This window comes from Lissotriton helveticus, chromosome 1_1 (assembly GCF_964261635.1).
Source record: "Lissotriton helveticus chromosome 1_1, aLisHel1.1, whole genome shotgun sequence".
NCBI classification, from domain to species: Eukaryota; Metazoa; Chordata; class Amphibia; order Caudata; family Salamandridae; genus Lissotriton; species Lissotriton helveticus.
In genome coordinates this window covers 1,931,916,021-1,931,988,109 of record NC_136057.1, presented here as the reverse complement: position 1 = coordinate 1,931,988,109, position 72,089 = coordinate 1,931,916,021, and positions in this window count along the sequence as shown.

The following is a 72,089-nucleotide window of genomic DNA, read 5'->3' as shown; positions in this document are numbered from 1 at the left end:
ACTATCCAGTTAGGATAACGACTAGTGGCATGCACCCGCCCTCACGCGTGTTTCCCATCCTTTCCACATCTCTTGTGTTCCCCTCCCTGTCTGTTTGTTGTAGTGTACCAAGCATTCGCTCCCAATGTGCCGCTATGGGTTCCTTCCTGAGCCCTATCGTTTGTTCTCTGCGTATGGCGGTCCACTCTGCCCTGGCCCACGCCTGGAATGAGGAGGTCTATGCCCGCGCGCATGGCGGGTCATGCGCCTTCCACCTCCATGTGAGGAGGCGCTTTGCCATCACCAGCCCCAGGTCTAGAATGTGGTTTGTCACCTTATCTTTGGGGGATCTATTGAAGTGATGTAGGATGTACTCGGGCCATTCAAAGGGTATGGTTCGACCCGTGCAGCTCCGCAACATCTCACTGACTGTTCGCCAATAGGTACCCAGCCCCGGGCAGCTCTAGACCATGTGTAGGAATCCCGCCCCCTGCTCACTACACCTGGGGCAAAGTGCGTCTGCACAACGGAAGTACTTGTTGATCAACCCAGGCGTGAGGTAGGCCCTATGGACAATGAAGAGCTGAATCTGGCAGAATCGCATGTTTCTGGGGATTCGGACCAGTCTTTTAAGCACCCTTTCCCGTTCCTTATCTGTTAGTGACTGCCCCAGGTCTAGCTCCCACTTCCCTCTAAGCGGGTCCAAACTGATTGCCACGTGCTCCCGTAGTGACGCCGCAAACCAGTGGACCAGATGTCTGCCCCTCCCCATGACGTGGAGGTACTGCATTGTTAAATGCTGCCTGGGCTCCGTAACTACATCACCCCATCTGGTCGTTTGTAAATTAAGGATGGCATCCAACTGCCCACAATCACCGCCCCAGTCACCCCATTGGTTTTTCCAACTTCTTCATTACCGCTGTGTGTTTTTTAACAGATGTCAATCCTCCACCCACCTTCCCACTCTCATACCCTTGTATGGGATCCTTAAACCCATCACACAACAGTGCCAAGAAGCTTTGCCTCTCTTGTCAGTGTAATGAGTCAATGCTCCCAACATCCTTTTCCAGTCTGTCTCAAATAGTAGACCTTTTAGAGCTCCCTCTGTTTTTGCCTTTGCGTGCACAGCGTCCTCTGACTAGTGTATAAAACTTCAACATTGTGTGGCTTCCATCAGTACTCCATTGCCCATTCTATGTGCCACACTTCTCCCCTGCCCTTATTTCTTTCTGGTATCCCTGTAAGTGCAACCAACCATTCCCAAGCTGTAGGGGCAGAGAATGGTATATCTTCATTTGTCAAAAGAGAGGTGTTCGTAGGAGATAGTTGCTCCTATGAACACGAATGTGGCCGCCCTAGCCTGCTCCTTTCATCATAATTTTTAAGAGAGCATTTTTGAGAGAGCACATGCAAGGCACTCACCGAACCCAGCCATGGGCCAGGGGTAGGACCAGTGCTTGTCCTATGTGTGTCTCCCAAGTCACTGAAAACGACCAGCAGAGGTCAGTAAAATACTAGACTTGCTTTCTGCTGAGGGACTTTCTTGTTTCTATTTTTCTGGTAACTGCCTCTATTTAACTTTCTTGATAGAAAACGACCAGCAGAGGTCAGTGAAATACCAGGATCACTTTAGCATTCTCTAGATTCCTGTCCATAGAAATTGTCTTCCATGAGCACCCATAGAAAATAATTTTTTTTTTAAATCTTGTATTTTCAGTGATATGACCAACCAAGGCCCTAATTTCATATTAAAAACAGAGCTTTGGACTATACCATTTCCCGCTGAAAGGCAATATTTCTCTCCATGTGTTCCCATACCTGGTGTGTCACGTAGTTTGGTGCTTAATTTCTCTCCATGTTAAAGAACAGTAGATGTTTCAGCACCCAGGCTAATGTGCTGCATAGCTAAATACATATAAGGTACCAAAGGCGAGACCGATTGCATTGCAAATGCTTGTTCTCTTTGATTTTCATCTCTCTACTGACAGTTATATACTCTGAGTAGTTTCCTGTACACTGCACTCTATTCCGTAATCACCCATCTCTATAACTTGATTAGGATTTGTTGTGCTACACCCCACATAATCTCTGTATTCAATCCAGTGTAAAGAGCAGAAGAGACCCTCATCCATTTGACAGGTTCCAATTGTGCTAGCAGTTGCAACTGTATAAATACTGCAGCTTTCCAAGCCTGAGAAGTATGTTAAGTGTGTGGTTAGATTTGGGGAAGATCTCCAACTACTAGAAAATGAAGAGGCGCTAACCTGTTGGGTAGGCATTGAATAAGGGGTTCACACTGGCACTAGTGAGGATTTGCATACGGATAAGGCAACAAAGAGTCATTTTCACCATCTAGAAGAATGGTGTCCATATTAGGTCCAGGAGGGCCAGATCCAAGTCGAATTTTTAGGTCAATCACTAAATTAGTAATTTAGTTCCATTTTGATTCTGGTGAAGTCCGTTAGATTCCTCTGATCTGTCAGAGGCAGGGAGTTCAAGTAACCCTTTAATGAGTTTGAAAGCCGACGAATATATTGAATGTCAAATGCTCGTTTTACTGCCCCCTACTCATTTAGACACACGCAGCCAGGACTCTGAAGCCCCCTTTTTGAGAGCTTAATTAATTGTAAATCATTAAATTATTTGTTCGATCATTCAGGCCCTAGTTGGCGCTCCAAGTTCCCTGTTGGATTGGTGAAGACCTTCACTTCTGCCCTTCCAGGTAGACTTTGCTCCCAATACCTTCCCTGAGTTTTGAAATGTTTAGCTCTAGCTCTCCCTGAAAAAGAGGCTTCTTCGGGGCTTTATGAAATTGTACCAGATTATATTCTCCTCAGAGATCCCCCAAAGGAGGTCCCATATCTTGCTATCCAAAGCGAGCCGGAAATGACCCACAATGAGGCATGTGAACCACTGCAAATTGATTATGTGGGCAGTTGTTGATCCAAGTCCACAGCAAGTTTTCTTTCTAGAGGATATAGGGGAGTGTCCCTTGGATACTGAGGTAATTTGGAAAATAATTTTCACTGTGAGTTGATCGCATATACTGACTGCTGAATAGCAGAAGAGGCTGCACCAATGAGAGGTGAAAGTGTCACTGCACACATAGGATCTTCAAATACACGCTTGTGATGACACCTGAGACTGAGACGTAAGGGTAAACCTTCCTATAATATTAAGATGATATATAATCTTTTAGTAAGTCTAAAATGGGAACTGTACTTGTTTTTTCCCCGAAGCAAAGACTGTTTATTGGCTGGAGATGTGCACGAGCAGACCCAAGAAGTCACAGTACTGAAAGGGTACCAATGAACCGGTGGTTATCCCTATCAACATTATCTCAATTTTGTCCAATTAATGCTAGTCTACTATACTATTTCCACCCTTAGGTCTCCCACAAGTACTCTTATTGGTATTTTCCAGTTCCACTTCATTTGCAATACCTACTAGATATTGTCAGTGTGTGTACAGCTGGAAATGCTATGTTATGCTGTTTTAAGAAAGATGTAAAGCCCGGTTTTACCTACTGAACAGCCCAGGAAGTGGTCGCAAACAGATGCTAAACCTAGATAGCTAGAGTGGGAATCCTTGCTGGACGCAGGGGAGGGAAAGTACAACCTTCCTCCTCTCAGGAAAGAGTCCACTCAGTTCTCAACCCCCTTTACCCATAAATTGGATAAGCAACAGCAGGTGGTCTACAATGTCCATTGCAGCAGATCAGTCTAGTAAAATTAGACCCGTAACCGCTTTTCATCATTAGCCCTTTTCCCTCGGAACCAGTCAAGATAGGCGCAGTGCCATGTTCTCGCTCCAAGTCAAATTAATAGCTATGCACAAAGCCAGATTAATAGCTACTCAGTAGTGTGTGGCTTAATGGTGCCTTTGCATTTGTTTACACACTATAGCTTTCATCACTTTTTTTTGTTAACTGGGAGTTTGGAGTATAAGCAAACATTTGCTGCACTAGACGTTGGAAGAGTGTCTTTTTGGGTGCAGGGGTGACAACCGTCTGCTTGAGAATAAAGCATAAAGCTCTTTTATCGCGCAGCACATTCTAAATAAAGCTGCAAACTCATAATTAACTACATCTCGGCAGAAGAAAGGCAAACAGCAGAAATCACAGAACACTTGGTTCATCTCTGATTGCAAAACTTCAGCGGCGACTCCTCCTCCGCAATGGTGGTGGAGCGTCACCCCACTGGCTCAGAGCCAGCAGCTGAACAGTAAACATTAATTTTATTATCCTTTTATTTTTCAGCTGCTGGCTGAGCTAAGCAGGTGCAGAACGCGGTGGTACTGGGCCATGGGAGGGAGGAGGAGTGGTGTGCACTTTTAAGTGTGCATGTTGGCTTGGTTGGCCAAACAGACATGCACTTAGGTTTCTCCAACCCCGCTGTATTCCACAGCTAGGTATAGAAACTGCACAGACTCCCAGTGCCCGAATAAGCATTAAACCAGCCCGCTCAGGCCAATCCCCGCGCAGCTCTTACGTCGCATTAGAGCAGCACTGGGATTGGATGGGTAGTCTCTGATGGTGTCCCAGGGACTGCTGGGAGCAGGAAGCAGAGGAGCATTGAGGCACGAGGTGGCCAGCAGCATCAGGCAAGTTTTTTTCATTATTAATCCCCCCTCTGCTGCTGTCCAGCCACTGTTCCACTTTTTATTGCCAACAGCCACGACTGCTTTCTACACTGAACTGCAGAAACTGCACTACAGAAAACTCAAGAACCAGGTAACAATATGCTCATGACACGACCACGAGGCGTCTACAAAATGCGCCTGTGCAATTTGCACATGATTCCGAGTTTTAGACCTTGGAATGACGTTCTAATATTGTAAATTTAAATTAGGTTTTTATACCCCCTACTACCACTGCCATGGTGCTGAAGCGTTTTGCAGCTAGTAGTTTGCTACTCTGGAACCCAAGTTTAGAGATAAGTAGGCAGTAGATTATTATAATTGCTTGACTTTCCTTGTAGGACTATTTGTGTTAAGTTTGACCTCTTGAGATCTCATGCATTTATTCTAGAATTTTGACTAGGGATAAATTAATTGAAGTGTATTTGTAGCGGGTAGATGTTAGATGCTATTGGGGGGTGGTGGAAATGTGCACCTGTTAGTTGAAAAAATTGTCGAGAAATAGAATAGAGTTCGGAACGCACATTATGAGTCAATTGTAGTCATAAAGGTTTGGGATGAATCAGATAGTAGAGGGGAAGAAATAGGGGGAAGGTTTCTTGTAATGTAATTAAAATTCAATAGATAAATGTATAAAGATATAAACAACAGTATTTAAAAAAAATATATATGTATATATATGTATAAATACAAAACATACATACACTACAGACATACACACATAATGAATATTATAATATATTATCATTGCTAAAATCAATATGACATCTGAAACAACATCATTGGTGATAACACTGCATGAAGAGGGTGTGAGTTGTAGTCACTTCAGTTAACTTAAACTGGTGAACAGCAGAGTTTTTTTGAATGTAACATTTCAACTGACATTTCCATCTAACTGTAACGTCACTTTAACCTTTGTGTTTTTTCAGTGTATTTCTCAGATTTTTTTAAACGTTTTTAAAAATATGATAACCATACCTAACTATAACATCACATTTACAAAGCCTTTGAAATTCACTGAAAAAAAACATAGGTTTCTGCCACGTTATAGTTAGGAATTAGCATTTAAAAAACCTTAGAAATTCACTGAAAAAACCATAGGTTTCACACATGGTATAGTTAGTTGGACATTTCACTCATACAAAATCATTGAAATTCCCCCGTTATAGTTAGTTCAGCTAACTTCTCTACACCTCTCTGCAACGCAGCCCCCTGGTGCATACTGGAGGTTCCTGGTGCGCTAGTTGGCCCCCAGGGACCCTTAGTATGCAAGCAGTACGCAGCCCCCTCTGCAAACGCTCCAGGGGGCTGCGTTGCAGAGAGGTGTAATGAGGCCACGCCCCTTTTTACACCTCTCTGCAACGCAGCCCACTGGCGCATACTGGAGGTTCCTGGTGGGCTAGTTGGCCCCCAGGGACCCCCAGTATGCAAGGGGAATTCGTTCCCCCTCTGCAAACACGCCAGGGGGCTGCATTGCAGAGAGGTGTAAAAAGGGGCGTGGCCTCATTACACCTCTCTGCAGCGCAGCCACCTGGCGCATACTGGAGATTCCTGGTGGGCTAGTTGGCCCCCAGGGACGCCCAGTTTGCAAGAGGAACAAGTTCCCCCTCTTTAAACGCGCCAGGGGGCTGCATTGCAGAGAGGTGTAAAAAAGGATGTGGCCTCATTACACCTCTCTGCAAAGCAGCCCCCTGGTGCATACTGGAGGTTTCTTGTGCGCTAGTTGGCCCCCAGGGACCCACAGTATACAAGAGGAATTAGTTCCCCCTCTGCAAACGTTCCTGGGGGCTGCGTTGCAGAGAGGTGTAATGAGGCCACGCCCCTTTTTACAACTCTCTGCAACGCAGCCACTTGGCGCATACTGGAGGTTCCTGGTGGGCCAGTTGGCCCCCAGGGACCCCCAGTATTCAAGGGGACATAATCCCCCAATTTAGAACGTGCTACGGGGCACGTTTGCACAGTGGTGAAGGTAGGGGGCGGGGCTTGAGGTGATATGTGTGCAAACATGCCCTGTGACGCGTTTTAAGTTGGGGAATTAATTCCTCTTCAATCCAGAGGTCTCCTAGGGGCCAACTTGTCCAACAGGTACCTCCAGTAAGCGCCACGGAGCTGCATTGCAGAGTGTTGTAAAAAGGGGGCATGCCCTCTGAACACCTCTCTGCAACGCAGCTCCCTGGCACATACTGGAGGTACCTGGTGGGCTAGTTGGCTCACAGGGGACCTCAGGATTGAAGAGGAATTAATTCCCCAACCTGAAACACGCCACAAGGTGTGTTTGCACACATGTCGCCTCAGGCCCCGCCCCATTCCTTCACTATTGGGCACAATATTCCTCTAACATCAGCCGAACTACGAATTCCGATTTACTCACCTGTTATCACGAGAGACGTCAGTGCTGCATCTTTGAGCCCAGTACGAACCCTGAAAAGTAAATCTAAGCGTACTTACCAGTAACTTGTATTTCCTTCCACAGGAATCTATTGTGTGGTTTTCACCAGAAAAGTTTCTAAGTGTCTATTTTTGAAACGTACAAATATTTCTCTAAAATCAGCCGAACTACGAATTCCGATTTACTCACCTGTTATCAGGAGAGACCTCAGTGCTGCATCTTTCAGCTCACTACTGATCCTGAAAAGTAATTCTAACCATACTTACAGTAACTTGAATTTCCTTCAATAGGCTAACATTGACTGGTTTCACTTGGAAATTCTTCTAAGTGTGGAGTTTTGGAACTTTAAAAAATTCCTTCAAAATCAGTCGAACTACGAATTCCAATTTACTCACCTGTTATCAGGAGAGACCTCAGTGCTGCATCTTTCAGCTCACTACTGTCCCTTAAAAGTAATTAGCATTTGAAAAACTTAGAAATTCACTGAAAAAACCATAGGTTTCATACATGTTTTAGTTAGCTGGACATTTCCCTCATACAAAACCATTGAAATTCCCCCGTGATTCCCAGTGATGTCATGAGTGATGTCACTGACCATGTCATGAGTAATGTAATATGTGACGTCATCAGCAGTGCATTGCGTGCGCGCGAGTTATAATTAGCTGAACTAACTATAAAGGGGGAATTTCAATGGTTTTGTATGAGTGAAATGTCCAGCTAACTACAACATGTGTGAAACCTATGTTTTTTTCAGTGAATTTCCAAGGTTTTTTAAATGATAATTCCTAACTATAAGCTGAGACCTATGTTTTTTCAGTGAATATATATATATATATTTTCACTGAAAAAACCAAAGGTACAGAGATGTTATATTTAGGCTCAGGTTTCACTCAATCAATCAATCAATCAATCAATCAATCAATTAATCAATCAATCAGAGTACGTGTAAAGCGCGCTACTTACCCGTGAGGGTCTCAAGGCGCTGAGGGGAGGGGGGGTGCTTCTACTGTTCGAAGACCTAGGTCTTGAGGAATCTTCTGAAGGCGAGTAGGTCTTGGGTCTGCCGTATGTGGGTTGGGAGCGTCTCCCAGGTCTTGGTGACGAGGTAGGAGAAGGATCTGCCACCGGAGGTCACACGTTGGATGCGGGGGACAGTGGCGAGGGCGAGGCTGGAGGAGCGGAGCTGGCGGGTGGGGGTGTGGAAGCTGAGTCTGCTGTTCAGGTAGGCTAGTCCGGTGTTGTGAAGGGCTTTGTGTGCGTGGGTGGGGAGCTTGAAGGTGATCCTCTTGTCGACGGGGAGCCAGTGTAGGTTTCTCATGTGGGGGGTGATGTGGCTGCGGCGAGAGGCACTGATGATCAGTCGGGCGGAGGCGTTTTGGATGCGTTGTAGTCTTTGTAGGTGTTTGGCTGGGATTCCTGCGTAGAGTGCGTTGCCGTAGTCCAGTCTGCTGCTGACGAGGGTATGTGTCACCGTTCTTCTTGTTTCGGTCGGGATCCACTTGTAGATCCTGCGGAGCATGCAGAGGGTGTTGTAGCAGGAGGAGGAGACAGCGTTGACCTGTTTGGACATGTAGAGGGAGGAGTCGAGGATGAATCCTAGGTTGCGTGCATGGTCGGTGGGTGTTGGTGCTGTTCCCATCGTGGTGGGCCACCAGGAGTCGTCCCAGGCTGAGGGAGTGGGTCCTAGAATGAGGACCTCCGTCTTGTCCGAGTTCAGCTTCAGACGGCTGCTCCTCATCCAGTCGGCGACAGCCTTCATTCCCTCGTGGAGGTTGGTTTTGGCGGTGTGTGGGTCCTTGGTGAGGGAGAGGATGAGCTGGGTGTCGTCAGCATAGGAGATGATGTTGAGGTCGTGATGGCGGGCCACCTGTGCGAGGGGGGCCATGTAGACATTGAACAGCGTCAGGCTGAGGGATGAGCTTTAAGGGACGCCGCAGATGATGTCAGTGGCTTCGGATCGGAAGGGTGGGAGGCGAACTCTCTGGGTTCTGTCTGAGAGGAAGGACGTGGTCCAGTCAAGGGCCTTCTCTTGGATTCCGGCTCCTTGGAGGCGAGTCTTTAGAGTGCGATGGCATACCATGTCGAAGGCGGCTGATAGGTCCAGGAGAATGAGGGCTGATGTTTTGCCGTTGTCTAGTTGGCGCCTGATGTCATCTGTGGCGGCGATGAGGGCTGTTTCGGTGCTGTGGTTGCGTCTGAATCCGGACTGGGACGGGTCCAAGATGTTGTCTTCCAGGTGGCGGGCCAGTTGCATGTTGACGATTTTCTCGATGACCTTTGCCGGGAACGGGAGCAGGGAGATGGGCCGGCCCGGAAGTTCTTGAGATCCTTGGGGTCCGCTTTGGGCTTTTTGAGGAGGGCGTTGATTTCGGCGTGCTTTCAGCTTTCCGGGAATGATGCTGTTTCGAAGGAGATGTTGATGACCTTCCGTAGTTGGGGTGCGATAGCTGTGTCTGCTTTGTTGAATAGGTGGTGTGGGCATGGTTCTGATGGAGATCCTGAGTGGATGGAGTTCATGATCTTGCGTGTCTCGTCGTCGTTGACGTTGGACCAGGAGGTCAGGCAGTTGGTGCTGGTGGTGTTCACAGGGGAGGTGGCGTCTGGCGTAGCCAGGGCGGTCGTGGTGATGAAGCTGTTGTGGATGTCAGTGATCTTGCTGTGGAAGAAGATGGCTAGTGAGTCGCACAGTTCTTGTGAGGGGGGGATGTCGTTGGTGTTGGCACTGGGGTTGGAGAGTTCCTTTACGATGCTGAAGAGCTCTTTGCTGTCGTGTGTGTTGTTGTCCAGGGGGTTTTTGAAGGAGGATCTCTTGGCTAGTCTGAAGAGCTGGTGATGTCTGCGGGTGGCGTCCTTGTGGGCTGCGTGGTTGTCCTGTGTGTGTTCATGGAGCCATGTCTTCTCCAGTTTCCGGCATGCGCGTTTGGAGGTCTGTAGCTCGTCTGTGAACCACGTGACTCTTGCTGGCGTGGTTGTTGGGGTGTTTCTTGAGCGGGGCGAGAGTGTTGGCGCAGTCGTCGATCCACTGTCTGGGGTTGCAGGCTGCAGCGTCTGGGTTGGTGGCGTTGGTGGGCGGGTTCTGGGCCAGGGTTGTGATCAGCTGGTCTTTGGTGACTTTGATCCAGCAGCTGCGAGGTACCTGTTGGGTGCGGTGGTGTGTGGTTGGTTTCTTGAAGGTGAAATGGATACAGCGGTGGTCGGTCCAGTGGAGTTCGGTGGTGTTGTCAAAGGTGATGTGGGAGCCTGTGGAGAAGACGGGGTCCAACGTGTGGCCGGTGGCATGGGTGGGTGCGGTGATGAGCTGTACGAGGCATTAGTTGGCGAGGTTGTCAGGGTGGCGGAGTTGGGGTTGTTGTTGTTCTCTAGGTGGAAGTTCAGGTCCCAGAGGAGGATGTAGTCCGTGGAGGCGAGTGCTTGGGTGCTGGAGAGGGTGTGCAGTCATAATATTGAGTCTTTTATTTCGACTGGACAGAATATCGAGTAAAAAATATAGAATGGACATAATATCGACTAGACATAATATAGACAACAAAAATATCGACTAGGGAAAATTAATATCGAATAGAATGGACATAATATCGAATCAAAAATATAGAAAAGACATAATATCGACTAGACATAATATAGACAACAAAAATATCGAATTTAAGGTAAGTTAATAATAATTTTTATTTTTTGTGTAATATAAGTCTGTAGCGGGTTGTGGGTTTATAGGGGAATAGGGTGAGAAGTAATTTAATTCTAATTAATTAAATATGTTAATTTATTTATTTAGAATTAATTGTTAATTAATTATTAATTGGTAATTAATTAAAATATAATTGGTAATTAATTATAATTGATTAATTGATAAATATTTTAATGTTAGTAATTTATTTTCTGTAGCGGGTTGTGGGTTTATAGGGGAATAGGGTGGGAAGTAATTTAATTATAATTAATTAAATATGTTAATTTATTTATTGATATTTATTTAGAATTAATTGTTAATTAATTATTAATTGGTAATTAATTAAAATATAATTGGTAATTAATTATAATTGATTAATTGATAAATATTTTAATTTTAGTAATTTATTTTCTGTAGCGGGTTGTGGGTTTATAGGGGAATAGGGTGGGAAGTAATTTAATTATAATTAATTAAATATGTTAATTTATTTATTCTTATTTATTCGGAATACATTGTTAATTAAATAATAATTGGTAATTAATAAAAATATGATTGGTAAATAATTTTAATTGATTAATTGATAAATATGTTAATTTCATTCATTTATTTTCTGTAGCGGGTTGTGGGTTTATAGGGGAATAGGGTGGGAAATAATTTAATTATCATTAACTAAATATGTCATTTAAATTATTGGTATGTATTTTGAATTAATTGTTAATTAATTTTTAATAGGTAATTAATTAAAATATAATTGGTAATTAAAATTAATTTATTAATTTTTAAATTGTAAATTAATTTATTGTTAATAGGTAATTAATTAGTATGAGTAGGCAATTTTTATAATTAAATAATTTTATTTTGTATTTATAAATAAATATTTAATATTTTTTATACACTTTTTAAATATTTTAATTATTTGTAATTGGTATTACTATTTATGTTATTTATATCTATTTGTGAAGTATTTACTTTCCCTACTATTGCACTCTCTGAAGTTGGAATAGTAATTTTAACCCCTACGCTATCCAACACTTTCCCTACTGTTGCACCCACTGGAGTGGGTATGCAACGTTTACAACGCAACTTTTACTATGCACTACCATTACAACGAAACTTTTAAAACGCAAAAACTTTTACAACGCATACATTTACAAAGCATGTTTTTACAACGCAGATACATTTACAACGCATACCATTACAATGTAAGTATTGGTAAGTATATAATTATTTTTAAAATGTTATATGTTTGGGATTTTGGGTAAAGGGGTATTTTTAGTGTTCAGGGTCAGTTTTCAGTTTTTGGGTAAAGGGGTATTTTTAGGGTTCAGGGTCAGTTTTCAGTTTCTGGGGTAAAGGAGTATTTTTAGGGTTCAGGGTCAGTTTTCAGTTTTTGGGGTATTTTTAGGGTTCAGGGTCAGTTTTCAGTTTTTGGGTAAAGGGGTATTTTTAGGGTTCAGGGTCAGTTTTCAGTTTTTGGGGTAAAGGGGTATTTTTAGGGTTCAGGGTCAGTTTTCAGTTTTTGGGTAAAGGGGTATTTTTAGGGTTCAGGGTCAGTTTTCAGTTTTTGGGTAAAGGGGTATTTTTAGGGTTCAGGGTCAGTTTTCAGTTTTTTGGGGTAAAGGGGTATTTTTAGGGTTCAGGGTCAGTTTTCAGTTTTTGGGTAAAGGGGTATTTTTAGGGTTCAGGGTCAGTTTTCAGTTTTGGGGGTAAAGGGGTATTTTTAGGGATCAGGGTCAGTTTTCAGTTTTTGGGGTAAGGGGGTATTTTTAGGGTTCAGGGTCAGTTTTCAGTTTTTGGGGTAAAGGGGTATTTTTAGGGTTCAGGGTCAGTTTTCAGTTTTTGGGTAAAGGGGTATTTTTAGGGTTCAGGGTCAGTTTTCAGTTTTTGGGGTAAAGGGGTATTTTTAGGGTTCAGGGTCAGTTTTCAGTTTTTGGGTAAAGGGGTATTTTTAGGGTTCAGGGTCAGTTTTCAGTTTTTGGGTAAAGGGGTATTTTTAGGGTTCAGGGTCAGTTTGGGGTTTTTGGGGTACAGGGGTACTTTGTAAAAATAAAGTAAAATTACATTTAAATTAAATTTATTTAATAAAATTAAATAAAATTAAATTATATTATAATATTTTTTATTAATTTATATTCAAAAAATTATTATATACTTACCAATACTTACGTTGTAATGGTATGCGTTGCAAAGGTATATGCGTTGTAAAATCTTGCGTTGTAAATGTATGCGTTGTAAAAGTTTTTGCGTTGTAAAAGTTTTGTTGTAATGGTAGGCGTTGTAAAAGTATGTGTTGTAACGTCATACATCCCTGGAGTGGGAATAGTAATTTTAACCCCTACGCTATCCAGCGCTTTCCCTACTGTTGCACCCACTGGAGTGGGAATAGTAAATTTTACCTCTACGCTATCCAACACTTTTGCTAATGTTGAACTCACTATAGTTGTAACAATAAATTTTAACCATTTTCTATGCTACGCTAAAAATGTTATATATGTTTATTTAATAATATGTTTTATATATATATATATATATATATATATATATATATATATTTATATATATATATATATATATGTATTATTTGTGGTGATATAATTTTTTATTATATAAATTATTTATTAAAATTACATTTTTTTATTAATTATTTCTACGTTTATATTAAATATATTTATTACTATATTAGTTTTAACTTAATTTTAAGACATTTAAAAAAATCGATATTTTGACAGTCTATATTTTTGTAAGTCGATATTTTGGAGTCGATATTTTGGTACTTACCTGTTTGAAGATAGGGAGTCGATATTTTGTCAATCGATATTTTTGACTCGATATTTGTGTATCTCGATATTTGTGACGTCGATATTATGTCAGTGATCCGCTGGAGAGGTCGGCGATTGAGTCGCCGAACTGCGCTTAGGGTCCGGGCAGTCTGTAGATGAGTGTTCCTCTGAGGGTGGTGTTGGGGTGGGTGTGGATCCGGAAGTGTAGGTGTTCGGCCGTGTGGAGGATGTTGTCTGCGTGGGTGGCGACCTTGAGGGTGGACTTGTGGACGATGGCTATTCCTCCTCCGATTCTGTTGGTGCGGGTGATCTTGTAGCCGCCAGGGATGGCTATGGTGATGTCGGGCACCGAGGAGTTGTTCCACCAGGTCTCGGTCAGGAAGGACACGTCTGGGGCGGAGTTGTCGAGCAGATCCCAGAACTCGACGGCATGTTTGCGTGTGGAGCGGGTGTTGAGGAGTATGCAGCGGAGGTGGTTGGGTTCCGTCCTTAGAGTTTTGGTGGTTCTGTCACAGGTGAAGCTGCAGGTGTGGCAGGAGAAAGGTCCGTGGGTCAGTTTCGGGGTGACCTGGAAGCAGCTGTGGTTTCGGCGGGTGTTGAGTGCATGGAGGGTGCTGCCGACGTAGCGGATTCTGGTGTCGTGGTGTTCGCGCAGTCCAGGGATTCTGGCGCTTGGCGCTGTCCAGGCACGGACGGGCACAGATGGGCTTGCCTCTGGTGTGCCATATAAGGCGGGGAGGGAGGGAGGATCAGCTGGGAGGCAGGAGCGGGGCGGCGAATGGGTATCGAGCAAGCGGGGCCGCTGGGTAGCAGCGTTTGGGACCGGGCAGATGGGCTAAACCGGAACAGGAGAGGGGGAGGGGGACGGAGCCCTAGAGGCGCAACGAAGCAAAAAGAGAAACAGGCACAGAATACAGGGGGCAAGTAAAACCAATGCAGGCAGACAGCGGGGACGGACTCACGGCGGAGTGGCAGCGGCCTGCAAGCAGGGTCAGGGGTCATGCCTGCTGTTCCGCCGCGGCCGCCATATAAGGCGGGGAGGAAGGGAAGAGCAGCTGGGAGGCGGGAGCGGGGCGGCAAATGGGTATCGAGGGGGCGGGGGCCGCAGGGGAGCAGCGGCGGGGACCGGGCAGAGGGGCTAAACCATAACAGGAGAGAGGGGAGAGGGGGGAGAGGGGTATAGTTATAACTTTCGCAAATGTGACACCTATAGCATTTGTAATGCAATATGTGTTGTATTTACGTGACTTAGATGTATTAATATTACAAATAACAATGGCTTTTAATTTTTTTAAATAATTAATACTTAAATATTATTGTTATTGTTATTTATAATGGCAATAGCTTAAACTTTTGTAAATAACTTTTGTGAAGATTATGTTCAGTGTATTTTATTGTGACGAAAATCCAAGAACAGAAGTGAAATATTAACATCTTTTTGTGACATTTGTAATAAAGCTTGAAACATTGAGAGAACATATTTGAACCAGTTGTTGTTGTTGAATGGTTGCACAGATTGATGCTGTGGTGGCGCTGAGTGATGTTGTGGTGGTGACTAGTGATGCTGTGGCATTCAGTGATCCTGTGGTAGCGCATAGTGATGTTGTGGTGCCCCTGAGTGATGCTGTGGTGGTGCTGAGTGATACTGTGGTGATGCGATAGATAGATTAAGTGAGTGCGATAGATAGATAGAGTGAGTGCGATAGATAGATAGAGTGAGGGCGATAGATAGATAGAGTGAGGGCGATAGGTAGATAGATAGATAGATAGATAGATAGATAGATAGATAGATAAATAGATAGATAGATAGATAGATAGATAGATAGATAGATAGATAGATAGATAGATAGATAGATAGATAGAGTGAGGGCAATAGATAGAGTGAGGGCGATAGATAGATAGAGTGAGGGCGATAGATAGATGGAGTGAGGGTAAGAGATAGAGTGAGGGCGATAGATAGATAGATAGATAGATAGACAGAGTGAGGGCGATAGATAGATAGAGTGAGGGCAATAGATAGACAGAGTGAGGGCGATAGATAGACAGAGTGAGGGCGATAGATAGACAGAGTTGAGGGTGATAGATAGACAGAGTGAGGGCGATAGATCGAGTGAGGGTGATAGATAGAGTGAGGGCAATAGATAAAGTGAGGGCAATAGATAGAGTGAGGGCATTAGATAGATAGATAGAGTGAGGGTGATAGATAGAGAGATAGAGTGAGGGCGATAGATAGATAGATAGACTGAGGGCGATAGATAGATAGATAGATAGATAGATAGATAGATAGATAGATAGATAGATAGAGGGCGATAGATAGATAGATAGATAAAGTGAGGGCGATAGATAGATAGATAGACTGAGGGCGATAGATAGATGGAGTGAGGGCGATAGATAGATAGAGTGAGGGCAATAGATAGATAGAGTGAGGGCGATAGCTAGATAGAGTGAGGGCGATAGCTAGATGGATGGATGTCGTTACAATGCATGTTTTTTCCACGCATGCCTTTACAACGCAGGTTTTACAACCCAAGTCGTTACGACTTGCGTTGGGGGCGCTGGATAGTGAATAATTTAATTTACTATTCCAACTCCAGTCCCCGTGGATAGTAGGGAAGGTTTTGGATAGTAATTAAACTATTCCCTATCCTACAGCGCCCTCCAGCGCAAGTCGTTGTAACGACTTGCGTTGTAATTCCTGCGTTGTAAAGGTATTGCGTGGAAAAAGTTTCGTTGTAAAGGATGTTTACCAGCTATATAGATAGATAGATAGAATGATAGATAGATAGATAGAGTGAAGACGATAGATAGAGAGATAGAGTGAGGGTGATAGATAGAGAGATAGAGTGACGGTGATAGATAGATAGATAGATAGATAGATAGATAGATAGATAGATAGATAGATAGATAGATAGATAGATAGATAGACAGACTGAGGGCGATAGATAGACTGAGGGCGATAGATAGATGGAGTGAGGGCAATAGATAGATAGAGTGAGGGCGATAGATAGATAGAGGGAGGGCGATAGATAGATAGAGTGAGGCCGATAGATAGAGTGAGGGCGATAGATAGATAGATAGATAGATAGATAGATAGATAGATAGATAGATAGATAGATAGATAGATAGAGTGAGGCCGATAGATGGATAGATAGATAGATAGATAGATAGATAGATAGATAGATAGATAGATAGATAGATAGATAGATAGATAGATAGATAGATAGATAGATAGATAGATAGAGAGAGTGAGGGCGATAGATAGAGTGAGGGCGATAGATAGAGTGAGGGCAATAGATAGAGTGAGGGCGATAGATAGAGTGAGGGCGATAGATAGATAGATAGATAGATAGATAGATAGAGTGAGGGCAATAGATAGAGTGAGGGCAATAGATAGAGTGAGGGCGATAGATAGAGTGAGGACGATAGATAGATAGATAGAAAGATAGATAGATAGATAGATAGATAGATAGATAGATAGATAGATAGATAGATAGATAGATAGATAGATAGATAGATAGATAGATAGATAGATAGATAGATAGATAGATAGATAGAGAGAGTGAGGGCACCCAGAAAAAACGGGGCAAAAAGTCCCTCTGTTCACCAGACACAATATCTTTGTATTCTCAATGTCGGCTATTTATTGACAATCATTTATGGTGGCTGGAAACCTTTGATATAGAGTGTAGAAGTGAGTTTTTATTCACACTTATTTTAAAGCACCGAGACGGAAAATTACGTTTTTGATTACTTTGGGAGGATAAGTGCAAAGTCTGCTGAAGTGGAATATTTCGATATAGTGCAGTGGCCCCAAAAAAAGTTTGTAGAAAATGGCCAGAAAATGTGGGGTTACGGCCAGCGGTGCTGATTTTAGAAGTGGTGAGATAGGCTCAATTCTCCGCAGCTCCACATCCTGTGATTCTGGGCAAATCACTTAAAGTCCCGATACTTAACAAAAAAACAAAAACAACACATGAATGTGTGCCCTTGTGTAATTAACTGGCGCTCCTGTACACTGCTCCAGTGCATTCGGGTTGGGGTGTGTCGCTCTGTATGTGTGCGTGTATGCGCTTGTGTGTGTATGGGGGCAGTGGCGGCGGCGGCGGCGGCGGGGGGAGGGAGGTGTGGTGTGTGTCTCTGTATGTGTGCGCTTGTGTGTGTGCGTGCGTGTAGGTGCACTCGTGTGTGTGTGTCTTTGTGTGTGTCTGTGTGCGCGCCTGCGTGTGCGAAAGCAGGGGGAGGTGTGCCTGTGTGTGTTGGAGGCTAAAGGAGACAGGAGATGGTGAACGCGCGCGCTACCTGATCCGATTACGGCAGGCGGCGCGTGCACATCTCTTGTCTCCTCTTGCCTCGTTGTAAGCTGAGGTGACGACTATAGGTCTCGCTGCGACATCGCCTCGCGATGCGTCGCAGGGCGAGACCTAAAAAGTGTTTCCGCAGTGGCATAAAGGATCCCAATGGTGTCAATGTAGTTCTAATATATCCAGAAAGCTAATGAATAACAACTATAATTGATATTTATTATTTAATAAATATATTATTTTTCTTCAAATGCCAAAGATCACGTACCTTGTCTAAAAACGAAGTGCTAAAACTCCTGCAACTAAATTACTGTATGTACACGCACACACATTCTCTCTTGGCGACTACAATATGCCGAAGGATGTCTGGGAAACATCATATAACTTTTCAGAAAAACACGTTAATTTAGAACACTATTATGTAGAGATTTCAGTGAAAAGAGTTAAGGAGTAAAGCTGTGTGAGCTAGATAACAAAATGTGAACTGCTTTCAAACAAGCACTCCATGAATCCGCCTGGTCGCAAAGTGCCACACCTGGACACCAGTCCTGGTTGTTATTGCAAGACAACCCTGCAAAGACAGGTACTTTATAGTTCCACCTATTCCCTACCTTGCAGGCCAAAATCACGCTTTCAACAATGGCGAGATCTCACACATTTCCACCCAGAGGAGTGGCAGGAGTGCAGTAACGTATGACAAGTAGACTGCCGGAGAGATTACTTGTTTTATAAGTGGCTTTCTTATCTAATTATTCTTACTATTGGCACAATTGCTTCACCTTGACAGGAATGTCAAAGAGTGCCCATTAACCGGAGTTAACTTGCTAGAAAGTAAGGGCTTCCACATGTTAGCACAGCAACAGAGCAGTGTCTAACACAAGCATGACTTTCCTGTCAGTTGTTGGTGCACACAGTGGGGTGACACCACGCTGTTGTGGGGATGAAGGCGTGAATGTGCGCCTGTGCACTTCTTTTATTACTCATAGCCCAGAGCACCATTAAGTGGCAAATGTTCAGCAGCAAAGCAACCGATGTACATGTTTGTAGACCTACCGATCAATGAGGTTCCCCTTCTCATGAAGCAGGCCACACGTGTCCAAGTTTATGATATCTGATCCACTGTAAATGCAGGGCAATTTTTTTACATTTTTTGTGTGAACATAAAGTACTTTAAGCAGCCAGGTACTATGAGGAAGGGTATGAAATGAGTCCTCGCTGATGTCAAGTCAGGTTAAGTACAGTTTATTGTCAGGAAGACATCAAGCCAAAAACGTATTTAACTGATGAAGGCATAGAGCATCAATTTGTTTCTCTAAGCATTAACCACAACAGTACACTAAAGTTAAAAAACAAGCCCCCAAGCCATTGTGAAGTTATTCAAATGGAACAGTTTATTAACTCCTGTAGCCTACGTTTATGCTTAGAAGCAGGCTAGACCTTCTTAATAGTGTTGAGGAAGTGCACATCAACACATTGCTGGAGGAGCACAGAGGCAAGGTAAAGACATCCTATCAGAAGTGTTCCACTTATTCTTATGAGTGAACATAGTTTGGAACTTTCAGCTGCACATAAACTCACGCTTTTGGCTCCGTACAAGCTACATGTCTAATTTCTCAGTAAAAGTATTGATAGGATAGAAGCCAACAAACCCATGTTGTCAAGGGCCATTAAAACAAAATCCCTATGGCATGGTCGAATGCCCAGCATGATGGAGACCTTCCTCGGGTGCTCCTGTGACTGGGATTGAAACCATGGCCAGAGGGTTCATCTGATGTCTGAAAGTGGAAACAGAGAAGGTTAAAAAATAAGGAGCGGTTATGAAAGGACTACAGTATTGCGGTGGCAGAAAAACCAGTGAAAGAGTGATGAGAATCCCACCTTATCGTGGAGAGGGTTTAATCTGAGGCCTATGGATTAAAATTTGGCATCAGGCAGTGAGGAACAGACTATCCAGCGTAGGATCAGATGCCCCGGTGGTTTGTGGCCCTGAACCATAGAAGTGGAGTTGTTAAAATCCATGTATGTTGCGCTCCAGCATCATATGAAAATAAATACATAGTCATATATGACAAAGGGGTGATGGGGTAAGAATAAAAAGAAATGCAGAGAGGAGGACTGAGACTTTTTTACCCAAAGAAGCAGACATCAAGATCCTTCGGAGAATTCCTAGGTGGCAGGTAAGAATTGACGCATTGGGCAATGACTAGAAAACCAGTTTCACAAATGCAATGAGTGATCCACCATACAGGAAGACAAAAAAAAAGAAAACTCTGGACAACACATTCCCTGAATTAGAAAAGCAGGACAGAACAATGTAAAAATCCAACAGGGGATGAATGAATGGGTCAGGAAATCAAACTCACTCATTAAAGGTAATGAGTCCTTATCCGTTGGAGCACCTTTATGTGGAAAATGTGATGAGGTGAGTCAAATATGGTAACTGGGGTTGCTAGTGGGTGCAAAGATGATGAACCCATGACTTTCGACTTTCAAACAATGGCTGACTTTTTAGCCTTAGATATGAAGGAAGCCCTACTATTTTGATTGTTTCTGTAGACTAAAGGTTTCGTATGACTGAATGGATCAGAGGAGGAGGCGGGGTCTTGCTACAAAAATTAATGCTTCAAACGAGCTCGAGATGCCCTAGCGAGCTGGGATTTTAAATAAGTGTAAAAGCTAATTCACGTATTCAGACAGAGCTGGTTTTTAAGTCTATGCCATATTTCTACAGAGTAGAAGATGCAAAAAAAAACAGAGCTGCAGATCGGTCAAGAATGCATCTTTCGCTGAGAGCCTATCAGCATCCAATTCTGGAAGCTGGGTTGAGCCTGAACAGAACCATCGTAAATCACAAAACTGGAAAGCTATAACTTCATGCTGAATTTTGGGGCTGGAGACAACGACAGAGGGAAACGTGCGCTTTACTTTTTGCTCTTTCTGCCAAAAGGGTTCCCTTATCTGCATTCCAAACAGGCTTTGCCAATTAGCTCTCCGGGGCACCGCATTCACTTTCAGTTACTTCCCAACCTAGCGGATGATTAGAAGCAGGGGTTCCAGGCTGAAGCTGCACAGATAAATAAAAAAATACATTACCTAGTATTCCTTGCGCGGGCACAAGTTGGGGTCAGAGGGTAACTTGTTTTACGTACGCACCGTCCTCAGCTGAAGCGTGCGTACTCGAGATCTCGTCCCTCGTGTCTGTTGCGGCTGCAGATAGGAGTGAGCGGCTTATATAGATTTCCGTTTATGTCCCCACACTCAGCATGCCGAAAGCTAAGGGAAATGAGACTGACCCGCTGGCTGCCGGGTGAGTGGGGAGTGGCGGGGGGGCGTGTGCGCACGTGTGTCTGTGTGTGCGTGTGTCTGTCTGTGTGTGTGCACGTGTGTCTGTGTGTGTCTGTCTGTGTGTGTGTGCGTGTGTCTGTGTGTGTCTGTCTGTGCGTGTGTCTGTGTGTGTGTGTGTGTGAGCCGTGTGTCTGTTTGTGTATGTGTGTGCGCGCGCGTGTGTATGTGTTATCCGCTTCCTGGCAATGTGGGACAGGAGATGTGCACGGCGTGTGGGTGAACATGCGCGCTCACATGGGAGAACCCCAGCGCGTGCACATCCTCTGTCTCATATTCCCAGGAAGTGGCTGACAATAGATACTTCGCTGGACACAATGCTTCACATTGCTACACCAGCTCAACCTAAAGAGAAACAGGCACAGAATACAGGGGGCAAGTAAAACCAATGCAGGCAGACAACGGGGACGGACTCACGGCGGAGTGGCAGCGGCAGCAAGGAGGCAGACACTCAAGCGGAGCTGTGCAGCAGCGGGGGAGTGACCTGGCCTGCAAGCAGGCCAGATCAGGGGTCACTCACACAAAACCAGAGAACTTCAGCAGTTATTGTTAGCTAAGCTAACTATAACTTGTGCCCCCACAATGCACTGCTTATGACCTCTCATATTACATCACACATGATATGGTCAGTGACATCACTCATGACATCACTCATGACATCTCAAATTACATCACTGATGACATCATCCAGTGACAATGAGTGTTTTAAAAACGTTTATGGGCCTATTGTACAACCCTTTTTTTGCTGTTGTAAACGGGAAATCGGCCCATTTGTGACCAAAAAAAAAGGGTATTGGTATGTACAAATGCTATTTTGTGAGTCGATGACTCGCAAAATAGTGTTTGCGCGTCGCTATTGGGAAGGGGAATGCCAAGGGCGTCCCTTCCTATTAGTGACTCAGAATGGTATGTACTATTGTTTTGCAACCACATTTGTGGTTGCAAAACACTCTTTTACACCTATTTACATAGGTTGAGTGTATTTAATTATTCATGGCACTAACTCGTGACTAGACTAGTATTTATATATATATATTTAATCTTTATAGATTATATTTATTTGGATGTTTCTTAGTGTGGTTTAATATGGAAAGTTGGTTGTTTACCAACGCACTTGCACTATTATGTTTTTACAGGAGGGGGAGGAGTAATATGGATGGTGAGGCCTATTGGTACCTATAGAGATATTTCATGTAGGTCGATGCACTTTAGAGATTCGTGCAATATGCAGCATGAGCACTTTATATAGAGTGGGCAATTATGAAAAGTTGGTTGTTTATTAAAATGCACTTACACTTTACATTCATTACAGCAGGAAGAGGAGAATCATGTATGGTGCGGGCTATTTTGACCTAGGGAGACATATGTAGTATGTTGATGCACTTTAGAAAGTTGTGCAATATGCAGCATAAGCATTTTAAATAGAGGCTTGCCATCGGAGTGCACCTTATGAGCATTGTGCAATATGATAGAAGTATTAGAACTTTATATTTTAGACTCTAATTCCTGCAGGATTAAAATGTATTGCTTGTGAGGATATTTATATAATGATTATATTGATATATTTATGTCATTACATCATTTGTGAGTACATCTCTATTATTCTAAAATTTACAGTGCCAAATGGTTCATTGCTATGCCGGAATATTCATGTTTCTAGTCATGAGAATTCATGTATTAATGTATATTTGATAGATTTCTCTCTTGTTCAAGCCCTCTATACACTTATTTTCTCATTTTAGGTCAATGTTGTGTATTTCACTTTATTGTGTGGAATTACCTTTGTAGATTGCCCTATGTAAAGATAGTTCTGTCATGGCTGACACCCATTGACAAAGATCTCTTATTTAGCATTCTAGATGTTGTCAAAAGGAAGACGTGAATGTGGGCGCAAGAGCCCTTTGTTGTTTTTTTAAATACACTGGTTGTGTTTTGGATGGGTTAGCCCAGTTGAAGGTGCAAGCTGAAATGCGTAGGCTTTACGTTGGCAAGGTGTTGCTATGATAAAAGAAAAATAATAAAGTTAACCAGCACTGTAACGGTGGTAATGCTGTCGTTTTTGGATTTGTGAGGGAAAGTGGGACTGGACTGACCTGGAAAAGACGATAGTCATTTTAGAAATATATGTATGTATGTGTATGTATATATATATATGTGTGACCAAGGGTAAGTGGTGCCCGAAACACGTAACCAGGAAACAGAATAAAATCATGATTTGCCTGCAGTTTCGGTGGTTTGTGACTCCTTTGTAGCTGAAGCAGTGATTGATTGGCGCTGCGAGCGAGCAAAGGACCTGGATGATTTTTCATTATAAATATATATATTTATATATATAAATGTGTATGTATATATATATATATATATATATATCGCCACTGGATATGATCTGTCCCCATTTTTTATCGCTCTTAAGTGCTTTATAATGAGGCAAAATGTCATATGTCAGTAGGCGAATGCCATGTGCACTATACATTATGATTGAAATTTTGCTGCACGAGAAGCAGTAATTGTTCTTTGGTAATGTTGTAGCAAAGGCCCACATGATCTTGTGTGGGTAAGCAACCAGGAGGTACTATGCTCACTTGAGCGGCACTGCAGAGCATAGGACAAACAAATCGCCAATTGTTAATAAAGTTACAATTGTGCGTGAAAGTAAGATACGCTTGCACCGACTTTGTTGGTTAATCCTGGTTTAACTTAGTTTGCTCACAAAAGCGGAATTAAAGGGAGCTCGTACAGCAATGTGCAATATAAGTGTGAATGAATATCATGACAATGACGGGTATTTTGCAAATGATATTTAAAACACTTTGTTTATTTAATTTTGCCCTTTGTTCTAGGACTTGAATTAAGGTGCACTTGCAATTTATGAGGAGAACCATAAATGAAATTGTGCATGCAATCTACGTTAGTATGTTCAAAAACTATGAGTCTGTTCTTTATGTTCATGATGTAGTTTAAAGTACACGTAATGAATTGGTTTTATAAAAAATGGCCGCTTTTTGAAATCCGATTGACCAGTGAGAATAAAGAATAAAAAATCGCACAGAGCGTCGCCATTTCTTGAAATTATATATATATATATATATATATATATATATATATATATATATATATATATATATATATATATATATATATATATACCAACAAAGTTTGCTCGCGCAATGAGGACACCCACACCTCGATTCTTTTTGCCTTTTATTGTTCAAGACAGCAGCAGCATGCCGGAATGGGCCGTTGAAAGCAATTCATTGCGCCTTTTCGCCATACGCGTTTCGGAAATGTTCCTTGTTCACTGGCTCGGCATACTGGTGAGAAAGAAAGCGGCACATTAGATTCACTCAAATGTTCATTTAAAGCCATAGTGGACAACAAAATATTTGCTTTGCATCCTGGTTCTTGTAGTGCAGGTAAGTGTTATTTCCCTTTAGTAGGGGCCGCTTTTACTTCTCCTCCATATGTATTTTCCCGTTGGGTTGCTGCCAAGGACACAATCCGCCTGTTGCTTCCCTTGCGCTGAATTGTACAGGTTCGTGGTTCCCAATATCGCGCCCTTTCAACCAAGCGCTGGGATCAGCTAGGATAGCCGAGGGGTAGTCCTCGTGACCAGAGCAGGCCACATAATATTCCAACAAAGTTTGCTCGCGCAATGAGGACACCCACACCTCGATTCTTTTTGCCTTTTATTGTTCAAGACAGCAGCAGCTTGCAGGAATGGGCCGTTGAAAGCAATTCATTGCGCCTTTTCGCCATACGCGTTTCGGAAATGTTCCTTGTTCACTGGCTCGGCATACTGGTGAGAAAGAAAGCGGCACATTAGATTCACTAAAAATGTTCATTTAAAGCCATAGTGGACAACAAAATATTTGCTTTGCATCCTGGTTCTTGTAGTGCAGGTAAGTGTTATTTCCCTTTAGTAGGGGCCGCTTTTACTTCTCCTCCATATGTATTTTCCCGTTGGGTTGCTGCCAAGGACACAATCCGCCTGTTGCTTCCCTTGCGCTGAATTGTACAGGTTCGTGGTTCCCAATATCGCGCCCTTTCAACCAAGCGCTGGGATCAGCTAGGATAGCCGAGGGGTAGTCCTCGTGACCAGAGCAGGCCACATAATATTCCAACAAAGTTTGCTCGCGCAATGAGGACACCCACACCTCGATTCTTTTTGCCTTTTATTGTTCAAGACAGCAGCAGCATGCAGGAATGGGCCGTTGAAAGCAATTCATTGCGCCTTTTTGCCATACGCGTTTCGGAAATGTTCCTTGTTCACTGGCTCGGCATACTGGTGAGAAAGAAAGCGGCACATTAGATTCACTCAAATGTTCATTTAAAGCCATAGTGGACAACAAAATATTTGCTTTGCATCCTGGTTCTTGTAGTGCAGGTAAGTGTTATTTCCCTTTAGTAGGGGCAGCTTTTACTTCTCCTCCATATGTATTTTCCCGTTTGGTTGCTGCCAAGGACACAATCCGCCTGTTGCTTCCCTTGCGCTGAATTGTACAGGTTCGTGGTTCCCAATATCGCGCCCTTTCAACCAAGAGCTGGGATCAGCTAGGATAGCCGAGGGGTAGTCCTCGTGACCAGAGCAGGCCACATAATATTCCAACAAAGTTTGCTCGCGCAATGAGGACACCCACACCTCGATTCTTTTTGCCTTTTATTGTTCAAGACAGCAGTAGCATGCAGGAATGGGCCGTTGAAAGCAATTCATTGCGCCTTTTCGCCATACGCGTTTCGGAAATGTTCCTTGTTCACTGGCTCGGCATACTGGTGAGAAAGAAAGCGGCACATTAGATTCACTCAAATGTTCATTTAAAGCCATAGTGGACAACAAAATATTTGCTTTGCATCCTGGTTCTTGTAGTGCAGGTAAGTGTTATTTCCCTTTAGTAGGGGCCACTTTTACTTCACCTCCATATGTATTTTCCCGTTGAGTTGCTGCCAAGGACACAATCCGCCTGTTGCTTCCCTTGCGCTGAATTGTACAGGTTCGTGGTTCCCAATATCGCGCCCTTTCAACCAAGCGCTGGGATCAGCTAGGATAGCCGAGGGGTAGTCCTCGTGACCAGAGCAGGCCACATAATATTCCAACAAAGTTTGCTCGCGCAATGAGGACACCCACACCTCGATTCTTTTTGCCTTTTATTGTTCAAGACAGCAGCAGCATGCAGGAATGGGCCGTTGAAAGCAATTCATTGCGCCTTTTCGCCATACGCGTTTCGGAAATGTTCCTTGTTCACTGGCTCGGCATACTGGTGAGAAAGAAAGCAGCACATTAGATTCACTCAAATGTTCATTTAAAGCCATAGTGGACAACAAAATATTTGCTTTGCATCCTGGTTCTTGTAGTGCAGGTAAGTGTTATTTCCCTTTAGTAGGGGCCGCTTTTACTTCTCCTCCATATGTATTTTCCCGTTGGGTTGCTGCCAAGGACACAATCCGCCTGTTGCTTCCCTTGCGCTGAATTGTACAGGTTTGTGGTTCCCAATATCGCGCCCTTTCAACCAAGCGCTGGGATCAGCCAATAAAAGGCAAAAAGAATCGAGGTGTGGGTGTCCTCATTGCGCGAGCAAACTTTGTTGGAATATTATGTGGCCTGCTCTGGTCACGAGGACTACCCCTCGGCTATCCTAGCTGATCCCAGCGCTTGGTTGAAAGGGCGCGATATTGGGAACCACGAACCTGTACAATTCAGCGCAAGGGAAGCAACAGGCGGATTTTGTCCTTGGCAGCAACCCAACGGGAAAATACATATGGAGGAGAAGTAAAAGCGGCCCCTACTAAAGGGAAATAACACTTACCTGCACTACAAGAACCAGGATGCAAAGCAAATATTTTGTTGTCCACTATGGCTTTAAATGAACATTTGAGTGAATCTAATGTGCCGCTTTCTTTCTCACCAGTATGCCGAGCCAGTGAACAAGGAACATTTCCGAAATGCGTATGGCGAAAAGGCGCAATGAATTGCTTTCAACGGCCCATTCCTGCATGCTGCTGCTGTCTTGAACAATAAAAGGCAAAAAGAATCGAGGTGAGGGTGTCCTCATTGCGCGAGCAAACTTTGTTGGAATATTATGTGGCCTGCTCTGGTCACGAGGACTACCCCTCGGCTATCCTAGCTGATCCCAGCGCTTGGTTGAAAGGGCGCGATATTGGGAACCACGAACCTGTACAATTCAGCGCAAGGGAAGCAACAGGCGGATTGTGTCCTTGGCAGCAACCCAACGGGAAAATACATATGGAGGAGAAGTAAAAGCGGCCCCTACTAAAGGGAAATAACACTTACCTGCACTACAAGAACCAGGATGCAAAGCAAATATTTTGTTGTCCACTATGGCTTTAAATGAACATTTGAGTGAATCTAATGTGCCGCTTTCTTTCTCACCAGTATGCCGAGCCAGTGAACAAGAAACATTTCCGAAACGCGTATGGCGAAAAGGCGCAATGAATTGCTTTCAACGGCCCATTCCTGCATGCTGCTGCTGTCTTGAACAATAAAAGGCAAAAAGAATCGAGGTGTGGGTGTCCTCATTGCGCGAGCAAACTTTGTTGGAATATTATGTGGCCTGCTCTGGTCACGAGGACTACCCCTCGGCTATCCTAGGTGATCCCAGCGCTTGGTTGAAAGGGCGCGATATTGGGAACCACGAACCTGTACAATTTAGCGCAAGGGAAGCAACAGGCGGATTGTGTCCTTGGCAGCAACCCAACGGGAAAATACATATGGAGGAGAAGTAAAAGCGGCCCCTACTAAAGGGAAATAACACTTACCTGCACTACAAGAACCAGGATGCAAAGCAAATATTTTGTTGTCCACTATGGCTTTAAATGAACAATTGAGTGAATCTAATGTGCCGCTTTCTTTCTCACCAGTATGCCGAACCAGTGAACAAGGAACATTTCCGAAACGCGTATGGCGAAAAGGCGCAATGAATTGGTTTCAACGGCCCATTCCTGCATGCTGCTGCTGTCTTGAACAATAAAAGGCAAAAAGAATCGAGGTGTGGGTGTCCTCATTGCGCGAGCAAACTTTGTTGGAATATTATGTGGCCTGCTCTGGTCACGAGGACTACCCCTCGGCTATCCTAGCTGATCCCAGCGCTTGGTTGAAAGGGCGCGATATTGGGAACCACGAACCTGTACAATTCAGCGCAAGGGAAGCAACAGGCGGATTGTGTCCTTGGCAGCAACCCAACGGGAAAATACATATGGAGGAGAAGTAAAAGCGGCCCCTACTAAAGGGAAATAACACTTACCTGCACTACAAGAACCAGGATGCAAAGCAAATATTTTGTTGTCCACTATGGCTTTAAATGAACATTTGAGTAAATCTAATGTGCCGCTTTCTTTGTCACCAGTATGCCGAGCTAGTGAACAAGGAACATTTCCGAAACGCGTATGGCGAAAAGGCGCAATGAATTGCTTTCAACGGCCCATTCCTGCATGCTGCTGCTGTCTTGAACAATAAAAGGCAAAAAGAATCGAGGTGTGGGTGTCCTCATTGCGCGAGCAAACTTTGTTGGAATATATATATATATATATATACATATATATATATATATATTACCTACTGGCGACCACCCAATAACTTTAGCGCCGATTGATGAATCTTCGCGAAATTTTCAAAACTAGTGACCCGCTCCGGGTCAGCTCCTGACTTGAAAGTTTCTGGGTGATTCGTCAAGCGGGGGCCAAGAAAAAAGGGGTCCCAAAACGTTTTTTCCACATGTTATTTTCTATAGGAAAGTTTAGACAAAGCTACAGGACGAGCTGCAGAACAGATTAACACCAAACTTGACAAAAAGGTGGGTCTTGGTTCAGAAAGCAACCTTTTTTTTTTTTAAATGGTGTAAATCCGTTCAGTAGTTGCTGAGAAATTAAAAAAAGAAAATGTTTCGATATCTGGGGCAGCGGTGGGTTCCCAAACCCTCCCGAGTATGAGCTTTACTGTGATTGGCTGACAACACTCCAAACCAAGAAAACAGTGAAACACAGTGAAAAAACAAGGGTAGAAACACCCTGACCCCCTAGGCCTGCTCAGGGGGTCCCACAAGGACCCCCAGGGACAAAAAAAGCATTCAAGGGGACTTAATCCCCCGTTTGCACAGTGGTGCAGGGAGGGGGCGGGCCTGATGTGACAGGTGTGCAAACGCACCCCTGGCGTGTTTTAAGTTAGGGGATTAAGTCCCCTTGAATCCTGAGGGTCCCTGGGGGCCAACTAGCCCACCAGGTACCTCCAGTAAGTGCCACAGGGCTGCATTGCAGAGAGGTGGTCTGAGGCCACGCCCCTTTTAACACAACTCTGCAAACGCGGCTTCTTGTGCACTGCTGGTGGGGCACTGAAGACCTCTTGAGTTCTGAGGACCTCGGGACACAAGTGGACTTCATCGCCCGAGCAGCAGTGCGCCAGAAGCCGCATTTGCATTGTGGTGTAAAAAATGGTGTGGCTTAGGAACACCTCGCTGCAACGCAGCTCTGTGGCGCTTACTGGAGGTACCTGGTGTGCTACTTGGCCACCAGGGACCTTTAGGATTCAAGGGGACTTGATAGGGATGTTATAGTTAGAAATTAGCATTAATAAAACCTTAGAAATTAACAAAAAAACCAAAGGATTGAGGCACATTATAATTAGAAATTTCTGTTTAAAAAACCATTGAAATTCATTGAAAAAACATGTTTCAGGAACGTTCTAGTTAGAAATTAGCATTTAAAAAACCATTGAAATTCACTGAAAACACCTAGGTTTCTGGCACGTTATAGTTAGAAATTAGCATTTAAAAAAACCTTAGAAATTCACTAAACAAGCCATGAAAATGCAATAGGTCTCGCCTTTGATTAAGTTAAAGCCATTTGCTTTGCTATACAATACCATTAGCATGCAATGCTTTTTTTTTATATATGCTTTTTGGAACTTTACGTCTTTGTGCATACCCTTGTTTCTGAAGAGTTAGCATTTTATTCACTTGCTTTTGCATCATCAGGACTTGAATCAAATGAAAATGTGTAAACAGTTCAACGTTATTGTTAACCGGGGCCCCCAAAATATTGCTTGCCCAAAGCCCCAAAATCTCTTAGCAACTCATAGTAGACACATCAGGATTTCACTAAGAAATAAGAACCAAATGCACCACCCATGTAAAGCATATCTATGCAATTACCGGCAGTCACCAATTATGTATATCACAAAAAGGAAGTTAAACCGCAGATTCTCGGAATTACCAGAATTGGATTAAGATCATCAGGTCTATGGTTGAGCAATCACAATTAAGGGTATTATTTACAACAAGGGGTGGTGATGGACAGAGTCTCTGAATTAAGCAGAGTACTCTCACCCAGTCAAGAGATCAGGGCTAGATCCAACACCGTTTTTTAGCTCATTGCACCATCCCAGTTTCAGAACCTGGCTGTATGCAAATTAGTCTGTCCCTGGCCCAGTGCATCATGGGAACAGGGCAGACCAGACTACAAAATCCAATTCTTACACTGGGAAGGAAACAAGCTTCCGGGGACTGGTTTCTGGCATTACAGCCGTCTTCGGCCCGGCTTGCTTGAATCCTGATGGTGCAATGAGTATGGACGTGCACTTGGGGGCCTTTCACAACCAAAAGTGACACTCGGGAGGGAGAGCGCGGCGGAGAGGGCGGGGGTTAGGAAAGGCCAAAGTGAGAGCAGAGTCACCAGCAGCCTAAGCGCCCTCCCTATCTCCGCAGAGATCGCTCTGCCCTCACCCCACCCCTCCCGAGGAAAACACACACATACAACATGCACTGGGTCTGACCCGCAAGGGGCTGCTTTCCAGCCCCCAGAGCAGGGACCACCAGGGGGGCTGCCTGGGAAAACAAGCCCGCCAAATGGGAGGACGTCTGAGAAAACAGGCTGTAGTGGGGTAGAGGGCCCCCTACAAATCAAAATGAGATGGGGACCGCCTGCAAATTAAATACAGGAAAAAAAACATTAGAACCAAACGTAAGTAAATTAAACCAAAGCAACAAAAACCGCACAGAAGGCGAGCCCGGCTGATTTAGACAGTGAAAAAACATTCTCTCCTCGCCTGGATTGAGGGAAGTAAAAATTAAGTTTATAATGAAATTCCGCTTTAAAGCGTCTCTTTAGCAGGCTCCGCAGGAACTGGTGCATAATGCAAGCTGCTGCTGCCGTTCAGTATGCAAGGGCTCGCGAGATTTAACAAAATTAAGGGTTTGGTTTAACAATAAAAAAAGACACAGCACAAGTTCCCCGAAGACCCCAGGCCCTAGTTATCACGTGCAAATAGATCATGAGTGTGCAGTGAGTAGAAATGCGAACCTCAATACACAACCCACAATTCTGAGCAAGTCTGTATAAATGCAACAGTGAACCTTAGCATCATCACCCACCGCTCTGGGTGCTACAATTAACAATTGTTGGTTCTGTAACCTTCGTCAGTGGGTACCTCTTGAAGATTGCGCATGACTCAGTTTTTGTTGTTGTTCAAACAAACCTAGTCGTCGGATCCTTTTACAAGTGTCGATCAGACAATGAATGATAAAGGGACGTTTATCAGTTTCAAAGGATGCATATGGTGATTGTTTTGTATGCCGGAGCTGCAGCAGCGCCCCATGTCGAGTGACTATCAATCAAAATCAATTTCTTTGTTGTCTTTGTTCGGTTTGTGTTTGAAAAGCATCCCCTCGGACACCACCGCCACCCAAAAAAAAAAACAAGAGCTCCGAAAGCGAAAGGGATTGCACCGGAGCTTGTCTTAATGGGGCCATGTGTTTGAAACACATGGACCCATAAAGATAAGAAAACGTTTGCGACGGGAGGAAGGCAGACAAGCCCGTCCAAGTGGGCCATCCAAAAAGCCTAAAGTATACATCATAAAGAGCTCTTTACCAATAGCTGGCCACCGTTTAGCATAAACGGTGATGCCAGCCAATGGAAAAGTGGGACGGGGCTTAAAGCCCTTGACTAAAACTACCCATAAACAGTAAATCTCACGAGCGAGCTGCGCATGTGCGCAGCAATGCTAGCCAAGACCTAAAAACCCATAGGTTTCAGGGACATTATAGTTAGTTGGACATTTCCTTCTTACAAAACCATAGAAATTCTGCCGTTATAGTGAGTTCAGCTAACTATAACTCGCGCCCCCGCAATGCACTGCTGATGACGTTACATATAACATCTTTCATGACATGGTCAGTGACATCACTCATGACATCTCAAATGATGTGCCAAAGGGCGTCCCTTCCTAGTAGCGAGTCAGAATGGTATGTACTACAGTTTTGTAACCACATTTGTGGTAGCAAAACATTCTCAGTTTACCACCTACATCAAGTAGGTGGTAAGCCACTCACAAAAGGGAAGGGGTCACCAGGGGACCCATTACCCTTTGTGAACGGATCCAAAAATATTTTTTAAAAGCAGGCAGTGGTCCCACAGACCACTCCGTAGTGTTAAAAAATGAAACAGAAATGTTTCATTTTTCTTTTTTAAATGCATCCTGTTTTCCTTTAAGAAAAACGGGCTGCAAAAAAAAAAAAGAACTGCTTTATTGGCAAAGCAGTTACTGACTTGGAGGTCTGTTGACCCCAGCAGGCCACCATCTCTGTGATTGCTGGCCATTCCCAATTGGTCGCAAATTGCGCCCTGCCTCATGAATATTGATGAGGCAGGTCATTTGCAACCCCATTAGGAATTGCAAACAGTGTCTGAGACACTGTTGTACATTTTATGGTATGGTCGTACATCTGGCCCTATGAGTGTCAAATACATATAACAAGGTGTATTGATGAACCAGTGGGTGTGTGACTGCCTGTATGGATGATTCAGTGAGTGCGTGACTGACTTTATAAATGAGCGATTGGGTGCATCTGTGAATGTATGGGTGAGTGACTAGGTTGTGTGAATATCTGTATCAGTCTGTAAGTTGGTGTCTAAGTGGCTGTATGGGTTGGTGAGTGGGTACATGAGTGGCTGTATGGGTGATTGATCAGTTATCTGAGTACCTGTATGGATGTATGAATGTCTGTGTGAGAGGGTGAGGGGGGGTGTGACTGCCTGCATGGATGAGTGAGTGGGTAGGTGAGTCAGTGGCTCTATGGGCTAGTTAGTGCATCTGTAAGAGGCTATATGGGAGGTTGAGTGTGTGTATGGCTGTGTCAGTGAGTGAATGGATGTGTCAGTGGTATATGGGTGAGTAATACGTGAAAAAGTATAGGTGAGTGTTGGAGCATATGATTCACCGTATTTGTGAGAAAGTGATTATGAGAGTGGCTGTAAGGGTGAGTGTGTGCTTCTGTCACTGACAGTATAGGTTTGTGAGTATGTGTTAGTATATGAATGAATAAGTGGGGGTGGGTGTGTAACTGTATAGATGAGTAAGTGGCTGTGTGAATGACTCTATGGGTGAGTGAATAGGCATGTGAGTAGCTCTATGGGTGACTGACAGTCTGTGAGTGGCTGTATGGGTGTATGAGTGAATATATCAGTGACTGTATTAGTAAGCTGGTGTATGAGTGGCTGTATGGGTGGCTTGATTAGATGTATGTGTAGACCTATGAATCAGTGAGTGGGTGTGTAAGTACTGGTATGGGTGTATCAATGGTTTTGAGAATAGTAGTGTGGAAGTTGGAGTGGGTGAATGAAAGGTTATATTGGGGTGTGAGTGGGTGGGTCAGGGATTCTGTGGATGGTGTCATCAGTGATGTCTTCAGTGATGTCCTTTGAGATTTCATTAGTGATGTCGTGAGTGATCTCACTGACCATGTCATAAGTGATGTAATATGTGAGGTCATGAGCTGTGCATTGCACAACTATAACTGCTGAATTTCTCTGTTTTTGAACGAGTGAAACCTTAGCCTAACTATAATGTCTCTGTAACCTTTGGTTTTTTGAGTGTGTTTCTAAGTTTTTTTTAAATTCCATTTCCTAACTATAATGTCACTGTAACCCTAGTTTCTTTTTTAGTGAATTTCTAAGGTTTTTTAAATGCTAATTCCTAACTATAACGTCCCTGTAACCTTTCATTTTTTCAGTGAATTTCTATGTTTTGTTAACTAATAGTTCATTTGCAGAGAAAGGGGGCTAGGCCTCCGACCAGCTCTCAGGAATCCCGCTATGTAGGACTTACAGAAGGTACCACGAGGACTTCTTGGCCTCCAAGGTCCCTCAGGAGTAAAGTGGAATTCATCCTCTAACAAGTAGTGCATCACAAGCCTCGTTTGCAGAGTGGTGGAGAAAGGGGGTGATAATGCCGGATTCCACCATAAAAGTTTACCAAGAATCCTCGGTCGACTGCACCTTTATTACCGGCTGAAAAGTGTAAAGGGGAGAAACAATACATTCATGACAATCTAGCGTGGACCAATTAAATAAAACTCGGAAAGGATCACTGACTCTGAATTTAGGGGTTTTATTACAAAACCAAAAATAACTGAGCATACAAGCACCTCGTGGCGAGGTTGTAAAAAGACATAGGCACTAATACAAAGTTCATCCTACGAATCAGTCTAATCCGGAGCAGCATAAAAAGAATGTGCAACTCCAAAAATACCAAACAGGCAATAACTGCTCCAATATCTATGTTAGTCTTCATTAGTATTTGCAAAAGAAATCCTTTAATCTATCCCTACTCTATCACTAACGTGGCATCCCTACTTAGCATTTCCCAGGCAAGATCAAGAAAAGGTGTCAGCTCGTGAAGACTTCCTAAGAAGTACACTCTCGTTGTAAGGGTCAGTAGCCAAAGCTACAGAGTTCATTCTTGGTCTCTCAGTCTCTTCTAAGAATCGATCCCTTCCTTCTGCCCTTCTAATGGCTCTCTGCTAACTCATTACCCGGGGCAATGTCCCTAATATGAAATGCACACAGTTGATAAAACACGCCCCTGAAACACCTCTTCTGGCCAGGCACCACTTGTAGGTAATTTTCCACCAAAACTTGTACTCGATCCAGCAACGGTTGGCTTGTCCTTGGGTCCAAGGCTTCTTCAGCGAGAAAGAATATCAGCTCCCAATTATCAACATTCCTGAATACTTTGGAGCAGGTCTCATCCATACCTAACTCCTAAAACAAAGATGGTAGTCTAACTAACAAGGACGGTGTCCTTGCACCTGCAACAGAAACCTGAGAAGAGAACAACCTTGCAAGCGCATGAATTTTGCTGACTGCCTCCAAATAAGAGCCCCACCAGGGAAAGTGCATTTCAGGCCCACACAAATCAGCTAACATAAGAAACACAAATAGGCCTTTGTAGCACGAAAGAACAAATACTTCATTTAGGCCTTTGACAACAATTTAAACATGCATTTATAAATGTTGCATCTGCAAGCACTACACTTCATCACGTTTAAGGCACAATTAATCATCTCTACGCGTGCAGACTTTAATATGGTGTCTGTTTAAATCTAATGCATTATATTACACATGAGCTACTTTGTTAGGCATTTGCAATGAACATCGAGAATTAAATGAGTCCCTCTAAATGCCATTTTACTGTCTTAAATGGCACAACTCATTCTAACACTTCATTTTCCATCGATTATTACAACACAATTTGCTAACTAAAATTAACACACATAGGAATATATGCTGGTACGGACAATTCATGAGTATAATGTACCCCTACAATTTCCAGAGTTTCACTGCGCTCTATCAGTGGCATGGCTTCCAAAGACCTCTGAGCATTTCTATTGCATGGGACTTACTGGAGATAACTGGAGGGGTAGTTGGCCCCCCAGGATGTCCTTGGGGGCCTACCACCCCTCCTATTGCCTCCAATAAGTCTCACACGGCAGGATTGCCTAAACCTGAAAGAAGGCCGCACACCCTTTCTCCACCACTCTGCAAACATGCCTCCTGGCACACTACTAGTAGGGAGATGAAGTCCCCTTTGCTATTGAGGTTCCTTGGGAGCCAACTACCTCTCCTGTTGCGTCCAGCAAGTCCCACACAGTGGCCAATAGTATATTGCCCACTTAGTCTTAATCACATAATTGCAGGCAATATTCCTTAATAATTATAGGTTATATATTTTGCAGACTGAATGAATTTGTAATACAATAGATGTTATATAGATGATATATATTAAATGGTTTAATAAGTTGAAAAGTTGAGATTTCCATATTTCGCAATGATGTAATTTGTAATGATTTAAACTGATTCAAAGGCTCAACTACAAATGCAATGGAAGATTGGTTCTACCATTTCAATTTTGAGTATTAATCTTGAAGAGTCATGTCAGTCTGTGGTAGGCTTGGTTTAAAATATGTAAACCAGATGAGATTCAAACATAATGAAATGTATATTTCTGCATTTGAATGTAGCAATTCATTGTGTGACAATGATCAGTATGATCAACAGATTGCAAAGTATTTGTTGACTCAAATGATATGAAACTACTAGACTGTTTTCTCTATTGCTTGCACAGATGATTTACACGTGACACAAAAATGGCCAAAAGATTCTTAGAAATGTCGCCTCAGCATTAGTGAACAAGGCTGTTTGTAGCCAAAATGCATACAATCGATGGTCGACTAATAAAGCACTCTGGTATCTACACGTGGCATCGTCATCCTTTAAACAAAAGAAGTAGAATTAATCACGGACCTTCTCTCGTGAGCTCCGGAGCGATGACGCGCCCTTCGTTAAGAGGTGGTGGAGTTTGCACGACAGAGGAAAGGAATATATATATATATATGACCTACTGGCGGTCGCCAGTAGGTAGTTATAGTTAGGATCTCTTGTCTATTCAAAAAGTGTTTTTTCTTTTGCCAATATCTTTGGCGCCATTTGACGAATTCTTGCGAAATTTTCCAAAAATTTTTTCATTGAGGTCAACTTCTGTCTTGAAAGTTTCAGGGTGCTTCGTCAAGTGGCCTCTGAGAAAAAAGGGGGGTCCCAAAACACATTTTCCCCACGTTAATTTCAATAGGAAATTTTATTACAAGCTACAGCCCGAAGTGCTGAACGGAATTACACCAAATATCTAAAAAGGTAGCTCTTGGTTCAGAAAGCGACCTTTTTTTTAAATGGTGTAAATCCGTCAAGTAGTTGCTGAGAAATTTTTAAAATAAAAGTTTCAATATCCGAGCACCCCGGAGGGTTCATGAACCCTCCAGAGCACAAGCTTAATTCCGATTGGCTGCCAACACTCCAAACCAGGAAGTGTACAACCGAGTCACAAGAAAACAGTGAAATAAAGGCTAAACAACATGAAAAGGGAGCAGGGTAGAAACACCCTGACCCCCCAAGCCTGCTCAGGGGGTCCTACAAGGACCCCCTGGGCCAAAGAAAGCATTTAATAAAAAGAAATTGCCTGAATAAATGAAGCGCTAGAACCTCTTTTTACACCACTCTGAAATTGAGGCTTCTGATGCACTGCTGGTGAGGTGATGAGGTCCTCAGGACAGAAGTGGACTTCATCCTCCGAGCAGCAGTGCGCCAGAAGCTGCATTTGCAGCCTGGTGTAAAAACGGGCATGGCCTCGTAACACCTCTCTGCAACGCAGCTCTGTGGCTCTTACTGGAGGTACCTTGTGGGCTAGTTGGCCTCAAGGGACCGTCAGCATTCAAGAGGACTTAATAAGGACATTATAGTTAGAAATCAGCATTTAAAAAACCTTAGAAATTTACTGAAAAAACATAGGTTTTAGGGATGTTATAGTTAGTAATTAGCATTTAAAAAAAACTTAGAAATCCACTTAAAAAACCATAGGTTTCAGAGACGTTATAGTTAGAAACCTGTTATACACCCACTCTAAAATGCAGACAACCAATATCGAAACCATAGACAGACCAATAGCAGTTAGTACATACCCGCTCAGTGATTTCCAGGTCTACACACACATCTACTCATTCACCCATACAGTAACTCATACATGCAGTCACTCATCAATACAGCACTATCATATGCACTCATACTCCTATAAAGACACTCAAATACCGCCAGACATCCATAGTTATTCACACACCTAGTCAGTCATGCAAAGAATCAATCACACTCCCATTTACTCACCTATCTAGTTATACACACATCACCTCACTTAATCATACAGATACTAACACATACTTACTCTCTTATACAATCACTGATACAAGCACACACTCATCCATACAGCCACTCTCACAATCACTCACTCTCCCATATAGTAATTTATATACTCCAACACTCACATATACTGCCTTTTACATATGTAGTTACTCACACATGTACCACTGAGACATCCATTCACTAACCAACACACCTATACAGACTCACCCACCTATACAGCCCTTCACTGATGCACTCTTGAACCCATACACCCAGTGAATCACACATCTATGCACAGAGTCTCACCCCCCAGGGATACTCAGACAACCAATCAATAACCCATATAGACACTCATGTAGCTCCTGACCAACCCATGCAGCCTCTTACTCACCAACTGACAGACTGATACAGACATTCACACAGATTAGTCACTAACCCATGCATTCAGTAAGACACATTTAATCACTCACTTGTACAGTCAGTCACTCACCCACTAAATCAACCATACAGACACTTATACACCCACTCATTCTTCAATTCACCTTGGCATATATATATATAAAACATATTTAAACTTTACAGAAACACACAATCACTGGATGATGTCAACAGCGATATCAACATTGATGTCATTTGAAATGTCATCAGTGATCTCACTGACCATGTCATGAGTGATGTAATATGTGACATCATCAGCAGTGCATTGCTAGGGGCGTGAGTTATAGTTAGCTCTACTTACTATAACAGCCGAATGTCTCTGATTTTGTATGAGTGAAATGTCCAACTAACTATAATGCCCTGAAACCTGTGGTTTTTTCAGTGAATTTCTAAGGTTTTTAGGGCTTGCCCCTAGGTGAGAGCCCTTTTGTCCGGGGTTTGAAAATGGAGCCTGGAATCACAGATGCCCTTCGTGTGCTTTTCCTTTTGGCTTCCATTATTGAGCTTTGAGTGCGTGTTTTTTTAAACAGAGCACGCAATAGGGCAAAGGCGGGTGCATTGCTCCGCCCATGTCCTATTGGTGTCTGTTACACGCACCAAAGCCAATGTGGTTTCAATTATCGTGCCCAGACACGGGCGCAATAATTGAAAACATATGGCTAGCTGTGGCGCGCTCTCGCGCACCACTAGCGACCGTCTTTTTTTTTTTTCAGTGGCCCTTATATTAAATGGGAGCAGGAAGAGAGGTAAACGTATTCACATAACATGTAAAGCAATATGATACCTTTGGGTCTATAGGAAATTCAATATATAAAATAGACGGCAGAAAAAGAGTGCAACCTTTTAATATACTATCAGTTGCCTAATATTAGAATGCAATTAGTATTTGCTCTCGTGTGTAGCACAATTATGATAATATTGTAAACCCGTGAGCAGGTGAGTATGGGCCTCTCACTTCTCGACTGGTTCTAATTCCGTCCCAGATGGCCAGCTTAGTAGTCTTCACGGCTGATCACAGTCCTTCGTTCAATATATATGGTAAAATCTGTGAGGGTAGAGTGCGATTGACTCAGTGATCCAAATCACGCAATAGCAGTGTGGAGGAGACATCAAGCTCGACTAATATCCCGCTCATTAGTATGCCCGCTACTCACCTTATGTAATTACAATGCTTAGAGGATTCCGTCAAACCCTCTTCTGATCCTCGATATTACTTCCAATTGTGACCAATAGTCCCCTGTATGCACCCCATTACTGGTACCTGTGGGGTGAATAGATCTATGTCAGACCTGTCATTGCATCAGGTCCAGTATCCCCATAAGCCTCCTCCATGTGAAGAGAAGTGATCTTACCTCAGCAAGTACGCTGCCACCGTGGTCTCTGCTCCGCGACTCTCTAAGTGACTCGGAACCAGTGAGTGTACCACTGTCAGTGAGTCCTGCACTTTTAGTCAAAATCACTTTGCATGTGGGAACCAGCAGGCCACCGCCGTGACTCTCCCAAGCACCACCACTGCGGCGCGAAAGGAGCAACTTGATCACTGAAACTGCTTTCCGTTATTCTCCCCGTCAGTGCCAGGCCAAGATTCTCTTGCTACCAGCCTTTCCTGCCAGCACCTTGCAAGGGCACATTTCTCTCCAGTGTCAAACATGGATTTCAGTCACAGACCCACCTGCTGCAATCAACACCCGTAGGGACGTGCTCAGAAACACATTAATTGGTGGTGTGCATGTAACACTCTTTACTTACTTACTCCAGCTGTTTATTAAACGTTTATGGTAAACCAAATTAAGGGAACACAATTTTTAAAATTAAGTCTGATTTGCACTCCAAATTATCAACAGCAGAACAAATGTCAGATGTTGCAGTACTCAGTAATGTAGCCAATCGCATGGAATAGTTGGCAAATGCATTATTAAATTACATAGAGGATTAAACAAATGGCGAAAAAAGTACAGCTGACAAATATGGTTCAAGTGATTAAAGTGGGCCTCCAAAGAGGAGACAGCGGGCCCAGCCAAAGGTCTATAACTTCCCTGCATAAATCAGAATAGTTAATGGCTTCTTATTGGTTCACGAGAATATAGAACATGCAAAAACTAGGACTGATGGCTAACACTATACAATGAGTAATAACGGGTGAATATTATTGGTATGCAGCTTCTCAAAGTCGGATATTATAACAAAAAAACAAATTCCAGTCTAGTTTTCTAGGATGTCTTGCACTCGTTTGTTTACTCTTTTGAAATACAATTGCTCACAATAATAATATTGCCTTTTGCACAGTCTAAGATCAAAAAATCATCCCTAATCCTACACATTAATGGGTTTGTTTTTATTAACTTTATAATGCCCGTTAACCACTTGGGCGCTGATGACGAGCTCAGCTCGTCATCAGTTGCGCCGCTCGCACGCTGATGACGAGCTCAGCTCGTCATGTAACGCGGCTTTTTAAAAAAAGCTGCGCAGCGCGAAAAAAGCCGCCGCACGCATGCGGTTAAAAGTAGAAGTGCGTTTAGGACGCTCGAAAATCTGTTTAGATCCTGTTGATTTGCTTCATAGAGGCCTGAATGCATTAGCCCAAGCAGCTTCTAAATACATGTCCTTTTATTAAATTAACTCTGCCTGTAGCTTACATTAGTCATATAGGGACGCCATAAATCATCACCGGATGCAAAAGACAAACCCCCCAGATGCATCAACAACCCAATTTGCGATTCTTTAATAGCGAAAAATACCGATTCGCTATTAAGGAATAGAAAAATGGAATGCATCAAGAAATCACTTAAAAAATAGCAATTTCTTAGAATTCCTTAATTGCGACTCGCAAATTGCGAGTCGCAATTAAGGAATACCTCCCCATTCATTCCTATGGGCCTAGAGGCCCATAGGAATGAATGGGAAGACAATCTCAATTTACGAATCGCAATTACGATTCGCAAATTGAGATTGCAATTTCAAGGGTGCAGGGGTGTCTAAAGGACACCCTGTTGCACCCCTGAAATTGATATGTGCACATATGTTGCGCACACACATGTCCTTAGGGCATGTGTGTGCGCAACATGAAACTTTGAAAAATGCACTTTAGTGCATTTTTCAAAGTTTTTGCAAATTACCATGAAGTTGTACTTCATGGTAATTTGCGTGCCCTATTAGCGAATTCGCTATTTTAAAAACTTTCATGCATTGCATTTGAGATTCCTTAAATGCAAATAATCGCAATTTAGCGATTTCTAAAATTGTGATTTTTGCATTTGGGATGATGCATCCCAAATGCAAAAATACCGCTTGCAAAAGTTTGATGAATCTGGGCCTAAGTCCGCTGAGCGATTTCAATGAACAGATTCAACATTTATTATAAAGCAGCTGCTATAGGTACTTCAAGAAGACCAGAAAGGGATCTCACAGTTGGTCTTTGTCTAGACCTTTTGCTCTAACTGGTAAATCGTATTTAAGGGCAATCAGCCTGAAACCACTTACTGGCCCCTTTCCCTAAGCTCACAAAACTCTGCTTCTAGTCACATTTCTATCTTGGTCCTTTCTCACTGACAAAAAAGTCAGGCCTGGCTGAAAGTCAGATACAAAATCAGTATTTGCAATGCAATTGGTCTCGCATTATAAAAGTTTGAGCTATTGTCATTGCTAAAAATAATGCAACACTAGCAGCTCAAAGATTCAGTAATGTGAGACCTATTGCATTGCAATTGTTTTTTTTGTTTTTTTTATATAGCACGAACTTGAGTAAAAGGTGTGTATTTGTGTTGCATTGAGTACAGTGTAATTATGTGTTGTGTTATTATGTGGCACAGATTGGTATTGTGTTGTGTGGAGTGTATTTATGTTGCATTAAGTAGAGAGTAATTATGTGGCATGCAATTGTGTAGTACTGAGTGGTATTATGTTGAGTGTAGTTATGTACTCTACTCAATGCAACATAACTACACTCAACATAATACTACTCAGTACCACATATGTTTCTTTCAAGGGTTGTGGTCAGTTTCAGATATTGTACTGCAGTTAGTTTCACGTACTGTGATCAAATTGAGGTATTGTGGCTGATTTGAAGAACAGTGGTCTGTTTTATGTTGTGTAGTTAGTTTGAGGCAGTCAGGTGCTAGTGTTGCATTATTATTAGCAATGCCAACTCCTCAAACCTTTATAATGCGAGACCTATTGCATTGCAAAGGCTTGTTTTTAAATGCTAATTTCTAACTATAATGTCCCTTAAACCTATGGTTTTCTCAGTGAATATATAGTGATCAAGGCCACTGCATTGGCCGAAACGCGTTATGACCGCTTTGCACCGTTAATAATTCAAAAATAAAAACGACATCCTGACAAGCAGTAAACAGCGTATTGAGGAGTCCGTTTTCTATGTGTGATGCCTGCATGCATCTTGGGATGTTATCTGATATATGTATATATATATATTTATATTCACTGAAAAAAGCATAGGTTTTAGGGGTGTTTTAGTTAGCTGGACATTTCACTCATACAAAACCATTGAAATTCCTCCGTTATATTTAGTTGTACTAAGTATAACTCGCGCACCCGCAATCCACTGCTGATGATGTCACATATTACATCATTCATGACATGGTCAGTGACATCACTGATAACATCACTGATGACATCTCAAATGACATCACTCTTGACATCATCCAGTGAATGTGGTTTGGTTCGATATTTAAATAAGTATTATATATATATAGCAATCTGCATTGAAGACTGAGTGGATGTATAAGTGTCTGAATAGAGGATTTTGTAGCAATGTGATTGACTGTCTAAGTGACTAATTTAAAATGTCTCACTAAATATATGGGATAGTGATTAAACTGTGTGAATACCTGTATCACTCTATCTCTTGTTGTGTAAACTACTACATAAGTTGGTTACTAGCTATGTGAAAGTCTATATTAGATATTAATTAGTTAAGTGAGTATTTGTATGGGATAGTGAATGTGTGTGTGGTTGGGTGAGAGGTGTGTGACTGTCCAAAGATGTATAAATAGTTGATTTAGTAGGTATATGAGATTAAGACTCTATGTGGAAGCAGTTGTTTGGCTGAGTGAATCTCTTTATGGGTGTGGTGATGAGTAAATATATTTCTCAATGATACATGTCCAACAAACTAGAAATATAAAAGGCAGTGTATGTGACAGCTGTATATAAAAAAGTATACATAAGACTCAGTGATTGTATGCGTGACTGTATTGAAAACTGTACACTTGTAATAGTGATTTTATAACACACTAAGTATGAGTTACTATCTATATGAATAAATAAAGTGGTGTTTGTATAAGTGTGTAGCTTAGTAAATGTAAGTATGATAAATTGTTTGTATAAGTGAGTAGGATGACTGCATAAGAGAATAGGAGGTGTGCTGGTGTGTAATGTTGATGTAGGTGTATAAGTATCAATCAATCAAGGAATTTGTAGAGCGCACTACATACCCATGAGGGTCTCAAGGTGCTGGGGAGGGGGGGACGCCGCTACTGATCGAAGAGCCAGGTCTTGAGAATTCTTCTGAAGGCCAGCAGGTCTTGGGTTTGTCGGAGGTTGGTTGGGAGGGTGTTCCAGAATTTGGCGGCAAGGTGGGAGAAGGATCTGCCGCCAGCCGTCGTTTTCCGGATGCATAGGATCGGGGCGAGGGCGTGGCTGGCTGAGCGGAGGCTGCGGGTGGGGGTGTAGAAGCTGAGTCGTTCGTTGAGGTATGCTGGTCCGGCGTTGTGTCGGGCTTTGTGTGCGTGGATGAGGAGTTTGAAGGTTATCCTGTTGTTGATGGGGAGCCAGTGTAGGTCTCTCAGGTGGGGGGGTGATGTGGCTGTGTTGGGGGTGATGGAGCGAGACAGAAAACAAAATTTTGTTTAAACTCGCAAAGTCACATTTCCATAACATGAATAAATTTATTAATGATTTGTGATATGTCGTACTAATACAACTTAGATTAAATGCTACACATGGGGGGACTAACATGTGTGCTCATAAACGTGCATATTTGTTGCATCTTTTTGTTCGTGCAAAATAATAAAATAATTTATTGTTTTCGTTTTTGTCATTACTAACTGCTGCAAACTTAAAATAAGCATGTGCTTGTTTTGCTTTTCCTTGTCTGTGTGATGTCATTTCTACTATTCTAGGCGCATATGGGTCTCATAGAAAAACGGAGACTGGTAAATATAAACGCTGCTTTATTTGTTTGCAATGGCTAGGTAACATTTTGATTAATCGGGTGGGTTAATTAATTAGTAAACCATGGGGTGGATACAGAATATACTTTATTTCTTACATTAATACTTTTCTTGTGTTTGTTTTATACTAGAAAACATAAGTTGCCTGCTTTTGGGCCTAGTTATTTGAGCCACAGAAAAAGAGCTGATCTATAATTCTGCAGAAAGTCACGAGACGCCCATTCTGAATTAAAACGTTTATTGAAGCTGCATTCACAAAGCAAAAACTGATGAGCTGACATCATTCTGTCGGACATGGCCAAGGTCGAAAGTGAACTTTTTGTCAGTCCTTAACTTGGCATCCGCGGAAGTTGTACAGAAAGGCTATGGAAGCTACGAGGATGACTTAATACAAAGTTGCAATCGCAGGAAGCTTCTGGCTTCACGTGGAAGAGACAATGGTCTTTGTAAGACATGATTTTGTGGAACTTTTTAAGAATCGGGTGACATGTCACTTGTCACTCTCAGCCAATGGGACGTCGAGTATTTCTGAAAACTTTCCTTTGCTAGTTTAGTTAGCGTAGAAAGGTATAAAAAGTCATGCCCTTAGGGTTGGGCTGGCTGCTGCTTTCTGACTTTCCGATGAGGGTGATGTGCTGCTGGACTTTGCGTGGAGCACGTAAGAATCCTCAAAGATCTTTACTTTAATTTCTGTCTATTTAGCTCAGTTAGGGAAATAGGTTTTAGAAATGCTAAACTTTATATAATTTCTTTAAAATTGATTCAATTGCTTAAATTGTATTTTTCTCATATTTCTTACCATTATGCTTGCTATATTGCAAATAAATTTCATTTATAAAACTTTCAACTTATATACCATAATTTAGAAAATAAAATCTTACTTTTGACAAACAAGCTGGTCTTGGTTATTTAGAAGTGTAGGTTACCTTTAGCTAGATCACGTCGCCTATGGTGGTCGTCTAAATGGTTGGGTTTTATTCTAATGACAATGTTCTTTCTGCAAATATATAAATATGTATATAATGTGTAGATAATGTGTATATAGATTTATTCTGACCACCTGATTCAGTAGGCCCGAAATATATCAGGTTCATAAATGGGTCCATATTTAGTATAGAATTTTGTTTATAGGTTATGAAGTTGGGTAGCGTAGTTTATGATATATTTTCTATAGCCCGCTGGATCAATTCTCTGGTAGCAGAAATTGATGGTTGCTAAGGGGTAACCAAGGTAAAATGTTGGTTGCTAAGGGTTACGTCATGGTATGGAAATAGGATCGATGTTTTAACACTTGTTAAGTTCGTTTTTCGTGCCTATCTGTAAGCTATACCGGTATAGATTGTGTGACGAGAAATTAGTCACGCAAGCCATCTGTTCAGTTTGTAGTGATATCGCCGAGTATCACAAGAGGTATCGCCGTGTACCATAGTGTTGTCGCCGAGCAGCACAGTTTTAGGGCTAGGTCTGAATCTTGTATAGTGAGGATTTTCTAAGAAATCAAAGCAGCATGAGAATAGGGACAAAGCGCCTTCCATAAAACTCACTGTGATGAGAGTATTAGTTATTTCCGAGCTTGAGTGAAGGGTAAAATTAGCGTCGGTGCATGATTATCTATAAACAGGTTAGAGTCCTGTACGGGTACATGTTTCATATCTATAAACAGGTGAGAGCCCTGTACGGATAACGTCGTTATTTTGCTAACGGTGCATGAATTCTATAAACAGGTGAGAGTCCTGTACGGATTTCATGTGTGTTTGAATTTAGGGAATTTTCCGTGTAAAAGTGCGAGTTTGAATTGTATTTTATGTTCAAGTGGAACTCTTAGAACTTTCACTTCGCGGTGGGTTCAGAGCAAAACGAGTTCATAATTATACGTGTTAGAAGGGTAGGGTAAGATTACTCTACTGACAATTGAATATTATCCTTAGTGTGAATAGCGCCGTCTATTCCGAAGTGTGGATACTTGAATGTATGTAAACTATCCTAATTAGTGAAACGAACAGATGTTGTCTTTATAAGTCATTGTTAAGAATTAATTTACACTGAAAAGTGTTCTTAAAATGGCGCTGTGAAAAGATTTTGTGAAGGAGGGGTAAGCGCCAGGAGTGAGAAGCGAGAAACCGCAGCTGCTGTGTACGTCACAGAGCCGCGCTGGGATTGGGTGACCTACGTCACAAGCTGTATTCTGATTGGCTCCTGAGTCTCTGACGGCCTGTGAGCTGATTGGTCCTTCGAAAATTCTCCAAATTTATTGGTCGAGCTGAAAAGTGACGCAGCTCAACTGCCATTGGCTTGTTGGTGTGTTTCGCGCACGGATTGGTTGTTTTGCGGAACATCCCGGAAATATTTTACGAACGATTTTGTGAATTAAATTTTACTTTTGAAAATGAGTTATCATTTTAAACATGTTGAGAAAAAGACAACATTATTTCAGAAATTTAAGAATTTATTTTCACCTGACAAGAAAATCGAAACGCGAGGTGGTAAACTACTTCATAAGTATAAAACACCTGCAGCGTACATGGAAGGTGAATACGGATATCATACTGTCTTATGGTTCGACAGTTGGAAACGTTATACTAAAAACGATGGTGTTTTAGCTTGGCCTGATGATGGTTCATTTAATGTAAGAGTTTTAAGAAACTTACGAGAGAAAATGAATGCTCTTGTTCCAAAACCGAGACCAACTCAATTTGAAGCTTTAGTTGAATGGGAAGACGAGATGTATCAGTTACAAAGAGAAGCTAGTGGAATTAAAAGACCTTCTAAAAATCCATCGTGGAAAAGAGAAACTCATGAAGATAGATTGCGAATGTGGAGACAGGGAAACATGAGTGAAGGATTGTATTTAATTCATGAAATGGTAATGGGTTCTCCTACAGGGAAATCTATGGAAAGTGAATCTGAGGATGCAGTTATGGAAGAAATATATACAACTGCTAGAAATAAACAGCCTAATCAGCCTTTAAGACCTCCTAGATCATGGTCTACTCCGGTGGTTTCTACTGAAACTTCACCGAGTGCACCTCCAATTAGTGAAGCTCCTAAACTTTATCCAAATAATTGTGAAATCACTGAAACTCCTAGAAGATCAGAATTCGAGAATGCTCGAAATGAAGGTAGACAATTTTCAATGACTCCAAGAGCAAGAGAACCTCCAAAAGATTATGCAAGAGAGACAAGAAATGTTGAGGATGTTGATTATAATGAATATTTAAGGTCTAAAGAAGAATTAATTAAAAGAATGACAAAAGGCATGGAAGCTGTCACAGTTCCAGTAACAATAGGCCCTGTTCAGCCTGTATTTGATCAAAGAGATACAAACAAAAATGGATTAACTATTCCTTTAAATACAGAAATTCAGAAGCCTGCTGAAAAATTTTATTCAGACTTGACTGAATTAAACACTTCTAGATCAAGAATGCCTGATTTAACCTTTAATGAGGATTTATCTCCAAAAACACCAATGGGTGCTATGTCAGATGTAGGAAGTCCTGAAATCAGGGTAACCACACCAAAACTTGATGTGGCCAAATTGAAAGCAAATATAGAAGAGTTAATAATTGGAACAATTGGTCCAGATAGTTTAAATTACTATCGAGATGACGAACTACTGTTCATCTGCAAAAGCATCCAGTGGAAAACGAAAAATAAATATGATCAATTAGAGGATCTAGCAGCAGAACTTGAAATCGATGTGAGTAAACAAAAGAATTTTGCAAAACATTACAGATTAGATTTTTCAGAAAGTGACATTGAGAGTTTGAACTCAATGGGAAGAATAGTTCACATTAAAGATTTGATTGTCTATATCAAAAAGCTAGGAGAACTGAACAAATGGAGAGTGAAATGGACCAAAAAGAAGGAAGATGAAAGATTGGAAAAATTATCAAAACAATTTCCAATGAGAGAAGTTGCAGGTGGAGGATATGTTCATGTCCCATGGTCAAGACAAGACATTCTGTTATTCACAAATGACTTTCCAAAATTAAGAGAGAAACCAGTTGAGTGGTACAGGCAAGTCGATAGATTTATCAAGGTGTCAAAAGTTCTGTGGATTGATTTAGATGGATTTTTTGACATTGTTGTTCCATCTGATCTTTGGACAGAATGCAAAATATCGATTAGTTGGCCAAAAGCAGAACCTGAACGAATTAAAGAAACAGGTGCCCCAAATCCACTTGTAATGGATTTTTATGAGAAAGTAATCGTTTGGATGAAAAACAAAATTCCACCCAAAGAAGTTGATTGGGTTAAAATAGAAAGAACAGAACAGGAAACAAAAGAATCAGTTCATTCTTTTTATGAAAGACTATTGTTAATCTTTAAACAATACAGTGGTTATGAAAAATTAGATGAAAAAGACATGAGTCATTTTATCTATAGATTTGTTTATGGACTAAAACCTGAAATTGGAGAAATGATCAGAACTAGTATTGTCGGATGGCAAGCACTATCTATAGATGATATTCTAAGAAAAGCAAAATATTGTAGCGATGAATTAGAAGTAAAACAGAAGAAGCTGAAGGAGAAAGCCATGTGGGCTCAGGTAAAGGTGGCTGAGCAACAGATTGCCAGCATGGGAAATAAGAACACTAATTTTGTTCAAACTGGAAATACAAACCAGATACAAGGAAAGTTTAAAGGTAATAATTTCCAAAAGAAATTTAGCCCAAAGATAGAAGAGCTGAAACAAAAATTACCTTGTTTTAATTGTGGCGAAATTGGGCATTGGAGGGACGAGTGTCCTCATCCTCCTAGAAACTCAAAGAATCCCTTATTGAATCCACAGATGCAGAATGGTGTTAACCTGCAGCAACAGCTACAGATGCAACAGGGGTTAAATGAATTTAATATTCAGCGACAGTTACAACAACAGCAACAACAACAGGTGAATAATCGTCAAGACCAATTGCCACAACCACCTTTTCCGAATTGTGGGGGAGTTCAAAAATATAATCCAAACGTGGGATTTCAGGGATGTGAACAGGTAATAAAACCACAAAAACAGCAAAAGCAACAAAGGATTCAAATGCAAAATGCTTCACAACAATTTTTATTAACAGAAAGCCAAGATAGTGATTCTGATGATTATTGCTGACGGTGCCCGAGAGAGGAGGAAGAGTGTGTTGTTGGAGCCACTCTTGAGGTTGACCAGTCTGGTCCTTATGTAAACGGGAAAGTTAATGATGTAGACATCACTTTTCTAGTGGACACTGGTGCTACCCGTTCTACTGTTAGATCAGTGGAAATTGAAAACCTACCTCTCTCTGGGGATACCATCCAAGTTGTGGGAGTAAGTAATCAGCAAATTAAAACAGACTTAACTGATCCAGTACCAGTTGAAATCGGAAATTACAGAGACAAACACAGATTTGTAGTTTGTAATAGTAGTCCAGTAAATCTATTAGGAAGAGACATCCTATGTAAAATGAATTGCAGAATATATTGTTCTCCTGAAGGAGTTGAGTTACAAACAATGGAGGAAGATGGTTTGTATAGAATGACAATGATGATGATGGAAGCAGAAGAAACAAAATTGTTTCCTGCATTTGAAGAAAAGGATTTACCGGAAGAGCTAAAGGAAACAGTGAAATCTGAAATATGGGATTTTACTGGAAATGAGATGGGTCTGATGAAAAACGTAGATCCTGTTAAAATTGCATTGAAACAGGGAATGGAATTTCCAAACACTCCACAGTATAAAATGAAAACAGAGACAATTGAAGGTGTTACACCTGTAATTGAAAAATTAATCAAGCAAGGTGTATTAAAGGAAATGAAGAGTAGCTCTTGTAATTCACCAATTATGGGAGTTAAAAAGTCTAACGGAACATTTAGGATCGTACAAGATTTGAGAAAGATTAATCAAATTGTCATTCCATGTTGTCCAGTGGTTCCAAATCCAGCAGTAATTCTATTTCAGATTCCACATGATGCTGAATGGTATACAGTCATTGACCTTTGCAATGCATTCTTTACTGTTCCTTTACACCCAGACAGTTATGAAATCTTTGCTTTCAGATTCCAAGGTAAGACCCTTGGATGGACAAGAATCCCTCAGGGCTATACAGAAAGTCCTTCAATCTTTAATGAATTGTTAAAAAGATCATTAGAAGATTTAGACTTACCAGGTAGGTCTACGCTGGTGCAATATATTGATGATTTGTTAATAGCTGCAAAGACAAGAGAAAATTGTGTAACAGACACAATAATTCTGTTAAATCGCCTTGCAGAAGAAGGACATAAAGTGTCCCCAGTGAAACTACAGTTTTGCAAACAAGAAGTAAAATATCTTGGTCACAGAATTGCAAAAGGAAAAAGACAAGTAACAATAGAGAGAATAAAAATGATTCAAGCAATGTTACCGCCAAAAACACAAAGACAGGTCAGAATGTTCCTGGGAATGGTAGGTTACTGTCGACAATGGATAAGTGGATTTTCAGTAATTGCAAAACCACTACAAAGACTGACCAAATCAGATGTAAAAGATCCAATTATCCTCAATGATGCTGAGATGGAATGTTTTGAGAACCTGAAAAAGAGCTTATGCCAAGCTCCTGCTTTGGGTATGCCAAATTATGAGAAAGATTTTGAACTGTATTGCAGTGAGAGAGAAGGATGTGCATTATCTGTATTAATTCAGAGACATGGAAATTTAAAGAAACCTATTGCATACTTCTCTGCAGTTCTTGATCCAATTGCAAAAGCATTACCAGGTTGTTTAAAAGCAGTTGCAGCTACAAGTATCAGCCTTGAACAAAGTGAAGGAATCATTATGGGATTTCCTGTAAAAGTTTTTGTGCCTCATTCAGTTGAAATATTACTGACAAGAGGTAAGACTCAACATTTAACAAGTAGCAGATTGACAAAGTATGAGAAAATCATACTGGGAGCAGATAATGTTTCGATTTCAAGATGTTTGAATCTGAATCCTTCTACATTACTGCCTGATTCCGAAATTGTTGATGACATTGAGACTGAACACGAATGTTTAGATGTCATGGAATTCTGCACTAAACCCAGAAAAGACATCAAAGACAGACCTTTGTCTGAATCGGATTTTGTCTACTTTGTAGATGGCTCATGCTTAAGATCCGAAGGAGGTGTCTTGAGAGCTTCATACTCAGTTTGTACAGTCGAAGATATTAAAGAAGCATCATGTCTTGAAGGAGTTCGTTCAGCACAAGTGGCTGAATTGATTGCTTTAATTCGTGCATGTGAAATATCAAAAGATATTAGAGTTACCATCATTACTGATAGTCAGTATGGATACGGAGTTGTGCATGATTATGGACAACTCTGGTCACAGAGAGGATACATGACATCAACAGGATCGCCAATTAAAAATGCAGTTTTCATTAGAAGATTAATTGAAGCAATACAATTGCCAAAAGAAATTGCCATAGTCAAGTGTGCAGCGCACACTAGAGGAACTGATTATATTTCCAAGGGAAATGCCTTCGCAGACGAAACAGCAAAGTACTGCGCAAGGAAAAATTATTCTTACAATCGGAATAGAAGTACAGAAACTGATTCAAATTCATTAATGCTAACAACTGTTGTAGAAACATGGCAGGAGATTAGAGATTTACAAAACGAAGCAGATGATGAGGAAAAAGACCTATGGTTAAGATCAGATTGTAGACCACGTGAAGAAGATGGAGTGTGGGTTTACAAAGATGGCAGAATAGTCTTACCAAATTGCTTGATTGCTGACATGGCCAGATTATATCATGGTCCTGCACATTTAGGAAGAGATTCTATGGTCAGACTTTTTAGAGAAACATGGTTTAATACCAAATTTAGAACCATTGCAGAATCTTTTTGTCAAAGGTGTTTGTCATGCCAACAAATGAATCCAAACAGAAAATCAGTGGTGGGGACAGGAATAATTGGTCGAGAGGGTGGTCCTTTTACCAGGTTACAAATAGATTTCATTGAAATGCCCTTACACAACTGTTTGAAATATGTACTTGTAATTGTATGCTTATTCTCAAGATGGGTAGAGGCTTTCCCTACACGACATTGTGATTCAATTACAGTAGCAAAACTAATGCTCAGAGAAATCATCCCAAGGTACGGTTTTCCAGTCACCATTGAGAGTGATGGAGGAAGCCATTTTGATAACAAACTGTTGAAGTTAATTTGTGAAGCTTTGAGCATTGAGCAGAAAATACATTGTGCATACAGACCAGAGGCATCAGGTGTAGTTGAACAAATAAATGGAACTATCAAAAACAGAATTGGAAAAATGTGTCTTGAGACAGGTGTTAAGTGGACAGATGCTCTTCCACTTGTTTTGATGTCATTAAGAAGTACACCAGATAAAAAGACAGGTCTGAGTCCTCATGAAATTATAATGGGAAGAGTTATGAGGCAAGCTTTTGTACCTGTAGGTAAACTGTTGAGCATAAATGACAGTGCGATTTTGGATTACTGTAAAAGGTTATCTGATATGGTAACTTCTGTGTCTAATCAGGTGGGAACTGAAGCTCAATCAAATGACAAAGTTTTGACACATGATCTGAGACCTGGAGACTGGGTCAGAACGAAAGTACATCGGAGAAGGAATTGTCTATCTCCTAGATGGCAGAAACCTAGGCAGATAATCTTGATCACTACTAATGCTGTAAAGTGCAGAGGATTGAAGCGCTGGATTCATCCAAGTCATACTATTCCAATACCAACTCCTGAGAGTTCTGATGTTGAAAGTGATACCACAGATGATTCTGATTCTGAAGCAGAAGACAGAACAGAAGGTGAAGTAATTCCAGATTCTGAAGATCGACAAGAAAGTCGACATCTGGAAACTGTGCCAGTGAATGGAAATCTGACAAGAAAAGACTTAGAAATTATTGAAATAGATTCTGAAGGTGAAGAGAATCTGTTAAAAGGAAAGATAACTGAGGATTCGGTTGTCTCTATTGAAGACAAAGAAGCTGAACCAAAAGAAGTTTCAGACCAGGAGAGTATCGAAAGGCAGAGAACAAGCTCTGAAGTAAGGAACGGAAATCCGAAATCTGGGAAGCTAGAGGTAATTGAGGAAGAGGAGGAGAACGAATTACCAAGTACCAGTGATGGAAGACAAAGTGAAGTTCCTGAAGGAGTGAAATTGCCGAATAGAGAAGTTCCTGAGTCGATTGAAATTTCAGACTACGAAACTGAAGAAAGTGACGTGGAAGGTGGAAGTGAAAACGGAAAGAAAAGGACTTGGAAGTCAGAATCAAATAATTCTGAACCAAAGAAGAAGTACGTGAGAAAAGCAGACTACTGGCCTGGTGGAAGATTGAGAGTCAGATTGATCAAAAAGCCAATAGAACAGGTTGAAGAAATCAGTAGTCAAAAGAGTCCAGGAAAAGAAATTGGAGTTGGAAGAAAAATAGAAGTGATATCGAGAAAAGGGAAGAGAATAATTAGACCAAACCAGAAATACAAGTCTCCTGAGTGGACTTACTTAGTAATTCCACCTGTTATTGACATATATGATAGTAGTGAAGAAGAAAACGAAATCCAAGAAATTAGTGACAATGATTGAAGTACAAAATTATTAATTTGGCAAAAGGCTGAAGAAATCCTGTTAGTTGACACAAGGTCGAAGAAAAACTGTTTAGTACAAGAAAACTTATGTATGACATAAGGTCGAAGAAATCTTGTTTAGGGTTATAAAAGAAAAATATATTTTAAAAGGGGGGTGTATATAAATTTTAAAATTTATTTTTATTTTTGAGGCTAAAACTAACCTAAAAATGCCTTATGTTAAGGAGAGCACTTCAAAATGTTCTGTTTTTAAAAGATGTTGTAAGATGACTCTGGTGTGTTTGCTCATTTTAGTTCTGCTCTGGTTAGTACTAGCTGTGATTATACCTTTAGAAATGAATAGAGAATTACACAAAGTTAACTTAACAAGCAAAGCTCTGGTTAGCCAAACTAAACATAGTGCATCTGCAAAAGTTATTGATCATCAGCCTAACATTCATCAAGATAAATCAATAGGTGATTTTTCAAGCAATACATTCACAAAGCTTTTGAGTGAATATGTAAAAGTAATGGATGCAAAGGACTGTTATGTATGTGTTAAGTTACCTGCTTCTGTTTCTGAGGGAGTAACATATAATATGCTTCCTCTCACTTATGCTGTTACATGTAGTGTATTAACTAGTTTATTTTATCAAACTGGACGTTTAGAATATTACTATTCAAATTATGATGAGATTTTTGCTAATGTTAAAATTGATAATGTTTTAAATAAGCATAAGAAAGCAAAACAAATGAGAGAATATTTCCTTGTTACTAACGAACTCACATATGAGTATGCTTACAAGAATAATCTAACATGTAAATTAAGTGCTGAAGGAAAGAAATTTTTGAATATGGTTGAGGAGAGAAGAGCAATTTATAAGAGAAATGAATTAGTCAAGCAGACTAAGTCATCCTTCTGGCAAAAAGAGGATGAGAAATTAAATGGCAAAATGCTTGAAAATATTGCAATTCACATAGACAAACCTGTTAGTGGAAAGCTTTGCATTAGAAGAGATAACACACTTTTTGATAATTATTTTGTAGGTGCAAGTAACTGTGAAGATACTTATTTGATTATGGGAGGTTGGGGATTTAAAGGTGGAAAAGATCCTATCTTTCCTGGAATTTATTTTGTTTGTGGTGACAAAGCCTACTACAACCTTCCAGACCATTGGTATGGAACTTGTTATGTGGGAATTGTTTTTCCTAAAGTGTTTCATGTTGACAGAGATTCAGAAGGATTGTTTAAAATACATAATTATGTAAATAGAGCTAAAAGAGAAACCTTTACTGAAGTTCTGGGAGATATTTTTCAAGCTGTAATACCTTTTGTTGGTATAACCCTAAATGCAGGGAGAATCAGAAAATTGTCCACTATAGTTGATAGATTATCAACTGACACTGCTGATGGGTTTCAATTAGTGAATGTTGAAGTTATTGCAATTAGATCCATGGTAATTCAAGATCGTCTTGCTTTAGACATACTCCTAGCAAAAGAGGGAGGAGTCTGTGGCATTTTACATGTCCAACATTGCTGTACATATATACCGGATGAAAGTAAAAATATCGAAATGTATATTAAGAATATTACACAAATGCATTCAGAAATAATTCCTTTAGAAGAAGAAGATTTTACAGGGAAACTTTCAAAAAGGTTTCAAGCAATTAAAAACTGGTTTCATAATATCGGAAGTTCAATTCTTGGCAAGATTTTGGCACCTTTGATTATAATAGTATTCATTTTTATTTTGACTAAAGTAGGTTGTTTGTTACATAAAAGAAAGAAGCAGTTAAAGGAAAAGAAGAGAATCTATAAACTCAGAAAAGAAGAGGAAAGGGAGATCGAGTTACAGGAGTTACATAGAGAGCGTCATGTTAATTGCAAAGATTATGCTGAAACAGACTTTTAGGTTTACTGATACAAATGAATTTGAATCGATTTCTTATAAATTTAGTTTACCAAAATTTTGAGTGCTGGTGTGGTGATTTGTTAATCACCAGATGAGGGAGTTGATGGAGCGAGACAGAAAACAAAATTTTGTTTAAACTCGCAAAGTCACATTTCCATAACATGAATAAATTTATTAATGATTTGTGATATGTCGTACTAATACAACTTAGATTAAATGCTACACGTGGGGGGACTAACATGTGTGCTCATAAACGTGCATATTTGTTGCATCTTTTTGTTCGTGCAAAATAATAAAATAATTTATTGTTTTCGTTTTTGTCATTACTAACTGCTGCAAACTTAAAATAAGCATGTGCTTGTTTTGCTTTTCCTTGTCTGTGTGATGTCATTTCTACTATTCTAGGCGCATATGGGTCTCATAGAAAAACGGAGACTGGTAAATATAAACGCTGCTTTATTTGTTTGCAATGGCTAGGTAACATTTTGATTAATCGGGTGGGTTAATTAATTAGTAAACCATGGGGTGGATACAGAATATACTTTATTTCTTACATTAATACTTTTCTTGTGTTTGTTTTATACTAGAAAACATAAGTTGCCTGCTTTTGGGCCTAGTTATTTGAGCCACAGAAAAAGAGCTGATCTATAATTCTGCAGAAAGTCACGAGACGCCCATTCTGAATTAAAACGTTTATTGAAGCTGCATTCACAAAGCAAAAACTGATGAGCTGACATCATTCTGTCGGACATGGCCAAGGTCGAAAGTGAACTTTTTGTCAGTCCTTAACTTGGCATCCGCGGAAGTTGTACAGAAAGGCTATGGAAGCTACGAGGATGACTTAATACAAAGTTGCAATCGCAGGAAGCTTCTGGCTTCACGTGGAAGAGACAATGGTCTTTGTAAGACATGATTTTGTGGAACTTTTTAAGAATCGGGTGACATGTCACTTGTCACTCTCAGCCAATGGGACGTCGAGTATTTCTGAAAACTTTCCTTTGCTAGTTTAGTTAGCGTAGAAAGGTATAAAAAGTCATGCCCTTAGGGTTGGGCTGGCTGCTGCTTTCTGACTTTCCGATGAGGGTGATGTGCTGCTGGACTTTGCGTGGAGCACGTAAGAATCCTCAAAGATCTTTACTTTAATTTCTGTCTATTTAGCTCAGTTAGGGAAATAGGTTTTAGAAATGCTAAACTTTATATAATTTCTTTAAAATTGATTCAATTGCTTAAATTGTATTTTTCTCATATTTCTTACCATTATGCTTGCTATATTGCAAATAAATTTCATTTATAAAACTTTCAACTTATATACCATAATTTAGAAAATAAAATCTTACTTTTGACAAACAAGCTGGTCTTGGTTATTTAGAAGTGTAGGTTACCTTTAGCTAGATCACGTCGCCTATGGTGGTCGTCTAAATGGTTGGGTTTTATTCTAATGACAATGTTCTTTCTGCAAATATATAAATATGTATATAATGTGTAGATAATGTGTATATAGATTTATTCTGACCACCTGATTCAGTAGGCCCGAAATATATCAGGTTCATAAATGGGTCCATATTTAGTATAGAATTTTGTTTATAGGTTATGAAGTTGGGTAGCGTAGTTTATGATATATTTTCTATAGCCCGCTGGATCAGGGGATGTCGAGGACCAGTCGTACCGAGGCATTCTGGATGCGTTGCAGCCGTCTCAGGAGCTTGGTTGTTGTTCCTGTGTAGAGGGTATTTCCGTAGTCCAGCCTGCTGGTGACGATTCTGCGGAGCATTCGGATGGTGTTGAAGCAGGATGCGGAGACGGCCTTGACCTGCTTGGCCATGGAGAGGGTGGAGTCGAGGATGACCCCAGGTTGTGTGTGTGGTCGTGGGTGCTGCGGCTGTTCCCAGTGAGGAGGTCCACCAGGAGTCGTCCCAGGCTGAGGGGGTGGAACCGAGGATGAGGACCTCCATCTTGTCAGAGTTCAGCTTCAGCCTGCTGTCCTTCATCCATTCGGCGACGGACTTCATTCCCCTGTGGAGATTGGCTTTGGCGGAGAGAGGGTCTTGGGTGAGGGAGATGATCAGTTGGGTGTCGTCGGCGTAGGAGATGATGTTGAGGCTGTGCTGGCGGGTGATGTGGGTGAGTGGAGCCATGTAGATATTGAACAGCGTTGGGCTGAGAGAGGATCCTTGCGGAACACCGCAGATGATCTCGGTTGTCTTGGAGTGGAAGGGTGGGAGGCGGACGCTCTGTGTTCTGCCGGAGAGGAAGGATGTAGTCCAGGCCAGGGCCTCCTCTTGGATTCTGGTGTTGTGGAGGCGCGCTGTTAGGGTGCGATGGCAGACCGTGTCGAAGGTGGCAGAGAGGTCCAGGAGGATGAGGGCGGCTGTTTCTCCTTTGTCCATAAGGGTCCTGATGTCATCTGTGGCGGCGATGAGGGCGGTTTCGGTGCTGTGATTGCTGCGAAAGCCTGACTGGGATGGGTCCAGGATGTTGTTGTCTTCAAGGTATTTGGTCAGTTGTCTGTTGACAATTTTCTCTATGACTTTCGCCTCGAACGGGAGCAGGGAGAAGGGCCGGAAATTTTTGAGGTCCTTGGGGTCCGCCTTGGGTTTCTTCAGTAAGGCGTTGATCTCGGCGTGCTTCCAGCTTTACGGGAAGGTTGCTGTCTCGAAGGAGATGTTGATCGTCTTCCGGAGATGGGGGGCGATGGCTGTGCTGGCTTTGTTGAAAATGTGATGTGGGCATGGGTCAGATGGGTATCCGGAGTGGATGGAGTTCATGGTCTTGATGGTGTCTTCATCGCTGACGTTGGACCAGGCGATCAGGCGTCTGATGCGCATGGTGGTCGTAGGGTTGGTGTGCTCGGGGGTGGATGTGGGGGTCATGGCGTTGAAGCTGTTGTGGATGTCGGCGATCTTGCAGTGGAAGAAGTTGGCCAGTGAGTCGCACTGGTCTTGAGAGGGGGGATGTCGTTAGCGTTGGAGCCGGGGTTGGAGAGTTCTTTCACGATGTTGAAGAGCTCTTTGCTGCTGTGTGCGTTGTTGTCTAGGCGGTCCTTGAAAGTGGTCCTCTTGGCAGTCCTGATGAGCTGGTGGTGTCTGAGGGAGGCGTTCTTGTGGGCCGTGTAGCTGTTTGGTGTTCATTCGCGGAGCCAGTTCTTTTCCAGTTTACGGCAGGTGCGCTTGGAGGCTTGGAGGTCTTCGGTGAAACATGTCACTTTCTTGCTGGGGTGGTTGACGGCGGGGGTCCTTAGTGGAGTGAGGGTGTTGGCGCAGTCGTTGATCCATTGTTTGAGGTTGAGGGCGGCAGTGTCGGGGTCGGTGGGGTCAGGGGGTGGTCTCAGGGCGAGGGTGGTGGTCAGTTGGTCTTTGGTGACCTTGCCCCAGCAGCGGTGTGGCATCTGTTGGGTGCGATGGTGTGTGGTGGGTTTCCTGAAGGTGAAGTGGACGCATCTGTGGTCAGTCCAGTGGGGTTCGGTGGTGTGGTTGAAGGAGACGTGGGGACTTGCGGATAAGATGGGGTCGAGCGTGTGCGTCCCGCTGCGTGGGTAGGTGCTGTTCCAATCTGTGTAAGTCCAAGGTTGGCGAGGTTGTTGATTAGGGCGGTGGTGTTGGAATCGTTGTTGTTCTCGAGGTGGAAGTTCAGGTCCCCAAGGAGGATGTAGTCTGTAGAGGCGAGGGCGTGGGTGCTGTTGAGGTCGGCGATGGAGTCGCTGAACTGTAGTCGTGGTCCGGGCGGTCTGTAGACGAGGGTTCCTCTGAGGGTGGTGTTGGTGTCGTGTGTATCTGGAAGTGCAGGTGTTCGGCGGTGTTGAGGGTGTCGTCAGTGTTGGTCGAGACTCTGATGGTGTTCTTGTGGACGATGGCAATTCCCCCTCCCACTATGTTGGTGCGGTCTCTGCAGGAGATCTTGTAGCCTTCTGGGATGGCGATGGCGATGCATTGGAGGTGGTTGGGACCCTTGCTTGATGGTTTGGCGGGCTGGATGCTGGTGAGGCTGCAGTTCCGGCATGAGAAAGGTCCATGGGTGCGCTTCGGTGTGGCCCGTTAGCAGGCATTTTCTCGTCCGGGGTTGAGTGCGTGGAGGATACTGGTGTCGTAGTGTAGACGGGTTCAGTGGGGGTCTCCGGGGCCTGGGGTCCTGGCGCTGGGCACGGTCCAGGCACGGACGGGCGCAGACGGGCTTGCCTTTGGTGCGCCAGCGGCGCGCCCGCTGCGCGGCCATGCTGACACTATTAAAGTATATTTAATAGTGTTCTATTGATCTTTGTTAGCATGTATGAATGACTCTATAGGTAAGTGTTTTGATGTATGTGTAGATGTAGGAATAAATGAGTGGGTTTTTAGAAACTTGTATTAGTGTGTCAATGGATTCCAATATGGTACTCTGTATTTTACAGTGAGTGATGAAAGGTTATATTAGTGTATGAAGAGGTGTATCAGATTGTCACGTGGATGATGTCATCAGTGATGTCATCAGTGATGTCACTGACCATGTCATGAATGATGTAATATGTGACATCATCAGCAGTGGATTGCGGGCGCGCGAGTTATACTTAGTAAAACTAACCATAACGGAGGAATTTCAATGGTTTTGTACGACTGAAATGTCCAGCTAACTATAACACCCCTAAAACCTATGTTTTTTTCAGTGAATTTCTAAGGTTTTTTAAATGCTAATTCCTAACTATAACATGTCTGTAATTCACTGAAAAAACCATAGGTTTCATACATTTTGTAGTTAGGCATTAACATTTAAAAAACCTTTGAAATTCCCTAAAAAAACATAGGTTTCAAAGGTTTATTTTAATTTTAATTCCTAACTATAACATGTCTGAAACCCATGTTTTTTTCAGTGAATTTCAAAGGTTTTGTAAATGACAATTTTTAAAAGTATTAATTGTTATATTTATTTTTTTATACTGATTTACTACATTTTTTTACACTATTTATTTTTAAATATTTTATTTTTAAACTTACATTATAATTACATTATACATTACATTACAAAATATACTTTCTCAGAATGAATTACTTTAGTTTAAATACTTTGCAAATAGGCAATAGACTTTTAAGTACAGTAGTTACAGTTGTTGCAATGGGCAACACAATTTCAAACACAATGCAACATTGAGCTGAATGGGAATTTCTAGTTAAATGCAATTAGTTACTTTATGGATTACTTTTCAAACCACAGGACTGGATCCTAGATTCAGTCCTGGGACATCTCCTGTAAACAGTTGAGTAAAAGCGTTTTTTTTACAGTAGTCATTTTTAAGGAATATTATTGTATTTTAAAAGTTTACACTTAAAAACTTTTTCACATAGAATCACCAATGTTATCCTATGGGAGGAAATTCACTTAGCAGGTAAGTAGTGTCATCGTTACTTTTTCTTACCCAGTGGTGGATCCTGGATCCAGCACTGGTGCATCTCCTGTAAACAGTTGAAAGAATGCGTTTAAGTCATACAGTCGATTTTTAAGGAATATTTGTAGTTTGTGAAAATAGACACTTAGAAACTTTTCTGGTGAAAACCAGACAATGGATTCCTATGGAAGAAAATACAAGTTGATATGATATGATATGAAAAAGAAATTTGTACAGCGCACGTTCACCAGCGGCTTCTTGGCGCTTTAGGACAGGCCAGAGCTGACAGTAGAGCAGGAAGATTTTACTCAAAAGCTAGTGAGAACAGCCACGTTTTTAGGGCTTTCCTAAACGCCTGATAGGAGGGGATAAGGCGGAGATCAAGTGGGAGAGAGTTCCAAAGGTGGGGGCCTTGTGAGGCAAATCGTAAGCCCCCAAGCCTTTTGCGCTTGAACGGGCATGTGGAGAGCAGTTTGAGGCCAGCCGATCGAAGTGCTCGGTTAGGAGTGTATCTGTGGAGCAGAGAGGCAATAAAAGAGGGACCTTGGTTGCTAAGTGCTAGGTAGGTAGCACAGCCCACCTTGAAGAGACTACGCTGGACTACAGGTAGCCAGTGTAAACTTCTCAAAAGTGGTTTCACAGAGCAGGACCTCGGCTGCCGAAAAACCAGCCTGGCGGCCTGGTTTTGAGCAAGTTGGAGTTGGTAGGACTGGTAGAGAGGAATCCCAATATAAAGAGAGTTCGCATAATCAATGCAAGACACTACTAGACCCAGTGTGACGTGGACCAGGGCATCATGGGTAAGGAATCTGCTAATCTTTCTGATGTGGCGTAGGTGGAAGAAGCACGCCGACATCACGGATTTGATTTGATGTTTCATAGACAGATCCTTACTGATGGTAACGCCAAGACTCTTAGCCAAGTCTGCTGGGCGGGGAGCGCAGCCCAGCATGCGCGGCCAGAAGCTGGGATTCCATGGATTATTCAAAGGTCCAGTGATCACCAGCTCAGTTTTGTCTGGATTAAGCTTGAGCTGGTTAGCACTCATCCAGCAGCTAATGAACGTCATTGTGTTCTGGAAGTTCTCAATTGAGGCGGGGGAGGAGTCAATATTAAAGATGAGCTGCAGGTCATCTGCGTAATTGAAGATGACCACTGGTTTCTCCCTAAGTTTGGCAATCAATCGGAGGATGTAAAGATTAAATAATAAGGGGGACAAGGAGGAGCCTTGGGGGACCCCACAAGTAAGGTCCTTTGCCTCAGACGTAAAAGGGCCCAGACGAACTGCCTGCTTGCGATCTCGCAAAACTGAAGCAAGCCACCTAAGCGGGGTGCCCCTGATGCCAGCGTGCTTGATCCGCTGAATAAGAATGGAATGATCAACAGTATCATACGCCTCCGACAAGTCAAGGAGCACCAAGGCCTGGGAGATGTTTACTGGTATGTACGGGTAGAATTACTTTTCAGGGTCAGTGCTGGGTTAAAAGATGCAGCACTGGGTTCTCTCCTAATAACAGGTGAGTAAATCCAAATTCGTTGTTCGGATGATTTTAGGTGAATATTTTAAAGTTCCAAAACTCCACACACAGAAGAATTTCCAAGTGAAACCAGTCAATGTTAGCCTATGGAAGGAAATTCACTTAGCAGGTAAGTACTGTTATCGTTACTTTTTCTTACTTAGTGGTGGATCCTAGATCCAGCACTGATGCATCTCTTGTAAACAGTTGAAAGAATGCGTTTAAGTCATACAGGCGATTTTTAAGGAATATTTGTAGTTTGTGAAAATAGAAAGAAACTTTTCTGGTGAAAACCAGACAATGGATTCCTGTGGAAGGAAATACAAGTTACTGGTAAGTACTGGTAGAATTACTTTTCAGGGTCAGTGCTGGGCTAAGAGATGTAGCACTGGGTTCTCTCCTGATAACAGGTGAGGTAATCGGAATTCGTTGTTCAGGTGATTTTAGGTGAATATTTTAAAGTTCCAAAACTCCTCACTTAGAAGAATTTCTAAGTGAAACCATTCAATGTTAGCCTATGGAAGGAAATTCAAGTTACTGGTAAGTATGGTTAGAATTACTTTTCCAGATCAGCACTGGGCTCAAAGATGCAGCACTGAGGTCTCTCCTGATAACAGGTGAGTAAATCACAATTTGTTGTTCGCCTGATTTTAGGTGAATATTTTAAAGTTCCAAAACTCCACACTTAGAAGGATTTCCAAGTGAAACCAGTCAATGTTAGCCTACAGAAGGAAATTCTCTTAGCAGGTAAGTACTGTTATTATTAATTTTCCTTACTGAGTGGTGGATCCTAGATCCAGCACTGGTGCATCTCTTGTAAACAGTTGAAAGAATGCGTTTAAGTCATACAGGCGATTTTTAAGGAATATATGTAGTTTGTGAAAATAGACACTTAGAAACTTTTCTGGTGAAAACCAGACAATGGATTCCTACGGAAGGAAATACAAGTTACTGGTAAGTACGGGTAGAAATACTTTTCAGGGTCAGTGCTGGGCTAAAAGATGCAGCACTGGGTTCTCTCCTGTTAACAGGTGAGGTAATCGGAATTCGTTGTTCGGATGATTTTAGGTGAATATTTTAAAGTTCCAAAACTCCGCACTTAGAAGAATTTCCAAGTGAAACCTGTAAATGTTAGCCTATGGAAGGAAATTCAAGTTACTGGTAAGTACGGTTAGAATTACTTTTCAGGATCAGTACTGGGCTCAAAGATGCAGCACTGAGGTCTCTCCTGATAACAGGTGAGTAAATCGGAATTCGTAGTTTGGCTGATTTTACTTTGGTCCACTATATACAGAGCCACTTTCCTACACCATCCTCTCCCTTCACCACTGTCTAAACGCGCCCTGTGTGCATTTAATTTGGGAAATTAAGTCTCTTGAATCCTCATGGTCCCTGGGGTCCAAGTAGCCCACTAGGAACCTCCAGTAAGCGCCACAGAGCTGCATTGCAGAGAGGTGTAAAAAGGGGCACAACCTGGGCCACCTCTTCAACGCAGCGCAGTGGGGCTTACTGGAAGCACCTGGTGGGCTAGTTTGCCCTCAGGGGCCCTCAGGATTGAAGAGGAATTAATTCTCCAACTTAAAACGCGCCACATATCACATTAGGCCCTGTCCCCTCCCTTCGCCCCTGTGTAAACGCGCCATGTGTCCGTTTTAATTTGGGAGATTAAGTACCCTTGAATCCTGAGGTCCCCTGGGGGCCAACAAGCCCACCAGGTACCTCAGTAAGCGGCATAGGATAGGAGCGGACCGGAGCGCCCCACCAGTTTTGAAAATTTCGCTAAGATTCGTCAACCAGCGCCAAAGTTATTCCAAATAGAATGTTGCGGATTTCCTATGGAAAATAGGTCCTAACTATAACTATCTACTGCCGACTGCCAGTAGATTATATATATATATATATATATATATATATATATATATATATATATATATATATATATCCACACACAAAACTTCGCCCATTTAGGAGAGCCACAAACAGGTAGGCATAAATATTGTTTAATTGCAGAAGCTTCAGTTACCATGTAGCATAGATCTGTGCCAAAAAGTTCTGATGCCTGACGCGTTTCATGCACTGCTTGCATTTCTTCAGAGGCAGAATGTTCGTTACAACGCAAGGCAGCCAGCACCACTTTATTAACTGACTCCACCTGCCCCAGTGGGCGTTGGCTTGCGCTAGGAATGGTGGTCTTTGTAGTGCTGTAGTATTCCTCGAGTGAGGTGCTTGCGTGATGCAACGCATTTGAAAATATTAATACAATCCCAAGTGGGTCTGGAAACAGTCCAGCTGACATAAGCACTGTCATTAAAACTTCCACAAAGCGACCTTCCTGCCCTTTCTGCCGCTCGTCGCTTGACAGCAGCATCGGTCCACACTTCTGAGGCAGGGCTCTCCCACGACCGGGACCGGCCGTTTTTTTAATCCACACACAAAACTTCGCCCATTTAGGAGAGCCACAAACAGGTAGGCATAAATATCGTTTAATTGCAGAAGCTTCAGTTACCATGTAGCATAGATCTGTGCCAAAAAGTTCTGATGCCTGACGTGTTTCATGCACTGCTTGCATTTCTTCAGAGGCAGAATGTTCGTTACAACGCAAGGCAGCCAGCACCACTTTATTAACTGACTCCACCTGCCCCAGTGGGCGTTGGCTTGCGCTAGGAATGGTGGTCTTTGTAGTGCTGTAGTATTCCTCGAGTGAGGTGCTTGCGTGATGCAACGCATTTGAAAATATTAATACAATCCCAAGTGGGTCTGCAAACAGTCCAGCTGAAATAAGCACTGTCATTAAAACTTCCACAAAGCGACCTTCCTGCCCTTTCTGCCGCTCGTCGCTTGACAGCAGCATCGGTCCACACTTCTGAGGCAGGGCTCTCCCACGACCGGGACCGGCCGTTTTTTTAATCCACACACAAAACTTCGCCCATTTAGGAGAGCCACAAACAGGTAGGCATAAATATCGTTTAATTGCAGAAGCTTCAGTTACCATGTAGCATAGATCTGTGCCAAAAAGTTCTGATGCCTGACGCGTTTCATGCACTGCTTGCATTTCTTCAGAGGCAGAATGTTCGTTACAATGCAAGGCAGCCAGCACCACTTTATTAACTGACTCCACCTGCCCCAGTGGGCGTTGGCTTGCGCTAGGAATGGTGGTCTTTGTAGTGCTGTAGTATTCCTCGAGTGAGGTGCTTGCGTGATGCAACGCATTTGAAAATATTAATAAAATCCCAAGTGGGTCTGGAAACAGTCCAGCTGACATAAGCACTGTCATTAAAACTTCCACAAAGCGACCTTCCTGCCCTTTCTGCCGCTCGTCGCTTGACAGCAGCATCGGTCCACACTTTTGAGGCAGGGCTCTCCCACGACCGGGACCGGCCGTTTTTTTAATCCACACACAAAACTTCGCCCATTTAGGAGAGCCACAAACAGGTAGGCATAAATATCGTTTAATTGCCGAAGCTTCAGTTACCATGTAGCATAGATCTGTGCCAAAAAGTTCTGATGCCTGACGCGTTTCATGCACTGCTTGCATTTCTTCAGAGGCAGAATGTTCGTTACAACGCAAGGCAGCCAGCACCACTTTATTAACTGACTCCACCTGCCCCAGTGGGCGTTGGCTTGCGCTAGGAATGGTGGTCTTTGTAGTGCTGTAGTATTCCTCGAGTGAGGTGCTTGCGTGATGCAACGCATTTGAAAATATTAATACAATCCCAAGTGGGTCTGGAAACAGTCCAGCTGACATAAGCACTGTCATTAAAACTTCCACAAAGGGACCTTCCTGCCCTTTCTGCCGCTCGTCGCTTGACAGCAGCATCGGTCCACACTTCTGAGGCAGGGCTCTCCTACGACCGGGACCGGCCGTTTTTTTAATCCACACACAAAACTTCGCCCATTTAGGAGAGCCACAAACAGGTAGGCATAAATATCGTTTAATTGCAGAAGCTTCAGTTACCATGTAGCATAGATCTGTGCCAAAAAGTTCTGATGCCTGACGCGTTTCATGCACTGCTTGCATTTCTTCAGAGGCAGAATGTTCGTTACAACGCAAGGCATCCAGCACCACTTTATTAACTGACTCCACCTGCCCCAGTGGGCGTTGGCTTGCGCTAGGAATGGTGGTCTTTGTAGTGCTGTAGTATTCCTCGAGTGAGGTGCTTGCGTGATGCAACGCATTTGAAAATATTAATAAGGACTGGTGAGTGGCCCCACTGGGGGAAGAAGGTCAGCGTACTACAAAGCACAGAATGCTTTGCGGTGTAGCCACGCCCACTGTGGCAGGTGACATTGATTATAAGAGCAGACGCTGCCTGAAATCTGCTCCTCCAGCCCTTCACGAACAATGCCTCTGAAGAAAGGACTGATTCCTGAAAAGCGTCAGGCTTCACATATTTGAAGATTGCTCTGAAAGCATCCAAGGAGCGAGCAGTGAAATGGATCCAAATAAACGTGCTGAATTGAACTTCGTGTGGCTGTGCTTCAATGGGGCTTCCTGTGTTTGAATTGATGTATATCGGCTGTTGCCCAGTCGAGAAGCGAGGCCCACCTTGACAGGGTCCGTGCAGGCTCTGAGCTGGGGCTTGCAGACAACGGAACGAAGACAAGAACAGCTCCAATACAGGTGGTGCTGCCTTGCGCACAACTTCACTGCTGCAAAAACGCAATTGGAGAGCTTCCAGCTCACTCTCTACTCCACTTGGTGAACACTTGGTTCCATTTGTAAGGACTGGTGAGTGGCCCCACTGGGGGTAGAAGGTCAGCGTACTACAAAGCACAGAATGCTTTGCGGTGTAGCCACGCCCACTGTGGCAGGTGACATTGATTATAAGAGCAGACGCTGCCTGAAATCTGCTCCTCCAGCCCTTCACGAACAATGCCTCTGAAGAAAGGACTGATTCCTGAAACGCGTCAGGCTTTACATATTTGAAGATTGCTCTGAAAGCATCCAAGGAGCGAGCAGTGAAATGGATTCCAATAAACGTGCTGAATTGAACTTCATGTGGCTGTGCTTCAATGGGGCTTCCTGTGTTTGAATTGATGTATATCGGCTGTTGCCCAGTCGAGAAGCGAGGCCCACCTTGACAGGGTCCGTGCAGGCTCTGAGCTGGGGCTTGCAGACAACGGAACGAAGACAAGAACAGCTCCAATACAGGTGGTGCTGCCTTGCGCACGACTTCACTGCTGCAAAAACGCAATTGGAGAGCTTCCAGCGCACTCTCTACTCCACTTGGTGAACTCTTGGTTCCATTTGTAAGGACTGGTGAGTGGCCCCACTGGGGGAAGAAGGTCAGCGTACTACAAAGCACAGAATGCTTTGCGGTGTAGCCACGCCCACTGTGGCAGGTGACATTGATTATAAGAGCAGACGCTGCCTGAAATCTGCTCCTCCAGCCCTTCACGAACAATGCCTCTGAAGAAAGGACTGATTCCTGAAACGCGTCAGGCTTTACATATTTGAAGATTGCTCTGAAAGCATCCAAGGAGCGAGCAGTGAAATGGATCCAAATAAACGTGCTGAATTGAACTTCGTGTGACTGTGCCCCAATGGGGCTTCCTGTGTTTGAATTGATATATATATATATATATATATATATCTCACCACAACTCTTCCATTTTACCGGGGGCTCCAAACCTGCAGGAATGGAAATCCTGCCGCTTAGCAACAACTCACGGACATCAACAGAGCCCAACTCCGTCTAATGCAGAAAGCTGACTTTATTCGTCACGAGCACTGCAGCTTTTAAACACACTTAATTATTCCGGACGTGTTTCAGCGTTACTCCGCCTTGTTCACAGGTGGGTGTGTTGCAAATTAACTCCAAGTGGACTTTTGCCCGCAGCATGTTAACTACGGGACCCAGAATGCACCAGGTAGGTATTCTTAATTGTCAATAGGATTTCGTGCCTGTCATCAAAAATAGCGTGGTTTAATCCAATGTCACAATTCATTCTGCCATCCTCAGGGTGTGGTGCAAGGATGACGAAATGCACTACAACAGGTGAGCAGCACAGCTAGGGGGAGGAGCGGATGAACGTTATCTACATAAGCAGCAGGGGTACTTACCGGGACTTTCCTGTCAGGTGTTGGGCGCTGAGGAAGGCAATGCGCCGAAATGCATTCGCCGCCACGAGACTGTTCTGTTTTAATAAAGTCTCTCCAGCCAGTTCCCCTCTGGGCTTCTGCTTTCTTTCAGGTGTGGAGGAACTTTCGTGCATATTTTTCTGCGCTAGCCAGCTGCACAGTGCAGAAGCCCCTGTCACGCTTTGGGTCCGGACAAACGCTGGCTTGCTCTACGGCCCCAACGCTCTTCCAGGTATGGATTCATCCGGAACCCGCCTCTCCCCATGGGACGACCGGAGCAGTTGAGGTAATCTACCTCTCTTCGTGGCATTATGCCCCTGCTCATTTGGTCGCCTTAATCGAAGGGGCTGTGATGGTTCGAGGGGGCCCAAGGAGCGACTTTGGCATCACAGGACTGACACACAAGAACATTGCGCCCCGCTGCTATTGTTTCCCGCCTCCAGTTTCCTTCATCTCATGGACTCTCCCCCATTACACCGGCCCGATCTGTTTAACCATGAAGCATTTTGGGAGTTGTGGTGCAAGGATGACGAAATGCACTACAACAGGTGAGCAGCACAGCTAGGGGGAGGAGCGGATGAACGTTATCTACATAAGCAGCAGGGGTACTTACCGGGACTTTCCTGTCAGGTGTTGGGCGCTGAGGAAGGCAATGCGCCGAAATGCATTCGCCGCCACCACACTGTTCTGTGTTAATAAAGTCTCTCCAGCCAGTTCCCCTCTGGGCTTCTGCTTTCTTTCACATGTGGAGGAACGTTCGTGCATATATATATATATATATATATATATATATCTCTCACCACAACACTTTCATTTTACCGGGGGCTCCAAACCTGCAGGAATGGAAATCCTGCCGCTTAGCAGCACCTCACGGACATCAACAGAGCCCAACTCCGTCTAATGCAGAAAGCTGACTTTATTCGTCACGAGCACTGCAGCTTTTAAACACTCTTAATTAGTCCTGACGCGTTTCAGCGTTACTCCGCCTTGTTCACAGGTGGTTGTGTTGCAAATTAACTACAAGTGGACTTTTGCCCGCAGCATGTTAACTACGGGACCCAGAATGCACCAGGTAGGTATTCTTAATTGTCAATAGGATTTCGTGCCTGTCATCAAAAATAGCGTGGTTTAATCCAATGTCACAATTCATTCTGCCATCCTCAGGGTGCATATGATATATTTCTTGGCAAATGTCTCGCCATGCTGCAATGTTCTCAATTAGTGCTGGTGCAGCCGAGTTTCAGGAGAGAAGAAGGCACCTCTCTCCTCTCCCTTTCTTCAAAAACGAACTGCCACATAGCCAGTGGAAATCCTTTTGTGGCTGGCAGCGTTTGTAAGCGGCTCATCCCCCTCAATCAAATCACCACAACAGTTCCATTTTACCGGGCGCTCAGAACCGGCAGGGCGGGCTCCTAAGACAGGAATGGAAATCCTGCCGCTTAGCAACAACTCACGGACATCAACAGAGCCCAACTCCGTCTATAGCAGAAAGCTGACTTTATTCGTCAAGAGCACTGCGACTTTTAAACACACTTAATTATTCCGGACGTGTTTCAGCGTTACTCCGCCTTGTTCACAGGTGGGTGTGTTGCAAATTAACTACAAGTGGACTTTTGCCCGCAGCATGTTAACTACGGGACCCAGAATGCACCAGGTAGGTATTCTTAATTGTCAATAGGATTTCGTGCCTGTCATCAAAAATAGCGTGGTTTAATCCAATGTCACAATTCATTCTGCCATCCTCAGGGTGCATATGATATATTTCTTGGCAAATGTCTCGCCATGCTGCAATGTTCTCAATTAGTGCTGGTGCAGCCGAGTTTCAGGAGAGAAGAAGGCACCTCTCTCCTCTCCCTTTCTTCAAAAACGAACTGCCACATAGCCAGTGGAAATCCTTTTGTGGCTGGCAGCGTTTGTAAGCGGCTCATCCCCCTCAATCAAATCACCACAACAGTTCCATTTTACCGGGCGCTCAGAACCTGCAGGGCGGGCTCCTAAGACAGGAATGGAAATCCTGCCGCTTAGCAACAACTCACGGACATCAACAGAGCCCAACTCCGTCTAATGCAGAAAGCTGACTTTATTCGTCAAGAGCACTGCGACTTTTAAACACACTTAATTATTCCGGACGCGTTTCAGCGTTACTCCGCCTTATTCACAGGTAGGTGTATTGCAAATTAGCTCCAAGTGGACTTTTGCCCTCAGCATGTTAACTAAGGGACCCAGAATGCACCAGGTAGGTATTCTTAATTGTCAATAGGATCTCGTGCCTGTCATCAAAAATAGAGTGATTTAATCCAATGTCACAATTCATTCTGCCATCCTCAGGGTGCATATGATATATTTCTTGGCAAATGTCTCGCCATGCTGTAATGTTCCCAATTAGTGCTAGCGCAGCGGAGTTGCAGGAGAGAAGAAGGCACCTCTCTCCTCTCCCTTTCTTTAAAAACGAACTGCCACAAAGCCAGTGGAAATCCTTTTGTGGCTGGCAGCGTTTGTAAGCGGCTCATCCCTCTCAATGAAATCACCACAACAGTTCCATTTTACCAGGCGCTCCGAACCTGCAGGGCGGGCTCCTAAGACAGGAATGGAAATCCTGCCGCTTAGCAACAACTCACGGACATCAACAGAGCCCAACTCCATCTAATGCAGAAAGCTGATTTTATTCGTCACGAGCACTGCGACTTTTAAACACACTTAATTAGTCCTGACGCGTTTCAGCGTTACTCCGCCTTGTTCACAGGTGGGTGTGTTCCAAATTAACTCCAAGTGGACTTTTGCCCGCAGCATGTTAACTACAGGATCCAGAATGCACCAGGTAGGTATTCTTAATTGTCAATAGGATCTTGTGCCTGTCATCAAAAATAGCATGATTTAATCCAATGTCACAATTCATTCTGCCATCCTCAGGGTGCATATGATATATTTCTTGGCAAATGTCTCGCCATGCTGTAATATTCCCAATTAGTGCTA